This window comes from Haematobia irritans, chromosome 3 (genome assembly GCF_050003625.1).
Source record: "Haematobia irritans isolate KBUSLIRL chromosome 3, ASM5000362v1, whole genome shotgun sequence".
Lineage (NCBI taxonomy): Eukaryota > Metazoa > Arthropoda > Insecta > Diptera > Muscidae > Haematobia > Haematobia irritans.
The window spans coordinates 213,672,277-213,744,365 of record NC_134399.1 but is presented as its reverse complement, the minus strand read 5'-3'; the positions used below and the strand labels follow the sequence as shown (position 1 = coordinate 213,744,365).

General features: G+C 32.6%; 1 protein-coding gene and 1 long non-coding RNA gene across 2 annotated transcripts; one reads left to right on the top strand and one right to left on the bottom strand.

Moving 5' to 3' along the window:
• The first annotated feature begins 17,627 nt into the window (after window positions 1-17,627).
• LOC142232029 (protein mab-21-like) lies at window positions 17,628-44,744 on the top strand. The gene is made up of 4 exons (XM_075302733.1): window positions 17,628-18,570; window positions 18,840-19,084; window positions 38,432-38,985; window positions 41,417-44,744. The coding sequence occupies exons 2-4, from the start codon at window positions 18,882-18,884 to the stop codon at window positions 41,764-41,766; spliced, it is 1,107 nt and encodes a 368-aa protein (XP_075158848.1). The 5' UTR covers window positions 17,628-18,570; window positions 18,840-18,881; the 3' UTR covers window positions 41,767-44,744.
• A 10,304-nt stretch (window positions 44,745-55,048) lies between these two features.
• LOC142231932 (uncharacterized) lies at window positions 55,049-55,687 on the bottom strand. The gene is made up of 2 exons (XR_012720965.1): window positions 55,317-55,687; window positions 55,049-55,254 (listed from the first exon to the last, which is right to left on the bottom strand). It is a non-coding gene; the product is annotated as an uncharacterized LOC142231932 (long non-coding RNA).
• Window positions 55,688-72,089: the final 16,402 nt, after the last annotated feature.

Genomic DNA, 72,089 nt, shown 5'->3' with positions numbered 1-72,089 from the left:
CCAAATTCGGCCAAAACTCTGGCTTCTGGGGTCATATAAGTCTATATCGGGCGAAAAATATATATGGAAGCTACATCTAAATCTGAACCAATTTCAATCAAATTTGGCATGCATAGCTACAATGCTAAATCTACTCCCTGTGCAATATTTCAACAAAATTGGGCCAAAACTCTGGCTTTTAGGACCATATTAGTCCATATCGGGCGAAAGATATATATGGGAGCTATATCTAAATCTGAACCGATAAGTGTTATGTTTGTACAAAATTTCAAGCAAATCGGTATAAAACTCTGGCTGCTGGGTACATATTAGTGCATATCGGGCGAAAGATATATGTGGGAGCTGTACCTAAATCTGAACCAATTTCTTCCAAAATCAATAGGGTTCTATTCTGACCCAAATTAGGAACATGTGCCAAATTTGAAGGCGATTGGACTTAAATTGCGACCTAGACTTTGATCACAAAAATGTGTTAACAGACAGACGGATGGACGGACGGACGGACAGACGGACATGGTTATATCGACTCAGGGACCCACCCTGAGCATTATTCCCAAAGACACCATGTGTCTATCTCGTCTCCTTCTGCACGGTTGAAAAAGACTGTTTTTCATATGTTTGGCTATAAACATTATATGTTTGGAACACAAATTTTTAAACACAATATTTTTGAGTGCAAGCATATAATGTTCATAAACTAGCATAACATGTTTGGGACATATATGTTAATATGTTAGAACATATTATGTTTGGGACATAAAATGTTTGTAAATATAATATGCTTGGATGCAAACATATATTAATTTAGAAATAGCCTATAAACATATATGTGTTTAGTAGCTTGGAGCGCTATTTAACAGGGAGCGATTTTGAATTAAGTTGGTGGTTGTTGCTTGTTATTACAAAATTAACATTTTATTTTTCCTTGGGCAATTGATCAGCTACTTCTTTGATCCTTACAAACTGTGTGGTCTGCTGTTCGAATCCCCGTCCGGCAAAAGGTAAAATTAAAATAAAAAAAATCATAAAATTGAATAATTTATTCTACAATGTTTGTATTACAGAAAAAGGTGCTAAGAACTAAAAAATCTCGTGGAAGTGAGAAAGATGTGGGGGAATATACAATTGGGCAGAAACAAAATTTTGAGCATTCAGGTCGAAAACCTATGTTGTTAGCACCTATATTACCTGTTTATTTTCATAATTCATTATGATTGTAAATATATAAATAAATAAATAAAATTTTGAGCACAATATTGTTTGGGAGAATTTTTTTAAGCATATAATATTTTTGGGTGCAAAATGCTTCCAAACATATTATATGGTCACATAATAACATATTGTTTTTTGGAAGACAACATTATTGAATTTGGATGCAAAAATACAAAATGTTTGGAAATTGACTACCCAAACATATATTTTTTTAGACCAATATGCTTTCAAACATATTATATATTGGAAGAGATCAAACATATAAATGTTTGGGCAATACCCAAAAATGTATATGCTTGAAGCAAAATATGTTTGGGAGTATATGTTACAGAAGCGATTTTTTGTGAGCGTGTGGTAATAACTTATAATACCATGTTCCACAGTGTGGCGCAGGGTATAAAAAGTTAAAATTATCTATTAAAAGTATGAAAAAACCAAGTTATAAAAAATTGAATTAAAAGAACTTCCTGGGTAGTTAAAATAAAGAACATCATTGGGAGTGCATCTTCTGGAAGTGCTTTTAAAGTTGTGCCTTTGGAAGAACTTCCAATTTTTTTTTGGCTGGGAAGCCCATGTTCATTGGAGATGATCCAAGTTTGCACTACTTCTGGATCACAAATTGGGGAACCAAACTACTTTTTGGAAGCTCTCTTTTTTGCTGGTATACTGTAAAATATACTTAACTTTTGATTTTCTGCGAAGAAATATGGTCAAAGAACGAAACAGATGGAAAAATTTGACATAAGATATGAAGATATGCATACATTATATTTATATGATACGTATGGATGTGTCACTAAACATAAAAAAAAAGTTTTATATGTTTTTAGAAAAATTTCATATGTTTTTAACCATAAAAAAATGTTAGTTATTTTTTCCAACTAAAAGTCGACAACGGCAACAACAACGACTTCATTTGAAAGGCAAAACTAAGTCGCCAAATGAAAAAGAAAAATGTCAACCATCTGAAAAGCAGTGACAGTGAATAATGAATGTGAATACGACCAATGGTCATGTTAACAGTTCCAAGCTAACAAATGAACCCATGCGTACCCTAAAAAACTGAAAGAAAAAAACCTCACCAAAAAGGCCAAAAAAAAACTAAAACAACACAATTCCAAGCCCGAGGATATAAAAAATCATACCTAACAATTTGAATAGAGATGGGTTATAGGAGATAAGCCCAGTTTTACGAAATAAGCCTTAATTCACTTTTGAAACTACAAAAATATTTGAGTAAGAAGAACGAAAAACTCAAAACTCGATGAAAAAAACCTCAACGACATTTGGTTAAATACCTGGTAAGGAATATCATTTTGTTTTTTTTTTTTCACTATGGAATATATGACAGACATGCTTGTATTGAATATTATAATTTTGAATTATGATTTACATAGTAAGACCACACCATCCGATAAATATTCGACATCAACGACAACGAGAATTTGACATTCGGTTAAGATATGCCATTGGCTAGGAAGCTTTTTATGGATGCCAATACATAAAAAGATTTATCATTATTAGTAAGTCATTATAAAAACTCTATCTAATTCTTTTTCAAGGGGGGTAGCTCATTTTAAAATTGCTGGCCTTAAAACTTTCCTATTAAAGATTTAAATAATTACTGGATTGTTGTAACTAAGACCAATTAACTCCCTTCGAAATGAACCTAAGGCGTAGATGATTTATAATAAGTTCATGGGAAGCTGTGAACTTAGAGTCACTTTGCTCATTTTGCGATAATAATTTATCATGTCTATAATGACGGGCATTGAGTTTTATAAATATTTGCCATTTAGTCTAGGTGTTAATTAGCATTTACATATCGTTGAAATTGTAGTTCAACTAGAGTGATGAAAAATCCGGTTTGCGAAACTCCGTTTTTACTCGGTTTAAACAAACCCGGTGACGGGTTTATCTGTTTTATAGCGATTGTCTCGGTTTTGTTGAATATCCCTTTTCGCTGGATCCGATCGATCAGTTGTTGTGATTTCAATGATTAAATTCATAATTTATTTAATGACAAATATTGGTAGTTAATTTCGTTTAGTATTGCTATAAAAAATACATTGAAAAAATATTAATGATTACCGCAACCTAAATTTTAGGATGCGCAATTTACAAAATATTAAGGAAAAATTTCTTTAAAATAGTGAAATTTTAATTAAAATAAAGTTTACAATCTATGTTTCAAAATATTTGTTTCATTATTTTTAGGATACAAATTTTGTAAATATTGCAAAAGCTTTTCCTTCTCCCTCAAAATGAAAAAGTCTCTTAATAGGTTGGGACCCAAATGAAAAGGGTCCCAAAAATGGGGCCACGCTTCACAAGAAAAATAATATAGCGGTGGATTATCCCACCTCAGTAACGCTGGTGACATTTCTGAGGGTTTCAAAGTTTCTCTAAGTGGTTTCACTGTAATGTGGAACGCCGTTCGGACTCGGCTATAAAAAGGAGATCCCTTGTCATTGAACTTAACATGGAATCGGGCAGCACTCAGTGATAAGAGAGAAGTTCACCAATGTGGTATCACAATGAACTGAATAGTCTGAGTGAGCCTGATACATCGGGCTGCCACCTAACCTAAAAAGTCTTAAACCACGTCCGCAAGTCGGCCACTTATTCCGCTTTAGAATCGCTTTAGCCTACTCTTGACTCCAGCCATAGAAGAAAATCTTAAACCCCGGCCGAAGGTGGTCCACTTATATTACTTTGGAACCGCCTTATCTCACTTTAAATTCACATAAGGAAGGCCTGCACTTATATCACTTTGCAATCACGTTAAGGGCTCCAAAATTTATCATTTAAATTTAGCGTTTGAATCTATCTATAGGAGCGTGTCTGAAACCCCGCCATGCAATCACTTAGCGCTCGCGATAGCTCACTTTTTTGCCAAAATTTTATTTCTATAGAAAATTTTGTCAAAATTTTATTTCTATAGAAAATTTTTTCAAAATTTTAATTCTATAGAAAATTTTGTCAAAATTTTATTTCTATAGAAAATTTTGTCCAAATTTTATTTCTATAGAAAATTTTGTCAAAATTTTATTTCTATAGAAAATTTTTTCAAAATTTTAATTCTATAGAAAATTTTGTCACAAATTTATTTTTATAGAAAATCTTGTAAAAATTTTATTTCTATAAAAATTTCGTCAAAATTTTATTTTCCACAGAATATTTTGTTAAAATATTAATTGTATAGAAAATTTTGTCAACAATTTATTTCTAAAGAACAGTTTGTAAAAATTTTGTTTCTATAGAAAATTGTGTCAAAATTGTATTTCTATAAAAAATGTTGTTATAATATTATTTCTATAGAATATTTTATCAAAATTTTGTTTTTATAGAAAATTTTGTCAATATTTTATTTCTAAAATAAATTTGTAAACATTTTATTTCTATAGAAAAATTTGTGAAAATATTATTATTATAAAAATTTGGTCAAAATTTTATTTCTATGGAAAATTTTTTCAAAATTTAATTTCTATAGAAAATGTTGTCAAAGTTTTATTTCAATAGAAAATATTGTCAAAATTGTATTTCATTCGTTTTTTTTGTTATTGCTGTTTTTTTTTTCTTTAATCATTGTTGTTGTTTTTGATTTCAGCTTAAAACCATGCATTGGCTAATCTACAAGTGGAGCTTGAATTGTGGTTTAGTGAATTACCCGAATTTATTCTGATAATTGGTTGATAGTTTTGCTGCAAATAGAGGATGCTGAATGTGGCAATTCCGAAACAGCTGTACATCCAACCATCTTGCAGTCTGTAGGGCTTTGCCCAAATAAATTTGACAAGCATACTTTTCCTCTGTTGGTTACGCTACACTTGTAGTTTAGTCAATGCATGGTTTTAAGCCACCGTGGTGCAATGGTTAGCATGTCCGCCTTGCATACACAAGGTCGTGGGTTCGATTCCTGCTACGACCGAACACCAAAAAAAAACGTTTTTCAGCGGTGGATTATCCCACCTCGGTAATGCTGGTGACATTTCTGAGGGTTTCAAAGCTTCTCTAAGTGGTTTCACTGGAATGTGGAACGCCGTTCGGACTCGGCTATAAAAAAGAGGTCCCTTGTCATTGAGCTTAACATGGAATCGAGCAGCACTCAGTGATAAGAGAGAAGTTCACCACTGTGGTATCACAATGTACTGAATAGTCTAAGTGAGTCTGATACATCGGGCTGCCACATAAACTAACCTATGGTTTTAAGCTGAAATCAAAAACAACAATAATGATTGAGAAGAGACCAACAATAACAAACAATATGAAAAAAAAAATATTTCTATAGAAAATTATGTCAAAAATTTATTTTCCACAGAATATTTTGTTACAATATTTTTCCTATACAAAATTTTGTCAAGAAATTATTTCTAAAGAAAATTTTGTAAAAATTTTGTTACTATAGCAAATTTGTTTTCTATGGAAAATTTTGTCAAAATTTTATTTCTATAGAAAATTTTGTTAAAATTTTATTTCTATAAAAATTTCGTCAAAATTTTATTTTCCACAGAATATTTTGTTCAAATATTATTTCTACAGAAAATTATATCAATATTTTATTTCTATAGAAAGTTTTGTCAAAATTTTATTTCCATAGGAAATTTTGTCAAAATTTTATTTCTTTAGATGTTTTTTCAAATTTTATTGCTATAAAAATTTTTGTCAAATTTTTATTTCTATAAAAACATTTGATCAAAATTTTATTTCTATAAAAACAGTGGGTCAAAATTTTATTTCTATAAAAATGTTTGTAAAATTTTTATTTCTATACAAAAATTTTGTCAAAATTTTATTTCTATAGAAAATTTTGTAAAAATTTTGTTTCTATAGAAAATTTTGTAAAAATTTTATTTTCCACAGAATATTATTTCTACAGAAAATTATATCAATATTTTATTTCTATTGGAAATTTTGTCAAAATTTAATTTCTATAAAAACATCCGGTCAAAATTTTATTGCTATAAAAATCTTTGTCAAATTTTTATTTCTATAAAAACATTTGATCAAAATTTTATTTCTATAAAAACAGTGGGTCAAAATTTTATTTCTATAAAAATGTTTGTAAAATTTTTATTTCTATACAAAAATTTTGTCAAAATTTTATTTCTATAGAAAATTTTGTAAAAATTTTGTTTCTATAGAAAATTTTGTAAAAATTTTATTTTCCACAGAATATTATTTCTACAGAAAATTATATCAATATTTTATTTCTATAGGAAATTTTGTCAGAATTTTATTTCTATAAAAACATCCGGTCAAAATTTTATTGCTATAATAATTTTTGTCAAATTTTTATTTCTATACAAAAATTTTGTCAAAATTTTATTTCTATAGAAAATTTTTTAAAAATTTAATTTTTATAAAAATTTCGCCGAAATTTTATTTTCCACAGAATATTTTGTTAAAATATTATTTCTATAGAAAATTTTGTCAAAAATTTATTTTTATAGAAATTTTTGTCAAATTCTTATTTCTATAGAAAATTTTGTTAAAACAGTATTTCTATAGACAATTTTATCAAAATTTTATTTCCATAGAAAATTTTTCAAAATTTTATTTTTATAGAAAATTTTGTCAAAATTTTATTTCTATAGAAAATTTTGTAAAAATTTTATTTCTATAAAAACATCTGGTCAAAATTTTCTTGCTAAACAAATTTTTGTCAAATTTTTATTTCTATAAAAACATTTGATCAAAATTTTATTTCTGTAAAAACATTTGGTCAAAATTTTATTTCTATAAAAATGTTTGTCAAATTTTTATTTCTGTACAAAAATTTTGTCAAAATTTTATTTCTATAGAAATTTTTTTAAAAATTTTATTATAAAATTTCGTCGAAATTTTATTTTCCACAGAATATTTTGTTAAAATATTTCTATAGAAAATTTTGTCAACAATTTATTTCTATAGAAAATTTTTTCAAATTTTTATTTCTCTAGAATTTTTTTTAAATAGTATTTCTATAGACAATTTTATCAAAATTTTATTTCTATAGAACATTTTTCAAAATTTTATTTTTATAGAAAATTTTGTCAACATTTTATTTTTATAGAAAATTTTGTCAAAATTTTATTTCTAAAATTTTTTGTAAAATTTTATTTCTATAAAAATTTTGTCAAAATTTTATTTTCCACAGAATATTTTAAAATATTATTTCTATAGAAAATTTAGTCAAAAATTTATTTCTATACAAAATTTTGTCAAATTTTTATTTCTATAGAAAATTTTGTTAAAATAGTATGTCGATAGACAATTTTTTCAAAATTTTATTTTTATAGAAAATTTTGTCAACATTTTATTTTTATAGAAAATTTTGACAAAATTTTATTTTCCACAGAATATTTTGTTAAACTATTATTTCTACAGACAATTATAACAATATTTTATTTCTATAGAAAGGTTTTTCAAAATTTTATTTCTATTGGAAATTTTGTCAAAATTTTATTTTTATAAAAACATCTGGTCAAAATTTTATTGCTATAAAATTTTTTGTCAAATTTTTATTTCTATAAAAACATTTGATCAAAATTTCATTTCTGTAAAAACAGTTGGTCAAAATTTTATTCATAGACCAAGGAAGGTATAGACAACGAAAGTGAATTCACAGCGCTATAATTTGTCTGCACACCGTAGATGGCTCTTTTTCGTCTGGAATTGAGTGATTTTTTTATTTTGGCTTTAATTTGTTGCCTTGCCTTTGTTTTCTTGTTGAAACACCAAATATTGTAAAAGCTTATACAATTCTATACATCCACACCATTTTTGTAATGCAAATTGACTGATTTGTACGGCAATTCTTGTTTTCCAAAATGAAGTTGAGTCACTTGACTGCGCAATTGAGTGGAATGACTGCGCACTGCAAATAAACAAAACCATGGTGAATTGTCAAGGTATGTTTCTATTTTAGTTGGTCTATGTTTTATTTCTATAAAAATCTTTGTCAGATTTTTATTTCTATAAAAATTTCGTCGAAATTTTATTTTCCCCAGAATATTTTGTTAAAATATTATTTCTATAGAAAATTTTGTCAAATTTTTATTTCTATAGAAAATTTTGTTAAAATAGTATTTCTATAGACAATTTTATTAAAATTTTATTTCTATAGAAAATTTTTCAAAATTTCATTTCTATAAACATTTTGTTTCCCCAGAATATTTTGTTAAAATATTATTTCTATAGAAAATTTTGTCAAAATTTCATTTCCGTAGAAAATTTTGTTAAAATAGTATTTCTATAGACAATTTTATTAAAATTTTATTTCTATAGATCATTTTTCAAAATTTTATTTCTATAGACAATTTTGTAAAAAATGTATTTCTATAAAAATTTTGTAAAATTTTATTTTCCACAGAATGTTTTGTTAAAATATTATTTCTATAGAAAATTATATCAATATTTTATTTCTATAGAAAGTTTTTTTTTTAATTTTATTTCTATAGGAAATTTTGTCAAAATTTTATTTCTATAAAAACACCTGGTCAAAATTTTATTGCTTTAAAACTTTTTGTCAAATTTTAATTTCTATAAAAACATTTGATCAAAGAAAGTTTTTTTTTTTTTAATTTTATTTCTATAGGAAATTTTGTCAAAATTGTATTCCTATAAAAACACCTGCTCAAAATTTTATTTCTACAAAAATGTTTGTCAAATTTTTATTTCTATAGAAAATTTTGTAAAAATTGTATTTCTATAAAAACTTTCTCAAAATTTTATTTTCCACAGAATATTTTGTTAAGATATTATTTCTATAGAAAATTTTGTCAAAATTTAATTTCTATAGAAAATTTTGTCAAAATTTCATTTCCATAGAAAATTTTGATAAAATAGTATTTCTATAGACAATTTTATTTCTATAGAAAATTTTTCAAAATTTTATTTCTATAGAAAATTTTTCAAAATTTTATTTCTATAGAAAATTTTTCAAAATTTTATTTCTATAGAAAATTTTGAAAAAATTTTATTTCTATAAAAATTTTGTCAAAATTTTATTTTCCACAAAATATTTTGTTAAAATATTTTTTCTATAGAAAATTTTGTCAACATTTTATTTCTATAGAAAATTTTGTCAGAATTTTATTTCTATAGAAATTTTTTTTCAAAATTTTATTTCTATAGAAAATTTTTGTCAAAATTTTATTTCTATCGAAAATTTTATCTAGTTTTTTTTTTTCTATAGAGAATTTTATCAAAATTTTATTTCTACAAAAATTGATAAAATAAATTTATTTCTATAGAAATTTTTGCCAAATTTTATTTCTATGGGAAATTTTTTCAAAATTTGTTTGTCACAACTCAATTTTTTCTCAACATATTCTTAGCCATAACGAGTCTAAATTATGGTTAACATTATCCTGAATATTTCATTTTAAATGAATGTTTGTTCTGGGATATTTTAATTTAATCATACACCCAAAAAGGTAAAATAGACAAAAGGGAACACAAACGAAAAATAGATAGCAACGTAGCGATGACCCCTCTATGTCTGCAACAAAAAATATTTCTACCATGGAAAACTGTCAAAAAATAGCAACAGCAGCATTAATTCAAATATGTACACAGAGAAGGAGATATATTTACGATTGTGGACTATGAAGTATCCATTTCGGTATGGAAGGCACTCACGAAAAATACTTCGTTGTATTTGGAATAAAAACGTCCGTCCATGCCTGGCTCCCATTTATTCCCAAGAGGAATGAATGCTTCAATGAATGGATATGAGGTGAAATTTAAAACTTTTTCTTTGCGTTTCTCAGTTAACAAACGGAGGGTTGTTTTTTTTGGAGAGTATGTGCGCAAAAGGAAATGCATACATACACAGAGAGCAACAAATACCCATCCCATATGAAAAGTCCATGAGGGTCCATACATAATTTTCTCTACATAAATGTATTTGGTTATATATACAAATCCATATACTATACTCCTCATTGCTATCTTTGGATATCTTTTCTGGTGTACCTTTGTGGCACAAACATAAAATAAATGTCCAAAACCAAAACATATTTAACTTTCAAGATAAATTATGGCCCACATACGGTTGTGTACCGAGAAAAAAGGGGTATTCGCTTCTTGAAATGGATATGTTCGCCTTGGCGTATGTGTTGGTCTTTGGGGATTGGCAAATGAGTGTAAATTGGTAAAGAAATTAATTGCAAATGTTATATAGTGAAGTAATTTAAATAAATTTAGATTTTACAAAATGTATATAATGTTGCAGGAGAGGAAACGAATGCAAAACGAAGATAAGAAAACTAAATTCAAACAAAATTTGCACGGAAAGAAAAAGCTGTCACATCTTGGGAAATTTCACAGAAAAAGAATAACGAAATTAATTCATGCAAATAATTTTGAATTGCAATGGGTTCGTATCAAGCACATTTAATTGCTTCAATTTGTTGATTAAAAATTTAATTGAATAATGGAGACATTTGTTTCTTGTTCATTATGAATTTTCTCTTATTTCCGACAATATTCCAAATATTCATTTTTGTTTTAAAAATGTTTCATGGTATCGTTTTAAAGTCAATCATCTTAAATATCGTGAAGTCAATCATCTTAAATAATAATAAGGTTAGAGGAGATGCCATGACAAAGACCCGCTACTTTATTTTTCGAGATTTTGGTGCAGAGGGGGGCCTCTCCTTTGTCCGACTTTTTTTTTAAGTACAGTGAATTCTCTAATTTACTTGAGATTTACAATGAACATGCCGTGATGTTATCAAATTAATATGGGGTACCTATTTTTTTAATATTTGGATGGGGAGGGAGACCTCTCCCCTGCCCAACTGTTTCAAAATTGGACCAAAGTACTCCGATTTGCTTGACAATTTTCAGGGAAGGTTGAAGGGTTGAGATCTGGACAAAGAACGGCTACTCCATTTTTCGTTGTTTGGTCAGGGAGAGGACCTCCCTTTACCAAGTACAAAAAAACACTTACGACTTACTGAAATTTTACGGAGAACCTGGGTGAGTTTATGAAATTAATATGGGATACATTGATTTTGTGATATTTGGTCGGAAAGATGGCCTCCCCTTGCCTTTTGAAAATTGGGCTAATAATTTGCTGGACATTTTCTGGGATGTCTACACAGCATACGCTACATCATTTTGCGATATTTGATCGGTGAGGGGGACCTCCTCTAAAACTGAAAAAACTAAAATTCTCAAGTTTACTTGAAATTTACAAAGGCCGTAGGGGAAGTTTATGAAATCAATATGCACGCAAAGAAAAAAACGTTTGGAAAACGTGTACCGAAAACGTTTTTCTTTTGTTAGAGTTTTTTGAATTGCTTCGAAAAGCATAAACTTTTATCACCAAAAAAATTCGTTTGGTACAAAATTTTTATTTTTTCAATAAAAAAAAGTTATTTTTGAACCCAAAACACAGTCCATTTCGCTTATCTCAAACACTGTTCTATTCTGAGGTCTTTAATAAGGCACATTTTAAAGTTCATAGTAAATATTTAATATAGAACACAATGTAATGTTGAACATTTTTTCGGAATCTTCCGACCATATCATGAATATATGTAAAAAAAAAAAAAAAAAAAAAAGGTGGTCGAAGCAGGGATCGAACCCACGACCCTTGGCATGTAAGTCGGCCGTAGCAACCACTGCTCCACGGTGCCCAACTAAATGTATTTTTCTGCTAATAAACTTTGTTTAATTGGCTCGTGGGCGCCGCAAGCTATGCTATATAAATATAACTTATATGGGTAATTGTCTATTGATGACAATAACGGCTACATAGCTCAGTGGATAGTGTGTTGGCTTACAAATTGCATGGTCCGCGGTTCGATTCTCCGTCCAGGCGAAAGGTAAAATTAAATTTATAAAATCGTATAATTTCTCCTACATTGTTTGTACAGAAAAAGGTGGTAAGAAATAAAAAACTTCGTGGAAGTTAGAAAGATGTGAGGGAAATGCAATTAGCAAGAAAAAAATTTTTTTGAGTTAGTCTTTATGAAATTGTTATTACATCCTGGAAAAGAATAAACGTTTATCACAAAAAGTATATACTTTTCGTCCAAATACACTTCGTTTCAACGAAAAGCAAATGAGAAACGAACTTTGTTTGTCTAAAATTTCGTTTGGGAGGAAAGATTTATTTTTTTGTGTGTGGTGTACCTTCTCCTTGCCCCACAGTTTGAAACTTGAAGGAAAGTTTCTAAATTTTCTTTGAATTTTCACGTAAGCTAAAGGGTGCTATCCTCTTTTGCATTTGTCGATATTTGGAGAAGCTGACGTGCCTTTCAACAAATAGATCAAAATCTAACCTTCTCCGATTTACTTAAAATTTACAGGGAACGTAGGAGAAGGTGATTAAGGAGAAGGTGCATGATTTTCCGATAGCTGGTTGGGGATAGGTATAGTGAAGTAAACTTTGTCAATTTACTTGGAATTTATAGGGACCATTGGGTAGTTTGTGAATATGGGGTACGTGATTTTCTGATATCTGGTCGGCGTGGAGCGAAGTAGGGAGGGAGGAAGGAGGATTCCTTTTCAATTTTTAAGTACTTTTACTATTTTCGATTTATTGGACGGAAAACATATATTCATTGTGTGTTTTTGAAATATAATGCTTAACAATTACTAATAATAAATTTTCTTATATTTATATAATAAATTTATATAATAAATTTATATAATAAATTTTCTTATATTAGTCGAAAAATATTTACTTATTATTTCTGAAATCGACGCGACATCCGCGTTTGTAGCACAATTAACTTTAAATTTTCCAATATTAACCAAAATTTTCCTTCCAGATGGGTTCACTGTTGTTGAGTGTAGTTTCCCTTTAATCTTAACTTTGTTGTAAGAAATAATAAATACAAGCAAAAAAATGGACTGTCAGTTTTTTTTTACTTTTATGTTGTTTTATGGAATGTTTTATGTAATTTTAAAAAATTCATAAATATAAGTAACTTTTTTTGAAAATGCTACTGTTTCAAAATTTCCAACCAATGCGATTTGAGCCTACAAATTGTAAAAGTTTATGATTTATATAATTTTTTCTACATCACTTCACTTAACAAAAAGTGAAGGGAAATTTTTAACTAAAACTCGCTTTAGTACCACGGTTGCCACAGTTAGTAGAAATCTACCAAAAATGGTAGCATTTTTACTGGTTGGTGATTGGTAGAATTTAACAAAATATTCCTTTCCAACTAAGAGGTAATTCATAAATAGAAATAAAATTTTGACAAAATTTTCTATACAAAAAAAAATACAAATTTTTCTATAGAAATAAAATTTTGACAAAATTTTCTATACACCCTCAAAACAAAAATCGCTTCTGTGACATATACCCCAAACACATTTTGCTTCAAGCATATATATTTCAAGCATACACACAAAAAAATAATACATTTATTTTATGAATAGTGTTCACAAAAATTTTCCAAACACGAGATTCATAAATTATATGAAAACAATTCATAAAATCAAAAATACAGGTTTTCATTGACTATGAATGTGTACATAATATGAATGGAATTTTTAATATTACAAATGAAGTGTACATATTTTTGTCTTTGAAAAATATGTACCTTTACATAATATATACAAAAATGCATTATACATAACTTTTGTTTTAAATTTTCCCCTGATTCCTAATGCCTGCATAATTGGTCAAAATGTATGAACCCATTTATTAAACCCCACATTAAAGACCAGCCAGCAAAGAACATAATTTTATAATATTTTATATTATTGATAAACATGAGCACCAACGCTTCCAGTTAATATTGTTGTTTCGTAAATTTTTTTACAGCAATAAAAAATCTTCTAATCGCGACGGCGACTCAAACTGTACTGAAAAACTCAAACACATCAAACTCACGTGTTGCCTTCAAAATGTTATGGTTCGTTTTTTTGTCTCGTATTATATGCTTGTATTGTATATATATGAGAGTAACTCTAAGTTGGGGCTCTCTCACGCTAAGAGAAAACCAGTATTTTTTGATATATTAAGTACAATTTCATTAATTTTATGAAACCGTCTCTATATATTATTAAAAGATTCATAATTTCATAACAAGTATTTATGAAAATAATATATTATGTAAGTGTACACATTTTTTATGAAAAAGTCCATAAAATTATAAAAATGTATAAATTTATGTACAAATTCATATTTTATTTTTTTGTGTGTATATATTAAAACCAGTAAGGAAAGTCTGGCGGGGCCGACTATATTATACCCTGCACCACTTTGTAGATCTAAATTTTCGATACCATATCACATCCGTCAAATATGTTGGGGGCTATATGTAAAGGTTTAAATATCACTCGATCTGGACAGAATTTGATAGACTTCTACCAAATCTATAGACTCCAAATTTAAGTCGGCTAATACACTAGGGTGTAACACAATGTTAGTAAACAAATATGGGAAACATTTAAATCTGAAGCAATTTTAAGGAAACTTCGCAAAAGTTTATTTATGATTTATCGCTCGATATATATTAGAATTAGAAGTTTAGGAAAATTAGAGTCATTTTTACAACTTTTCGACTATGCAGTGGCGATTTTACTAGGAAAATGTTGGTATTTTGACCATGTTTGTCGAAATCAGAAAAACATATATATGGGAGCTATATCTAAATCAGAACCGATTTCAACCAAATTTGGCACGCATAGCTATAATGCTAGTTCTACTCCCTGTGCAAAATGTCAACTAAATCGGAGCAAAAAATTGGCCTCTGTGGTCATATGAGTGTAAATCGGGCGAAAGCTATATATGGGAGTTATATCTAAATCTGAAACGATTTCAACCAAATTTGACACGCATAGTTACAACGCTAATTCTACTCCCTGTGCAAAATTTCAACTATATCGGAGCAAAAAATTGGCCTCTATGGTCATATGAGTGTAAATCGGGCATAAATATCTAAATCTGAGCCGATTTCAACCAAATTTGGCACGCATAGTTACAATGCTAATTCTACTCTCTGTGCAAAATTTCAACTAAATCGGAGCAAAAAATTGGCCTCTGTGGTCATATGAGTGTAAATCGGGCGAAAGCTATATATGGGAGCTATATCTAAATCTAAACCGATTTCAATAAAATTTAGCACACTTGACTACACTACTAATTGTACTCCTAGTGCAAAATTTCAACCAAATTGGGGCAAAACTCTGGCTTCTGGGACGGTATTAGTCCATATCGGACGAAAGATATATATGAGAGCTATATATAAATCTGATCCGATTTCAATAAAATTTGGCACACACAGTACTAATTGTTCTTCTTGTGCAACATTTTAAGCAAATTAGGGTAAAACTCTGGCTTCTGGGGCCATATTAGTCCATATCGGGCGAAATATATATGGGAGCCATATCTAAATCTGAACCGATTTCTTCCAAAATCAATAGGGTTCTTTCTGAGCCAAAACACATTGTTGTGCCAAATTTGAGGTCGATTGGACTAAAACTGCGACCTAGACTTTGATTACAAAAATGTGTTCACGGACAGACGGACATGGCTATATCGACTCAGGAGCCCACCCTGAGCATTTTTGCCAAAGACACCATGTGTCTATCTCGTCTCCTTCTGGGTGTTGCAAACATTACGAAGAATATTTTACGAATATACGAAACTTCTACGAGATATTCTACATTAACTTTTCTTCGTAAAAAGTTTGTACTTTTAACGAAACTCTCTTCAAATTTCATGAATTTTGTGAAGAAGTTTTTACGAATATTTTACGAAACATTCTGCGTTAAAATTTCTTCGTAAAAAGTACGAAACATTTTCTTTGAAATAACGAAGAAGTTTCATTGAAGTTGTAAAATTTCCGTTCGAGGCATTAAATTGTCTTTTATAATGTGCTTGATTGTATTCCTTTATTCTAGTTTTATGCAAGTCTATGCTACATCTCATTTGGGTGAGAGCGCCCTATGAATAAAAGTGAAGCAATAACACTAAAAATTATTCAAAAACTTAAGATGTAAAGTAGTGATGTCATTTCTCACACTTGTAACTACAACCAAATGCACTTTCGACTATAATTTTTTTTCTAATATTTCCTTCTAATATTCCTTCTAATATTTCCTTCTTTTTACGAAGAAAATTCTTTCGGTGTGAACATACTACAAATATTCCTCCCAATCAAATCTGAATAACCTACCGGCCATCTTTGGTTAAATTTTCGGAGATTAGCCCAAAAATATCAAAATGTCAAAAACCATTATTTTATTGATTTTAATATGAATTCTTCCACCCACACCATGTTCTTAAAATTAATATGAACTGACTTTGGTAAAAAAAATCCTGGAAAATTATACAAACTCTTATTAAATAATCCCATATCATGTACATATTGAATAAAATGCTACAAAAAATATTTTGCGGATTTTACAAATAAGATTTTCAATTGAATTCTCCCATTTACACCATGCCTCTAAACAAAGTGAATACACGATATACATTTTCCAATTACAATTGTTGGTATGTATATAAAACAATTTATCTATGATGTTCTCAAAATATACCAAAAGAGTGAGATAGAAGATAACAAATAAAATTGTTGTAGTATAGGTGAGTATTTGAATGCATAACAATAGAGCAAAATGGGGAGGAGTTATCCGAATGAAATGAGAATGAGAGAAAATGTATTTGCTTGCTCTCTATATGTTTGCGTGTGTATTTGCCTTTGGCTTGCGTTATGTGTTTTGTATTTGTTTGTTGTATTGATGTTCTTCCAGCATATGTTGTTTTTGGCTTTCTTGATGGTGGAGATGCAAAGATAAAAATTATTCAAAGAGATGTTATTCTCAAGATATGTTATTTGTTGCAGCTGTTTTTTGGTTCTGTTTTTGATGAAACAACAAAAACATTTAAACAATCCGTTAAATGAATTGTGTTAAGGGTATTGTAAAGGCTACCATATAATGTGTTATGAGTCCAGAGGGGAATATCATAAAGCAATGTTATTATCCATAAAAATACACCAACCAGAAAATGTTCACAATTGCATTGGCAAGAACTCATACATAGACTTGCTGTTTGGTATTCGTTTATCTCTAAACTCTCCTCTCTCGTTTACGCGTGTGAAAACCGTCGGCATTTAAGGTATTCCTTGTTTACATTGTTTTTATAGGCTCAACTTTGGAATGTGCAAATAACGGTGGACCACAAACAAATAAAGCGTATCTGCATATAAACAACAACAACAACAACACAAAACATTATAGAGTGAGAACAATTGCATCCATTTGGATGAGGGTAAATATGCGAGTATAGACATTATCTGTATATGTGCGTATACTTGTATAGCAGAATGAATTCCATTGGGGATTACGTTGTTGTTGTTGCTGGGGCCTAATACAGACATCCTTGTGTATCATCTCAAAAACACACTCACGCCTCTCTCTCACTTTGCCACATGCATTGTCGACATGCCTGTGCATCTCTAAAGATAACGGACCGAATAGCTAACAAACGGATGTTGTAGGTGAGAATACTGCTGGCGACGACGACATTACGATGATGATCATTATCTTTGAGTGCAGCAACGCGTTTTGTTTGTATGTATTTGTATTTAATCGCTGCTGCGAATCCGGTCGACTATTGTTGCCGGCGATATCGTTTGTTGTTGGGGTGATTGTTTGCCGTGTTGTTTTCGATGCCATTAAACTTCTTTATCTGCTGGATAAAGCTGTAAATATCCGCGAGATTTACTACACGACGCGTGTCATTTCGTAAGCCAGAAATTGCCAATTGCAAACAGCATAACTCTCAAGTTGGGAACACGATTCGTAAAACAACACCCGGGGTGAAATACCGGCGCGTCATACCAACCATACCATTTGGGGAAAAACAATAAACGGCGGCCATTTCAAGACTTAAGTTTTTGTTTTGCTTTTATTTGTTTGTAAGGCAGGTCAGGCATATTTTGTAGGAATATTCAGAAAATAAAAAACAAAAACTTCAGCCGAGTTAAAGTCATATTTTCCCCATACGTTGTAAGGGCCTAATTCGCTACGTGACCTCTTCTTTACAACCGCATTTCGATAGCATTCAAATCCGTTATTAAGTTCGCCATAATCCCTATACTATTGTTATGGGTAATGATCTAATAGGTCGTCTCTGCCAAGACTGAATCTGTCGTCGTCGTCGTCTCCGTCGCTCTGTCCTTTTTATGTAATGCCTATCAGTGTTGAAAAATCTCGTGGCATTGTTGAATTCCCTAAACGTAATACGACTATTATTGTTTTTATTGGCGGCTTGTGTTTTTTGAAACGCGAATAAGGGAACTCTTTTGGCACCGCTTAAAAGAGAAGTCGACGGTTCGTGGAAAAAAATAAAGAAGTGCAAAACACAAAAAACGAACGAGTGAGGTACTTCAGGTATTAAAGGTGATGTAGTGCGATGATACAAAAAAGGTCATGATTACCGCAATGATAATGATGATTGTGATAAAAGTGGTGGTGTGAAGAATAATATAACAATTGTTTCAACATTTCAATTGTTCTTGAAGAAGAAAAACCACAACAAAATTTACCCAACAAGAAACTAAGTCACCGGAAATCTCTTTAATGGCCATATAAGCAATTCATCTCTTTTTCAAGTTTTTTCGGCATTTCATTTTATACAATTTTCTGTCGTACTTTTGAAGAATTTTTGTTGCTGATTTCGACCACAAAGCTGTGCCGCCGCCATGTTGGTTCCTCCCGATATGATGGCCGCTCAAACGCGTATGATCTATCAAATGAATCGCTATTGTGCTGAACGTGTTCAAGCTCGAATGTTTAAAACCGCCACAGCTATACGAGAAATATGTAAAATTGTTCAGGATATACTCAAAGAGGTTGAATTGCAGGAACCAAGATTCATCTCCAGCTTAGTGGAATGCAATGGAAGGTAGGTTTTTTGATGAAAAAGAAAAATTAAGATAAGATATATAAGATAAGAAATATGCAATATCTAAATTAATTTAAAAAAGGCTACTGGGTGTATTCTCCGCATTAAAAAAAATATATTAAGTTGCAGAAAGGATTCTGCAACTTAAATTTTAGTACACCGGATTTACAGAATATTTAGGGGAAATTTCTTTAAAATAAACTTCATAACCTTTGTTTTAATTTTTTGTTTTATTAAATTTAGGACACTCTTCTTTGATATTGTCGTGCCTTCGCTAAATGTCTTTAAAGTAAGGTAAATTTTCCTTAAAGCAAAGAATTCAAAGCAATAATCTTTTATTTAACTCAGATATTTAATCTATGAATTAAATATAAACAAGTATATACAGCAGTAAATTCGGCCGGGCCGAATCTTAAATACCCACCACCATGAATCAAATATAATAGTTTACTTTTAAAACTCTTCGTCGTAGTGGGCTACTTGATAATATATATAATTGCAGGGGATTTGATGACAAATCTTCTCCCAAGCAAGTCAGTTCCCGAAGACAAACTTTAAAGATTCTACCTATGAAGACCAGATCAGATTCTGGATTTATGAGAACCAATTTTGTTTGAGTTTTAGAGAAATTATAAACATATCGTGTATATGATGAAATTACGCCTTGATTTGAAATCTTAAATCTGTAGGTTTTAACAAATACGATGAATAAAATCTGGAAATTTTATTTTCAGTTTCAAGCAATTTTCATGATCAGTGCGCCTGCCATACCCTGAAAGATACAAATTTTAGAGACAATCGTTGAAGAAACGAAATTACTTTATAAGAAAAGGAAATTTCGTTTGTCAAAAATTTCGTTAAAGATTTCTAATTTCCAGCAAATCGGATAAAAACTACGGATACTAGAAGCCAAAGAAATAAAGCCGGGAGATCGGTCTATATTGGGGCTATACCAAAACATGGACCGATAGGCACCATTTCCTACTCACATATTTGTGATCTTAAAATACCTTCAGATTTTCAATTTCAAACAAATCGGCTAGAAAATATAGTCTCTAGACGCTCAAGAAGTAAAAATCGAGAGATCAGTCTATATGGGGGTTATACCAAAAACTGGACCGATGGTCCAAAAATACATCTAGATTTCGAATTTCAGGCAAATCGGGTAATAAATACAGTTTATAGAAACTCAAGACTTTTAGGTAAATCGGATGGAAAATATAGTTTCTAGAAGCCCAAGAAGCAAAATCAGGAGATCGGTCTATATGGGGGCTATACCAAAACATGGACCGATGGGTAGCATTTTCGCACACCTTTTTATGGTCCCAAAAGAACTCTAGATTTTCAATTTCAGGAAAATCGGATGGAAAATATAGTTTCTAGAAGCCCAAGAAGCAAAATCGGGTCTATATGGGGGTTATACCAAAACATGGACCGATAACACCATTTTTGGCTCACCTTTTTATGGTCCTCAAATACCTCTAGATTTCCAATATCAGGCAAATCGGATGGTAAATATAGTTTCTAGAAGCAAAATCGGGAGATCGGTCTATATGGGGGCTATACCAAAATATGGACCGATGGGCACCATTTTCGGCACACCTTTATATGGTCCTCAAATACTTCTATATTTCCAATTTCAGACAAATTGGATAACAACTACGGTTTTTATAGGTCCAAGACTCCAAATCGGGAGGTTGGTTTATATGGGGGCTATATCAAAACATGGACCGATACGGACCAATTTCGACACACCTCTTTATAGTCCCAAAATACTTCTAGATTTTCAATTTCATACAAATCGGATAGAAAATACTGTTTCTAGACGCCTAAGAAGCAAAATCGGGAGATCGATTTATATGGGGGCTATACCAAAACATGGACCGATACGGACCATTTTCGACACACCTCTTTATAGTCCCAAAATACCTTTAGCTTTCCAATTTCAGGCAAATCGGATGGTAAATATAGTTTCTAGACGCATAAGAAGCAAAATCGGGAGATCGGTCTATATGGTGGCTATATCAAAACATGGACCGATACGAACTATTTTCGATACACCTCCTTATGGTCCTAAAATACCTCTAGATTTTCAATTTCAGACAAATCGGATAGAAAATACTGTTTCTAGACGCCTAAGAAGCAAAATCGGGAGATCGGTCTATATGGGGGCTACACCAAAACATGGACCGATAAGGACCATTTTCGACACACCTCTTTATGGTCCCAAAATACCTCTAGCTTTCCAATTTCGGGCAAATCTGATAAAAACTACGGTTTTTATAGGCCCAAGACCCAAAATCGGGAGATCGGTTTATATGGGGACTATATCAAAACTTGGACCGATATAGCCCATCTTCGAACTTGACCTGCCTGCAAACAAAAAACGAATCTGTGCCAAATTTCGGGAAGATAGCGCCATTATTGAAGGCTGTAGCGTGATTAAAACAGACAGACAGACGGACAGACGGACATGCTTATATCGTCTTAGAATTTCTCCCTGATTAAGAATATATATACTTTATATAGTCGGAAATCGATATTTCGATGTGTTACAAACGGAATGACAAACTTATTATACCCCCGTCACCATTTTATGGTGGTGGGTATAAAAAGTTTAAATTATATGTTATTTTGAGGATTATGTCTCTTTTTCTTTATTTTGAAATTAAGAAAAAATGTTTAATTTGACGTCTCTTTTATAGTTTGGATTTTAAATTTGATATTTTTATATGTGAATATTTTTGTTAATATATCAAAAAAGATAATGCGACGGCAACAATGCAATATTCGTTTTACAAGGTAACACTTCAATGAATTTCTATTAATTTTATTAAATTGTTAATAAGTCAAAAAAGGACACAAATCTGAAGGGGAAGTAGAGATATTGGACACTGTAGGTAACAACAGCAAAAAATTTGGAAGTTGTTCCACAAACATTTCTTTTTAAGAGTATCATGGAATCCTCAATCATTTTGTTTTATACTTCCGATGAAGTTTGTTTGGATCAGTCTTAAAAAATGCTCCATTTTGCTGGTTAAGGGTCAAAATTTAAATTTTGGACAATTAAATGTCGCAAAAAAGAATAGAAAATCAATAAAATGTTAAGAAAAAACCATAATAAGAAAATTAAAAATTTAACCTACTCGGGGATTTGAACATGCGTCAGTAGATTTTTTCACATCCAAGGAAGTTCTTTTGCGAATGTTTTTATACTCTGCACCACACTGTGGAACAGGGTATTATAAGTTAGTGCATATGTTTGCAACACCCAAAAGGAGACGAGATAGACATATGGTGTCTTTGGCAAAAATGCTCAGGGTGGGCTCCTGAGTCGATATAGCCATGTCCGTCTGTCCGTGAACACATTTTTGTAATCAAAGTCTAGGTCGCAGTTTTAGTCCAATCGACTTCAAAATTGGCACAAGTATGTGTTTTGGCTCAGAATAGAACCCTATTGATTTTGGAAGAAATCGGTTCAGATTTAGATATAGCTCCCATATATAGCATTCGCCCGATATGGACTAATATGGTCAAAGAAGCCAGAGTTTTACCCCAATTTGGTTGAAATTTTGCACTAGGAGTACAATTAGTAGTGTAGTCAAGTGTGCCAAATTGAAATCGGTTCAGATTTAGATATAGCTCCCATGTATATCGTTTGCCCGATTTACACTCATATGACCACAGAGGCCAATTTTTTTGCTCTAGGTCGCAGTTTTAGTCCAATCGACTTCAAAATTGGCACAAGTATGTGTTTTGGCTCAGAATAGAACCCTATTGATTTTGGAAGAAATCGGTTCAGATTTACATATAGCTCCTATATTTATCTTTCGCCCGATATGGACTAATATGGTCAAAGAAGCCAGAGTTTTACCCGAATTTGGTTGAAATTTTGCACTAGGAGTACAATTAGTAGTGTAGTCAAGTGTGCCAAATTGAAATCGGTTCAGATTTAGATATAGCTCCCATGTATATCGTTTGCCCGATTTACACTCATATGACCACAGAGGCCAATTTTTTGCTCCGATTTAGTTGAAATTTTGCACAGGGATTGGAATTAGCATTGTAGTTATGCGTGCCAAATTTGGTTGAAATCGGTTCAGATTTAGATATATCTCCCATATATAGCTTTCGCCCAATTTACACTCATATGACCACAGAGGCCAATTTTTTTGCTCCGATTTAAGAGAAATTTTGCACAGGGATTGGAATTAGCATTGTAGCTATGCGTGCCAAATTTGGTTGAAATCGGTTCAGATTTAGATATATCTCCCATATATAGCTTTCGCCCGATTTACACTCATATGACCACAGAGGCCAATTTTTTTGCTCCGATTTAGTTGAAATTTTGCACAGGGATTGGAATTAGCATTGTAGCTATGCGTGCCAAATTTGGTTGAAATCGGTTCAGATTTAAATATAGCTCCCATATATATGTTTTTCTGATTTCGACAAAAATGGTCAAAATACCAACATTTTCCTTGTAAAATCGCCACTGCTTAGTCGAAAAGTTGTAAAAAATGACTCTAATTTTCCTAAACTTCTAATACATATATATCGAGTGATAAATCATAAATAAACTGCTGCGAAGTTTCCTTAAAATTGCTTCAGATTTAAATGTTTCCCATATTTATACCCTAAACCACATAGTGGTCAGGGTATAAAAAGTATGATCGGCCAAAAAATGTGCCTACCAGAAATATTGATTTTAGACCCCATAAATCCCCATAAATCATAAATAAACTTTTGCGAAGTTTCCTTAAAATTGCTTCAGATTGAAATGTTTCCCGTTTTTTTTTACTAACATTGTGTTCTACCCTAGCGCATTAGGCGACTTAAATTTTGAGTATAGATTTTGTAGAAGTTTATCAAATCTGTCCAGATCGAGTGATATTTAAATGTATGTATTTCGGACAAACCTTTATATATAGATCTAGGACCTCTGCGACAAGGGTGGGGTGCGTCCACAGTGATCTGGGGGTGAGTCGGGTAGGTTTAGCTGGGCAAGGTGGCAGCCAGATGTATCAGGCTCACTTAGACTATTCAGTCCATTGTGATACTACATTGGTGAACTTCTCTCTTATCACTGAGTGCTGCCCGATTCCATGTTAAGCTGACCTCCTTTTTATAGCCCAGTCCGAACGGTGTTCCACATTGCTATGAAACCACTTAGAGAAGCTTTGAAAACCTCAGAAATGTCACCAGCATTACTGAGGTGGAATAATCCACCGCTGAAAAACTTTTTGGTGTTCGGTCGAAGCAGGAATCGAACCCACGACCTTGTGTATGCAAGACGGGCATGCTAACCATTGCACCACGGTGGCTCCCAAGCGAAAAGGTGACGAGTGTCATGTGGCCCTCGGTTACAGATGGGACACACGTCAGCTACGCTGCTATCAATCACTGATAGGTAGGAATTGAGGCGGCTGCACTTGCCCGATCTTAATTGGGCTAAAACCACCCTAGTCTGCCTTGGGAAGTCTCTTTCCTCCGGTGCTATGGTGGTCGGACTCCGAGAACCTTGTAGCTTCTCACCGCTTAAGCTACAGTATCCTCATGAATCCTGGTCAGACCTGTCTGCCTGGTCTAGAGGCTCACTTTTGTAACGCTGGATCTCGGGCTCTAGAAGGTGAAGATCGATCCTTACATTCCTGGGTGGAGGTTGCCTATCCACAAGATGGTGATTTGGATGGCAACTTCGATAGCAACCGAGGAGGTACTGCTTTGACAACATGTAATTGTGTCGACGCACCGGGATGATCTTGGCCTCCGCATAAAGGTGATCCAGGGGTGTACTGCGGAGATATCATGATGCAGTTCTAAGGGCAGCGTTCTGACAGGTCTGGATGTTATTCCACTGCGTGTCGATTGTCTGAGGTGGCCACACTGGCGCTGCATAGTTTACCACTAACCGGCCAATTGCCTTATAGGTAGTCAACAAGGATTCTTTGCCCGCACCACAAGTATGAACCATAATTGGTACGTATGACTCAAGAAGTCAAATCTCAGATCGATGTATATTGGAGCGGGTATTGGCTATCTGCAAACTTGACAAATTTGTTTTTTGTTTTTCTTTTAATTCGGCTACTAAATCCATAATGAAAAATTTGCATCTCAATGGTACAATTGGTGTTCGACAAACTGCATAATTAATTATGACTGGATGTCTTCATTTTGTTTATGGATATAAGATTGCATAGAAGCGAATGGAAAAAATTTCCAAACTTCTGGTTTTTGACATTTATCAAATATTCTATTCATAATTCTATAGATATTCATTGTCTTAAAATTTTGAAAAAATTATATAAATATTTTTTTCACGTCCATAAAACCGATTCTTATCACAATCGCCAAAATGTATTGATATTTTCTTATTTTAGTATACAATCTTATTTATTTTAGTATTCAATTTTATTTATTTTAGTATGCAATTTTCTGCGATAAAAATCAATAAGTTAATAATGAACCATTTCGATATTTTTAAATGTTCAAATTGAATACTGCCGCTTTTGATTTTTAAACATACGATAATTGTTATATTTAATATTGTCAATGTTTTTTATTTCAAAATTTATAAAATTGTTTTCTTAATGCGTTTTAATTAACCATAAAATTCCTATTCATCTCTGTCTAAAAATCATCATAAATAAAACCCAAAAATATTTTAAAATTTATTTTTGTGCAAAAACAAAAATAAATAAAACTCTACCTCAAAAATGTATGCCAATGGAAAAAAAATATTTCTACCGCAACAAGATATGAAAACCGCAGATTGTTTGCAACAGCTACTGCATAAAGAAAATTATGAAATTTTCACACGTCACACCTTGTCCTGACAAACGTTTCACACTGCAGGTGTGGATGTGTCCATGTCTAAGGCTTCGCCTTCCACATCTTCAGTCAGTCGCGTACTGTTTGCCCGTACGTGAAATCAAAACTGTCAAAAAACAATTAACACCAATTAAGTGACATAAAAGGAGGCATTCAGACGACTTGGAAATCTTGTTACACTCGAATCGAAAGACCTATGGAATGAAAGACACCAATGAATCGTTAAAGAATCAGAAACAATGCCATCTTCTTCATTAAATGTCAATGCATGTTGCTGCTGGCAAATCGACAAACCTGGGCAACGATCTTCAAACAAAACGTTGGCCTAACTATTGGAATGAGAGAATTAGACTGACGAAAGAAAAATAATCATTCGTGGGGAAAATCTATGCTATAACGACTCGAGAAAGGTAGTACACTAAAGGAAATGAGGATCAGTAAATGATTAGGTTATTTCTCGCTCAGACTACTCAGTCCATTGTAATACCACAGTGGTGAACTTTTCTCTTATCTCTGATCGTTTCCCCTTTTATCTCAATGACAAGGGACTTGCTTTTTATAGTCGAATCTCTATTGCGGTGAAACCACTTACATAAACTGGAATTTCTCCTAAAGGCACAACCTTAAACACACTTCCAAAATTGTCCTCCCGAAGATGTTCTTTATTTTAACTACGCAGGAGATTCTTTTAATTAATTTTAATTCGGCGCACACCTTAAGAAGTGATGCAAATTCAGTGCAACGGCCATGTTAAAGTCATTGCTTTTGTGCCAATTTTGCACTACTTCCGGATCCAAAAAGAACATTTTCACTATTATTTGGCGACGTTTGTTTTGCTGGGTACTTATGCTTGTATCCAGATCAAGGAACTCTACAACTCTGGACACACCCAGAGTGATTTGTTGGTGAGTCCATTAAGATGAACTGGGCATGCGAAAATGTGATGAGTGTCATATGGTTCTTGGTTGCAGATGGGACACAGGCTAGCTACGCTGCACTTGCCTGATCATATTTGGGCCAAAACTACCCACATCTGCCGTGGAAGGTCTCTTTCGTCCGGCAGTGGTCGAGCTCCGAGATAAGGATTAACATTGTAGCTTCTCACCGCTTCAGCTACAGTATCCTCATGAATCCTGTTCAGACCTGTTTGGTCGCTAGACTCTCTCTTTTGTAACATTGGTTTTCGCGTTCTTGAAGTTCTAGATCAACCTTTACATTCCTGGGTGATGGTTGTCCATCCCCAAAATGGTGATTTTGATAGCTACTGTGATGGGAGCCACCGTGGTGCAATGGTTAGCATGCCCGCATTGCACACACAAGGTCGTGGGTTCGATTCCTGCTTCGACCGAACACCAAAAAGTTTTTCAGCGGTGGATTATCCCACTTCAGTAATGCTGGTGACATTTCTGAGAGTTTCAAAGCTTCTCTAAGTGGTTTCACTGCAATGTGGAACGCCGTTCGGACTCGGCTATAAAAAGGAGGTCCCTTGTCATTGAGCTTAACATGGAATCGGGCAGCACTCAGTGATAAGAGACAAGTTCACCAATGTGGTATCACAATGGACTGAATAGTCTAAGTGAGCCTGATACATCGGGCTGCCAGCTAACCTAACCTAAACCTAACCTAGCTACTGTGATAACAACCCAAGAGATATTGCTTTGACAACTGTCACATTGACCCCCACACATAAAGGTGATTCAGGGATGTGCTGCGGAGACAACATGTCACAGTTCTTAGGGCATTCTGAAAGGTCTATAGGTTATTCCACTGTATGTCGCTTAGTTAGTTATAGGTTATTCCACTGTGTGTCGCTTAGGGAGCCACCGTGGTGCAATGGTTAGCATGCCCGCCTTGCATACACAAGGTCGTGGGTTCGATTCCTGCTTCGACCGAACACCAAAAAGTTTTTCATCGGTGGATTATCCTACCTCAGTAATGCTGGTGACATTTCTGAGGGTTACAAAGCTTCTCTAAGTGGTTTCACTGCAATGTGGAACGCCGTTCGGACTCGTCTATAAAAAGGAGGTCCCTTGTCATTGAGCTTAACATGGAATCGAGCAGCACTCAGTGATAAGAGAGAAGTTCACCAATGTGGTATCACAATGGACTGAATAGTCTAAGTGAGCCTGATACATCGGGCTGCCACCTAACCTAACCTAGTTGAGGTGTCCACACTGGCGCTGCATAGTTTGCCACTGACCAGCCAATTGCCTTATATGTAGTCAACAAGGTTTATTCATCGATAGAAAACGTTTCAAAACGATCAATTCAATAAATACACATGTGGCACCACACAACGGAGAACAATCTGCCAACGATAAAATTACACCATGCGTTGTCAAAACAAAAACCAGCGTTCATGATCTGAAAACGTAAAGTTTACGAATTTATAAAAAATGCACTAGCGAGACTTGAACCAGGATTGTCAGCTCCATACACGTTAACAGTCGTCTTACCACATTGCACCATCGACGGAGTTGCGATAAGAATGTCTAACGAAATCGTGAACGCCCGTTGACGATATCGTTCCATTTTGTTACCGTCCGTTCACGATTGGAGCGTCATTTTGTCCGCACGCCAAGTGCTGCCAGCAACAGCATTGGAGATCTTGTTTTTGCCATGGAGCTTATCACAAATTGTAGTGGCAGGGGAGATGACTGTTTAATGTGAACCAGACAATGTTGGAGTAGTTTGTAGTCGGTATTTACTCGCTGTCGAATCTGACATTCAACTGCTTGCGTACTTCTACCTTTGAAATAAACAATATGCGTGTATTCCATGATCGTACAATCGTCGGCATATGATACAATCTCTATGCAATCAGGAGGGGGTGGAATAGAGGATATGTAGAGTTTAAACAGTGCCGGAGATAACACCCCACCTTAGGGAAGTCCCTGTTTCAGTCTACGGGGCTTCCACTTTTTATCTCTAAATTCCACTCTTCAGGGTTTCGAATTTTTCCACGTGCGAATGGTTCCTGTTCAGACAATTAAGAACTCAACTTTTGGATCCTGCCGGTAGGGACCCGATCTCGATGTCCTCGAATAGTCTGGCATGCTTTGCCGTATAGGTCAAGCGCCACGAGAACTGTCCTGTGACATGGATTGGGCTGGTTGAGTCCCCTATTTATGCATGTTGAAAAGGCATACAAACCCGTTGTTGTGATATGCACTTTACGGAATCCAAGTTGATGGTTGTCAGCTTGAAAATTCTGAAGAAGGCTGGAGAAAAGTAGTGCCTCAAATGACTTGGCTACTGGTGAGAGAAGGGAATCCCGCTTGCTCGAGTTTTTGTCTGACTTCAGTAGGAGAATCACCCTACCCATTTTCCAGACATCTGGTATAATGAGTGATTTCAAAGACAAATTGAGGAGGTCAAGTACTCAACTCCCAGTATTCCCAGATGCTTCATCGCCAGAATAGAAATTCCGTAGAGTCCCAGCGCCATAGATGGGTTTTCACTGTTGACGACATTGGTAACTTCGGCTGGGATGAATTTTAGTACATCGCTGGCTTGGAGACCATGGGATACTCAATAAACTCTTGGTTGTAAAACCTCACACATCTCTTTGGGTCAGACAATGTCACGTCGCCAAAGGTGACTAAGATCACATCATTCTTTGTAGTGAGAGAAGGGGGATCGATCTGTACGAATCCCCTTATTCGCGTCTTTGCCCGGCTTCCGTAGGAGAATCACCCTACACATTTCCAGACATCGGGTATAGTGAGTTCCATGGGCAAATTGAGAAGTCTGCTCAAGTACTCAACTCACAGTATTCCCAGAAGCTTCAGCGTCAGCATAGAAATTCCGTAGAGTCCCAGCGCCTTAGATGGTTTTTCACTGTTGACGACATTGGTAACTTCGGCTGGGGTAAATTGTGGTATATTGCTGGCTTGGAAGCCATGGATGCGAAAAATGACTCTCCTTTTTGCTCTACGACTCTGGGGATGCTCTATAAACTGTCGATTGAAAAACCTCTTGAAAAACCTCTTCGGATCTGTCAATGAAACGTCGCCAAAGGTGACGGAGATCCCATCATCCTTTGTAGTGGGTTCCGAGAGGGTTCTTAGTATTGATCACAACATACCTGTGCCAGTACATAGGCACAGGTATGTTGTGTATTGCGCTGTTGATGACATTGATAACTTCGGATGTTGTAAATTGTGTTATATCGCTGGCTTGGAGACCATGGATGCGAAGAATGACTCTCTTTTTCGCTCTTTCAATCTCGGGATGCTCACCAAATTGTCGGTTGAAATTCCCCGCGTATCTCTTCAGATCAGTCCCTGACACGTTGCCAAAAGTGACTGAGATCCCATCATCATTTGTAGCTGGGTTTGAGAGGGCTCTTACTATTGACCACAACATACTTGTGGTGCAATGGTTACCATGCCCGTGGTGCAAAGGTTAGCATGTCCGCCTGGCATTCATCCCCAGTTGATGTAAGGCGACAGTCCACAATTCGGGCGTACATTTTGAATTTTCGGATTCAGAAGGGAGAGGTACTATTCAAGTACCTGGAGATGTCCGATCTTTGCTGAGATAGCACAGACCTGGCCTCTTTAGGAAGCCGTGTCTCATCGTTCTCCCCCCAGCTGAACGGGTACGATCTGGTAGGACCCTCACTGCAGTCGGTCCTACATAGCGGGGTCGACACAAGAAATCCAACCTTGCCCAAGGACTGCATCCCCCACGGGAATACAAGCGACTGTTACATTGCCGCTGGACACCCTCTGGACAACATGAACATGTGGAGGGTTCGGCTGATCTATATATTCTCTGAAACTGTCCCAGTTGGCTTTCTTTTAGTTGATGAACGTCCGGCGTTCAGAGGTTATGAAATTGAAGGGTCGGTTAATGGTGATAATTATGCGGAGAAGGTCTGATCCCAGCGAAATGACGGGTTGCCAGGATACATCATTTGTTAGATTAGGTGACGCTAAAGATATATCTGGCGAACTGCTGCAATAACCCACAATTCTCCGGTGAAGAGAACACGTCGCCATAGGATTGACTACTTCGAAGGTATAATCCACCGCTGAACAAGTTTTTGATGTTTGGTCGAAACAGGGATTGAACCCAACCCCAGTGTGAAACCAGTCAGTGTTACGACTACAGTAATTTTAATTTCCTTAAGTCCAAAAATAGTATAGCCATTAAATTAAAAAGAAAAAAAAACAATCTTTGGAACTGGTTAAACTTTTTTCCAAGTGTACCTGGAAAATATTAAATTGACTATTGATATTGAAGAAAACCCAATTCGACTCGCAGAGAATGTGAAGCCATCTCACCAATTCGAAAACGATTGAAAAATCCATAAAATCAATTGGCTTAGAAACTGCCCACATATCACACCGGTAGTTTATCATCTGAATACGAAAAATGGTTGCATCAGAACGTGACTCCTGGCTGCCAATATCAAATGACTGGCGGTCTAGCTAAATGACGGACACCTATGATAATTACCCTCTACACGACCATAACGACAGACAGAAAGAAACATTGCTTATGGGATTGTAGTGGTCTTCTAAGTCAATGTATTGCTGCACTAATCAATTGATTTGGCCTAAAGGAGTTGGCACAGCCTTTTTGCTTGGCCGATGATGGCATGATTTAATGTTACCAGCAAATATGTCAAAATGTTGCAACATCTCCCTGCCAACCAATCAATTTGTAAGGTCTTCTGTTTATGGTAAACTTGACTTGGAGAAGAAGAACAAAAAAACATGAACTGTAAAGAAAAGACAACCAAATGACTCCTTGTCTTACGTGCTAATTGTGGCTTATGTTTTAGGTTTTTTGTTTAGTTTACATCAAGTTGTATAGTCATCATTGGATACTTCGCTTGGATCTTTTGGATTGGCCATATCGATTGGTAATCATCGATCGTCTGATCAGTTACAAAACTATTCACACCTTAGTTAGTCGAAGTTTGTGGTTATCTACCATCATTTCGGGAGCTCAATTATCAGCCGATCAAGTCAATGTAAACGATATGCCTAGACGCTTTTTGAGTCCTAGCCCTCTTAATTGAACCAAATAATCGAGGTCTCAATTAACTGGTTCCATTGTGGGAACTCTTACAAATGTTGGCACACTATTTCCTTGTGGTTGAGGTTAAATTCTGGGTATCAATATCACAATATCATTGTTTCAGATTGATTGCAAAAAGTGTGACACAAACTCTTACAAATGCATATGACCACATTGGATAGAGATAACATTAGGTTAGGTTCAATGATTTGTGGCAACATGCCAATAATTTAATCCGGATTATATTTAGGTGCGGTTTTGCATAGAGCCAACCCCTCATTCCATAGTTGTGGCAACTTAGGTTAACTAACGAACAGAACTTGCTGATCAATGAACCCAAGCTTAGTTGTTGACAGTTTTATAAGAAATTTTTTTATGAAAAAAACAAACTATTTTATCGGGACCAATTATAGATTGGAAATATGAATTTATTGATCTTTAAATACTCAAAAAAAATGTTACTTGGATGCAAAAATTTTAACTTTTTTTATCCTAAAAAATTTTTGTTTTTGACCCAAAGATGCGGCTTCATATAACCAAAGACATATTTTAGGGAGGTATCTAGATTTAAATCTAGGCTCTTAAAAAAATAAATTTGGATACAGACCTGATCTATAGAACTTTTTCTTTTTGTGATATATTCAAAAGTTAATTAAAACACGCAAAGAAAAAAAAAACGATTGGAAAACGTATACCGAAAACGTTTTTCATTTAATAGAGTGTTTTGAAGTGCTCTGACATTTTTTAAATTTTTATAACCAAAAAAATTCGTTTGTTACAAAATTTTTATTTTTCAATAAAAAAATATTTTTGAACCAATAACACAGTCAATTTCGTTTGTATCAAGCACTGTTCTTTTCTGACTTTAAGTCTTTAATAAGACACATTTTACAGTTGCTAGTAAAAATTTAATATAGTAGTATGTAATGTTGAACATCTTCCGAACATATCTGGAATATATTAAAAAACAAAAAAAAAAGACTTTTTGGTGTTCGGTCGAACCCAGGACCCTTGGCATGCAAGGCGGACGTAGCAACCACTGCTCCACGGTGCCCAACTAAATATATGTTTCTGTTAAATAAAGTTTGTTTAATCGGCTCGTGGGCGTCGCAAGCTATGCTATATAAATATAACATATATGGATAATTTTCTATTGATGACAATAACAGATACATAGCTTAGTGGATAGTGTGTTGGCTTACAAATTGCATGGTCCGCGCTTCGATTCTCAGTCCAGGCGAAAGGTAAAATTTTAAAAAATTTATAAAATCGAATAATTTCTAAAAAACTCGTGGAAGTGAGAAAGATGTGAGGCAAAATGCAATTAGCCAGAAAAGATTGTTTTTTTGAGTTAGTCTTTATGAAATTGTTTTTACATCCTGGAAAAGAATAAATGTTTATCGCAACAAATATATACTTTTCTTCCAAATAAACTTCCTTACAGCGAAAAGCAAATGAGAAACGAACTTTGTTTGTCTAAAATTTCGTTTGGGAGGAAAGAATTATTTTTTGTTTGCAAAAAAAGAAATTTCAGTCTAAAAATTCAAATTATAACAGATACTTCAAAGTACAAAATATTTCATTAATAAAAAAATCAGTTAATTTAAAGTTTATTTCTTTAAATAAAAAATGATTTTCTTTACTTTAAGGAACATTTTTCTTACTTTAAATACACGCAACTTTGCGTAACCTTTCACCAAAGATGAAAAATCCTCAAAATAAAATTTTGCCTATATTTTAAGGATTCTTTATTCCAAAGATTCAATATTTCAGTTAATTTAAATATTATTTCTTTAAATAAAACATATTTTTCTTTTCTCCAAAGGTATGCAACCTTAACGGAGGGACACAAATTTCAAAACTGTTTGTCCTAATTTTAGTACATACATATTTTGAAATTTTTTTTTAATTAACATTTGATTATTTTAAAGAAATTTATCCTTAGTATAGCGTAATTCACTTAAATATATAAAAGCCTGTTTAAAAATCCAATTTATAACAGATACCTCAAAGTAAAAACTGTTTTTCTAATTTCAAAAACACTTAACCCATAGATGTAAATCCTCAAAATAAATATCAACCTATATTTGTAGGGTTTTATCTTTATTCCAAAGATTTGTTATTATTTCTTTAAATCGAAAATGTTATTTCTTTACTTTAAGGATCATTTGCCTCACTTCAAAGACATACGACTTTCACGGACGGACAAAACCTTTTAAAGATTCTTGGCCTAAAATTTATGGAAAAAAATTTTTGAAAAAAAGATTATACATTTTTTAAAATTAAAATTTCATAATTTTTAAGAAAATTGTGCTTAATATAAAAATAACGTATTAATATCAATAATTGATCCAATTAAAAATTAATTCATTCATTTTCACTTGTGATTGATTTTTGTTTTAATTAAAAAAATTCGTTGAATCAATTACATTTTTAATTGATAATTTTTTATACCCTCCACCATAGGATGGGGGTATATTAACTTTTTCATTCCGTTTGTAACACATCGAAATATTGCTCTAAGACCCCATAAAGTATATATATTCTGGGTCGTGGTGAAATTCCGGGTCGATCTGAGCATGTCCGTCCGTCCGTCCGTCTGTTGAAATCACGTTAACTTCCGAACGAAACAAGCTATCGACTTGAACCTTGGCACAAGTAGTTGTTATTGATGTAGGTCGGATGGTATTGCAAATGGGCCATATCGGTCCACTTTTACGTATAGCCCCCATATAAAAGGATCCCCAAATTTGGCTTGCGGGGACTCTAAGAAAAACAAATTTCATCTGATATGGCTGAAATTTGGTACATGGTCTTAGTATATAGTCTCTAACAACCATGCACAAATTGGTCCACATCGGTCCATAATTATATATAGACCCCATATAAAACGATCCCCCGATTTGGCTTGCGGAGCCTCTAAGAGAAGCAAATTTCATCCGATCCGGCTGAAATTTGGTACATGATGTTAGTATATGGTCTCTAACAACCATGCAAAAATTGGTCCACATTGCTCCATAATTATATATAGCCCCCATATAAACCGATCTCCCGATTTGGCTTGCGGAGCCTCTAAGAGAAGCAAATTTCATCCTATATGGCTGAAATTTGGTACATGGTGTTGGTATATGTTCTCTAATGACCATGCAAAAAGTGGTCCACATCGACCCATAATTATATATAGCCCCCATATAAGCCGATCGCCAGATTTGACCTCCGGAGCCCCTTAGAGGAGCAAAATTCATTCGATCCGGTTGAAATTTGGTACGTGATGTTAGTATATGGTCTCTAATACCCATGCACGAATTGGTCCATATCGGTCCATAATTATATATAGCCCCCATATAAATCGATCCCCAGATTTGTCCTCCGGAGCCTCTTGGAGGAGCAAAATTCATCCGATCCGGTTGAAATTTGCAACGTGGTGCTAGTATAAGACCGCTAATAACTATGCCAAAATTGGTCCATACCGGTCTATAGTTATATATAGCCGATCCCCAATCACACAGAAATTGGTCCATATCGGTTCATAATCATGGTTGCCACTCGAGCCAAAAATAATCTACCAAAATTTTATTTTTATAGAAAACATTGTCAAAATGTTATTTCTATAGAAAATTTTGTCAAAATTTTATTTTTATAGAAAATTTTGCCAAAATTTTATTTCTATAGAAAATTTTGAAAAAATGTTATTTCTATAGAAACTTTTGTCAAAATTTTATTTCTATAGAAATTTTTTTCCAAATTTTATTTCTATAGAAAATTTTGTCAAAATTTTAATTCTATAGAAAATGTTGTCAAATTTTATTTTGTCAAAATTTTATTTCTATAGAAACTTTAAACTTAATTATATACGTATTTAATCGGCCCTTTTGTAGTTTAATATATACCACGTATGGACTATGTGGTATATATTACGTTGTTAGGAAGTTTTATGATACCTTGCCATCGGCTTCAGTAGACGTTTCTACGCAATCCATGGTGGGGGTACATAAGTTTCGGCCTGGCCGAACTTACGGCCGTATATACTTGTTTTTTTAATTCAATTAAAATTTTAATTTAATTGAGTTAAAAACAATGTGTATTAAAAATAATTCATACAATTTATAGTTTAGAATCAATTAAGGCGTTTAAACGGAATTTTTTAACAATTGAAAAACTATTGGTTATATGTTTTTTTTGTGTGTGTCAATTCCATGAAATTTTCAAAACAAACCAAGAACAAAATCATCGTAAATTTCTATACACACTGAAAAAAAAAATTGACCTAATATGGAAGATTATGCAACTTAAATTTTAGGACTCGAAATTTACGCAATGATAAGGTCAAAATTCTTTAAAATAATGACATTTTAATTAAAAGAAAGTTTATAATCCTTGCTTCAAAATTTTTATACCCTGCTCCACACTGTGGAACAGGGTATTATAAGTTAGTGCATATGTTTGCAACACCCAGAAGGAGACGAGATAGACACATGGTGTCTTTGGCAAAAATGGTCAGGGTGGGCTCCTGAGTCGATATAGCCATGTCCGTCTGTCCGTCTGTCCGTGAACACATTTTGTAATCAAAGTCTAGGTCGCACTTTTAGTCGACTTCAAATTTGGCACAAGTATGTGTTTCGGCTCAGAATAGATCCTTATTGATTTTGGAACAAATCGGTTCAGATTTAGATATAGCTCCCATATATATATTTCGCCCGATATGGACTTATATGGCCCCAGAAGCCAGAGTTTTACCCTAATTGGCTTAAAATTTTGCACAAGAAGAACAATTAGTACTATAGTCAAGTGTGCCAAATTTCATTGAAATCGGTCCAGATTTAGATATAGCTCCCGTATATATCTTTCGCCCGATATGCACTAATACGGTCCCAGAAGCCAGAGTTTTACCCCAATTAGGTTGAAATTTTGCACAGGGAGTAGAATTAGCAGTGAAGTCAAGTGTGCAAAATTTTATTGCAATCGGTTCAGATTTAGATATAGCTCCCATATATATCGTTCGGCCGATTTACACTCATATGACCACAGAGGCCAATTTTTTGCTCCGATTTAGTTGAAATTTTGCACTAGGAGTAGAATTAGCATTGTGGCTATGCGTGCCAAATTTGGTTGAAATCGGTTCAGATTTAGATATAGCTCCCATATATAGCTTTCGCCCGATTTACACTCATATGACCACAGAGACCAATTTTTTCCTCCGATTTAGTTAAAATTTTGCACAGAGAGTAGAATTAGCATTGTTGCTATGCGTGCCAAACTTGGTTGAAATCGGTTCAGATTTAGATATAGCTCCCATATATATGTTTCTCTGATTTCGACAAAAATGGTCAAAATACCAACATTTTCCTTGTAAAATCGCCACTGCTTAGTCGAAAAGTTGTAAAAATGGCTCTAATTTTCCTAAACTTCTAATACATATATATCGAGCGATAAATCATAAATAAACTTTTGCGAAGTTTCCTTAAAATGGCTTCAGATTTAAACGTTTCCCATATTTTTTTTACTAACATTGTGTTCCACCCTAGTGCATTAGCCGACTTAAATTTTGAGTCTATAGATTTTGTAGAAGTCTATCAAATTCTGTCCAGATCGAGTGGTATTTAAATGTATGTATTTGGGACAAACCTTTATATATAGCCCCCAACACATTTGACGGATGTGATATGGTATCGAAAATTTAGATCTACAAAGTGGTGCAGGGTATAATATAGTCGGTCCCGCCCGACTTTAGACTTTCCTTACTTGTTTTTTCATTAAATTTAGGACACAAATCTTGAAATTTTGCGTCCCTCTGTTGAAGTTGTAGATCTTTGAAGTAAGGCAAATGTTCCTTAAAATAAAGAAAAACATTTTTAGTTTAAAGAAAACGTCTTTAGCTCAACTGACATATTGATTTTTTTAAATTTAAGATAAAAACGCTTCAAATATCAGCTAAGACTTCTTTTAAGGATTTGCATCTTTTGTTTAAAGTCCATTTAAATATATATTCAATTAAAAATATAATTCATACAATTTATTTTTGTGATTAATTTTGGTATTAATTAAAAATCAGTTGAAACAATTAAATTGATCATTTATTTTAATTCAATTGATATTTTTTTAATTCAATTAAAGTGTCTGTCACTACATTTTTGAAATTCAATTAGAATTTTAATTGAATTTTTTTATTCTATAAAAAGTTAATAGATCCAATTAAAAATTTAATTTATTATTTATTTTTGTGATTGATTTTTGTTTTAATCGACAAATTAATTGCATCAATTAAATTTTTAATGGGTAAGTTTTCTAAAATACAATTTTTAATTGATTTTTTAAAATCTATTTGATAAAAAAAGACCGAATGAAATCAAACTATCCATTCAAAACTTTTATTGGAAATATTTTGGTAATATTGTTGTCTGTGTATATCAATTCCATAAAAGTTCCAAAATAAACACAAAAAAATTTTAAAACTTATTGATTTTTCATATCCTCTTTTTTCAGATTTGAAGGTGTTGAAGTTATCTCCCCCAATGAATTCGAAATTGTCCTCTATCTCAATCAAATGGGTGTCTTCAATTTTGTCGATGATGGCACATTACCAGGATGCGCCGTCCTAAAACTCAGCGATGGTCGTAAACGATCCATGTCACTATGGGTGGAATTTATAACCGCATCGGGATATTTATCGTCGAGAAAAATACGAGCCCGCTTTCAGACTCTAGTGGCACAAGCATGTGACAAAAGTATTTATCGGGATATGGTGAAAATGATTGGTGATACCACAGAGGTGAAATTGAGAATACGTGAACGTTTTATTGTCCAAATAACACCAGCCTTCAAATGTTCCGGTATATGGCCACGATCGGCAGCACATTGGCCTTTGCCCCATATTCCGTGGCCACATCCTAGTATTGTGGCTGAAGTGAAGACCGAAGGTTTCGATTTACTGTCCAAGGAAAGTGTTATATTTCAAAATAAAAATAATAATGCCGCTAGCATGGAAGGAGATGCATGGGTATTGAGTTTCTTTGAGGCTGAAAATCGATTGTTACAAGGTAAGGATAAAAATGAAATTTCTTTATATGTCGATAAACTTAACAAGTATATACGGCCATAAGTTCGGCCAGGCCGAATCTTCTGTACCCTCCACCATGGATTGCGTAGAAACTTCTACGAAAGACTGTCATCCACAATCGAATTACTTGGGTTGTGGTATCTTAAGACTTCTTAACATCGTTAAATTGTGAGTTAGACCATACGTGGTATATATTAGACAAAAAATTTATGTCTAGGTAATTCTACAAATAATTACGAATAGACCTTTGCACGGTACGTAGAGAGCTAAAATTGAAATATGGGGGTCGCTTATATGGGGGCTATATACATTTATGAACTTGATATGGGCCAATTTTCGTGTGATAACTATAGACCGATATGGACCTAGTTAGGCATGGTTGTTAACGGTCACATACTGGCACAATGTACCAAATTTCAATTGCCTTGAATGAAATTCGCTCCTCCAAGAGGCTACAAAACCTAATCTCGGGATCGGTTTATATGGGGGCTATATATGATTATGGACTGATATTGACCACTTTTGGCATGCTTGTTAAATATCATATACTACCACCACGTACCAAATTTCAAACAAATCGGATGAATTTAGCTTCTCCAAAAGGCACCGGAGGTCAAATCTGGGAATCGGTTTATATGGGGCCTATAAGTAATTATGGACCGATTTCGACCAATTTTGTCATGGGTGTTTGAGGCCATATATTAACACCACGTACCAAATTTCAACTGAATCAGATGAATTTTGGTCTTCCAAGAGGCTCCGGAGGTCAAATCTGGTGATCGGTTTATATGGGGGCTATATATAATTATGGACCGATGTAGGCCAATTTTTGCATAGTTGTTAGAGACCATATACTTACACTATGTACCAAATTTCAGCCGGATCGGATGAAATTTGCTTCTCCGCAAGTCAAATCGGGGGACCGGTTTATATGGGGGCTATATATAATTATTGACCGATGTGGACCAATTTTTGCATAGTTATTAGAAACCATATACTTACATTATGTACCAAATTTCAGCCGGATCGGATGAAATTTGCCTCTCTTAGAGGCTCCGCAAGCCAAATCGGGGGATCGGTTTATATGGGGGCTATATATAATTATCGACCGATGTGGACTAATTTTTGCATGGTTCTTAGAGATCACATGCTGACACCATGTACCAAATTTCAGTCGGATCGGATGAAATTTGCTTCTCTTAGAGGCTCCGTAAGCCAAATCTGGGGATCGGTTTATATGGGGGCTATATATAATTATAGACCGATGTGGACCAATTTGTGCATGGTTGTTAGAGACCATATGCTAACACTATGTACCAAATTTCAGCCGGATCGGATGAAATTTGCTTCTCTTATAGGCTCCGCAAGCCAAATCTGGGGATCGGTTTATATGGGAGCTATATATAGTTATGGACCGATGTGGACTAATTTTTGCATGGTTCGTAGAGATCACATGCTGACATCATGTACCAAGTTTCAGCCGGATCGGATGAAATTTGCTTCCTTTAGAGGATCCGCAAGCCAAATCTGGGGATCGGTTTATATGGGGGATATATATAATTATTGACCGATGTGGACCAATTTTTGCATAGTTGTTAGAGACCATATACTTACACCATGTACCAAATTTCAGCCGGATCGGATGAAATTTGCTTCTTTTAGAGGATCCGCAAGCCAAATTTGGGGGTCCGTTTATATGGGGGCTATACGTAAAAGTGGACCGATATGGCTCATTTGCAATACCATCCGACCTAGGTTAGGTTAGGTTAGGTTAGGTTTGGTGGCAGCCCGATGTATCAGGCTCACTTAGACTATTCAGTCCATTGTGATACCACATTGGTGAACTTCTCTCTTATCACTGAGTGCTGCCCGATTCCATTTTAAGCTCTATGACAAGGGACCTCCTTTTTATAGCCGAGTCCGAACGGCGTTCCACATTGCAGTGAAACCACTTAGAGAAGCTTTGAAACCCTCAGAAGTGTCACCAGCATTAGTGAGGTGGGATAATCCACCGCTGAAAAACTTTTTTGGTGTTCGGTCGAAGCAGGAATCGAACCCACGACCTTGTGTATGCAAGGCGGGCATACTAACCATTGCACCACGGTGGCTCCCTACATCAATAACAACTACTTGTTCCAAGTTTCAAGTTGAGAGTTTGTTTCGTTCGGAAGTTAGCGTGATTTCAACAGACGGACGGACATGCTCAGATCGACTGTGAATTTCACTACGACCCAGAATATATATACTTTATGGGGTCTTAGAGCAATATTTCGATGTATTACAAACGGAATGACAAAGTTAATATACCCCCATCCTATGGTGGAGGGTATAAAAAGCTATGGAAAATTGGGGGGTCTTACCATACTGTCAAGGTCATCAATTCTCTAATAATTTCTCTTCTTCTATTACAGGAGGCTGTCGTCGACGATGCCTAAGCATTCTGAAGACCCTACGTGATCGCCATTTAGAATTGCCTGGGAATCCCATCACCGCATATCATTTGAAAACCCTGTTGTTGTATGAATGTGAAAAACATCCCAGAGATTTTGAATGGGATGAGCCATGCATTGCAGATCGCATCAATGGTATATTCCTTCAATTGATATCATGTCTTCAATATCGACGTTGTCCACATTATTTTTTACCCACCTTGGATTTATTCAAAGGTAAATCGCCCAGCGCTTTGGAACAAGCCGCCAAGCAAGTATGGCGCCTTACCCGAGAAATGCTAACAAATGCCAGTGCATTTGAAAAATTGTAAAAAACAAAAATTGAAATGAACTCCCAAGAATTAACAAGGAGAGTCATTATGGGAGGGATTACTATGAGAGACAAACAAAAACAAAATAAAAAAAATTAGAAAGAATTCAAGAAGTCTGCTGCTCTAAGCATTATATAAGCCATGTTGTATAGATGATTATGACGAGGATGAGGATAATAATAATGATTATAAATGCCACATTAGTTTTTGTCTATCCTCAGGCCATTGAATTGTGTGTTTTTTAAGGAAAATCCAAGATTGTTTTTTTTTAACTTCAAGGCCATATGAAAACAATCTACAACTTCTCTATGTATTTTTACCTATAACAAACTAAAGCAATATCCTCTTCAAAAAAAAAAAAAAGAAAATCATTATAAAAATCCCTACCACTATCGCCACACAATACTGTATCCATAATCTAAAGATCATAGATAAGGTGTGTTATCCATCCATGGTCATATGTGAACACCGAAAAAATGCACATACTAAACAATAACAAATACACGTCCATTCATGTACTTTGTAGATTAAGTAGTACTGGTTATTCCATCCTGGTTGGTCCTTGTGTGAATGAGGATTATCCCTTGGTGTATATCAGCATCAACTAACAGACCCCATATCCTCTATTGTTCTACTCCAATGTTAACAATCAGATCAAGATCATTTCGCACATGATTATAAAAGCCATTCATTTTTGTTCTTACTCATACCCATATACTCATACACATACATACATATGCAAAAGTACACTCAAGAAAAATCTATGAATTAATGAATACACCTAAAGGAATATAAAGAAATATGTTTACAAATCAAAAAAAAAAACGTTAAAATAATAGACGTGTTTTTTTTTAGTACTGGTTAGCCAAGCTGTAACAAACTATAAAAAAGATAGCACCGATTTATCCAGAACATACACAATAGGGATGGTCCGATTTTTCTCATGAAAAATCTATTTACTATACACTCAAAGAACAGTGAACCCTACAGGGCTCTAGAGCCAATTTACTTCTATTTTATTTTTATGTTAGCCTGATATTTTTCGTCCAAATCAATTACTTTACATTAATTACAATTTTAATTCATCGAAACACACAAAAAAAATGTTGCCTTCAATCACGAAATTAATTTATAAATGAATTTTTAATTCAAATGTCTTCAATCACGTAAATGATAGTATCAATTAAAAAATTAATTGAAAGTCTATTAAAAATTTATTGATCCAATTGAAAAATTAATTGATACTAATAATTGTTGTGATTGATTTTTGTTTCAATTTAAAAAATTGTTGAATCAATAAACTTTTTAATTGTATATTTGTTAAAACTCAATTAAGTCTTTAATTGGAAAAAATTTTCGTTAAATTTGTTTCTGTGTAGTTCAGGATTTCTTGAAATTTGTACATTTTACCACAAGTGCGCCCATCTTGATCTTTGTATGGTGCTAAAGACAATTTTGCAATTTTTCCTTGAAACTACGAAATTTTCTTTAATAAGTAAAAAAAGTAATTATAACTAATAAATTTTAATAAATAAGATCTTAAATTTTCTACAGAATAAAATTTTGACAAAATTCTCAATAAAAATAAACTTTTGACAAAATTTTCAATAAAAATAAACTTTTGTCAAAATTTTCAATAAAAATAAAATTTTGACAAAATTTTCTATAGAAATAAAATTTTCTATAGAAATAAAATCCATCAAAATAAAATTTTGACAAAATGTTCCATTGAAATAAAATTTTGACAACATTTTCTAAAGAAATAAAATTTTGACAAAATTTTCTATAGAATTAATATTTTGATTTTTTTTAAGTTTGGTAGATTTTTGTTAAATTTTTCTTCAAGTTTTGGTAGATTAAATAAATTAAATATCAATACGTATAGATGTTGTTTTTGAAAAGCCATCAAAAAATTGTTGGATAGTTTCATGGGAGGAATTTTGCATTAAATTGGGTATTTTTGGGTCTGAAATACTGGCAACACTGGTCCACAAATTACCTGGAAAACCACGTAGAGAAGCTTTGAAATAGTGAGAACATTCTCCAATACTACTGAGAGATCATATGGCATCATAGAACAAAATTTATGACTTAAATATCTTGATTCAAGACACAAAGGGTCCTGGGTTCTATCTCAGTTTCGACCGAACACCAAAAAGTTTTTCACCGCTAAATGATGCTGGTGACATTTCTGAGTGTTTCAAATCTTTTCTAAATGGTTTTACCATAAAATGTTAAACAACGTTCTGACTCGGCTATAATTGAGGTAAATAAGGAATCGAGCAGCATTTAGTGATAAGAAGTTCGCCAATATGGTACCACAATCGACAGTATAGTCTAAGTGAGAACACACAAAGAAAATTTAATTAAAATTGAGCCAATTATAAGTATTCATTTTATAGCGATTTTTTTCGGAAATGAACACTTTCCTTAATAGAACGAAACATTTCGTAATGAATTAAAAAAGCTTTTCTATCAGTGTATAGCTAGAGTAATACCACTTTATGGTGGGATATAATTACGTTTTTAATACCATCCTATGGTAGAGAGTATAATGACGTGTTTGCGATTTTTTAAAATTTTTCTTCATATTTCTTTAAAAATCATTGGAATTGGAGTTTCATAACTTTTAAAGCCTTTTTATTTTATTAAACACAAAAAAACTGTAAGTTAACTTATTATTTTGAAAATAAAATTCATGTGCAATTTCCTAAAATATAATATAATTATTTTTTGTTTTTGTAAACAAAGACAAATATTAAAGAAATTGTTAATACAAATAAAATACTAATGCTTAGCAACTAAGTTTTACAATATCACTCTTATACTATCATATACTACTACAATTACTATCCCTTTTGTGAAAACTTCATTTAATAATTGTATTCAATTATATTAATTAAAAACGACTAAATAATTAAATAAAAAATACAAGAAAATTCTTAAATGTAATAACTAATAAAAAACGTAAAATTTAATTATTTCAAGGGAAGTTTATTATTTATATTTCTTGCGGAAAAATAAAATAAAATTTATCCCTGGATATTTTTGTCTCCTGTCTGTTATGTCTACTCTTTTTAATATTTCTTTTTGGAGTTATTTTTAAAGTCGAGGTAAGTAATGTCAATATACTAACATATACGCGGGAAGGAATTTGACCACTCCAAACCTGTTTCAAGAATATAATGTTACCGGGAGCCACCGTGGTGCAATGATTAGCATGCCCGCCTTGCCTACACAAGGTCTTGGGTTCGATTCTTGCTTCGAACGAACACCAAAAAGTTTTTCAGCGGTTGATTATCCCACCTCAGTAATGCTGGCGACATTTCTGAGGGTTTCAAGGCTTCTCTAAGTTGTGTCACTGCAATGTGGAACGCCGTTCGGACTCGGCTATAAAAAGGAGGTCCCTTGTCATTGAGCTTAACATGGAATCGGGCAGCACTCAGAGAAGTTCACCACACACAAATAAAATTTCATTAAAATTGAGCCAATGAAAATTTTTCATTGATACAACGAAAAATTTTCATTAAGACAATGAAAATATTCGTTAATAGTACGAAACGTTTCGTTGACTAACAGAAAATTCCTTATAAGAACGAAAAATTTTGTTCTATCAATGAATTTGTTTCATTGGCTCAATTTTAATGTCACATTTCATTAATATAACGAAACTTTTTCTACCAGTGCAATGTGGTATCACAATGGACTGAATAGTTTAAGTGGGCTGCCACCTAACCTAACCTAACCTAAAGTTACTTTTTCACGATATGAACATTTGACAGTCAAACAAAGTTGTTCGCGTTCGATCCACGGTTGCCACCGTTGGTAGAATTCTATCAAAAATTGTAGACTTTTTACTGTTTGGTAGACTGGTAGAATTCTTGATGTTTTAGTAGATTTTGCGTATCCAACTAAGTGTTACTTTAATTTTCAAATTATGAGAAAATTTTCTATAGAAATAAAATTTTGGAAAACTTTATTCTATAGAAATAAAATTTTGAGAAATTTTTTACAGAAATAAAATTTTGTGAAAATTTTTATAGAAATAAAATTTTGAGAAAATTTTTTAAAGCAATAAAATTTTGAGAAAATTTTTATAGAAATAAAATTTTTAGAAAATTTTCTATAGCTATAAAATTTTATATAGAATAAAATTTTTAGAAAATTTTTTATAGCTATAAAATTTTGAGAAAATTTTCTATAGAAAAAAAAATTTAAAAAATTTTTTTATAGAAACAAAAGTTTGGCAAAATTTTCTATAGAAATAAAATTTAGAAAAAATTTCTATAGAAATAACATTTTGAAAATAAAATTTTGAAAATATTTTCTATAGGAATAAAATTTTGAGAACGTTTTTTATTAAAATGAAATATTGGCAAAACTTTCTATAGAAATAAAATTTTTAAAAAAAATTCTACAGAAATAAAATTTTAACAAAATAGAAGAAATAAAATTTTGAGAAAATTTTCTATAGAAAAAAATTTTGAGAAAATTTTCTATAGAAGAAAAATGTTGATAAAATTTTCTATAGAAAAAATTTTTTGAGAAAAATTTCTATAGAAATAAAATTTTTAAAAAATTTTCTATAGAAAAAAATTGAGATCATTTTCTATAGAAATAAAATTTTGAGAAAATTTTCTATTGGAATGAAATTTTGAGAAAATATTCTATAAAAAAAATAAAATTTTGACAAAATTTTCAATAAAAATAAAATGTTGATACAATTTTCTATAAAAATAAAATTTTGACACAATTTTCTATTAAAATAAAATGTTGACAAAGTTTTCTATAGAAGTAAATTTTTGAGGAAATTTTCTATATGAATAAAATTTTTAAAAAATTTTCTACAGAAATAAAATTTTAACAAAATCGAAGAAATAAAATTTTGAGAAAAACTTTCTATAGAAATTAAATTTTGACAAAATTTTCTATAGAAAAAAATTTGAGAAAATTTTCTATAGAAATAAAATCTTGACAAAATTTTCTATAGAAATAAAATTTTGAAAAAATTTTCTATAAAAATAAAATATTTAAAAAAATTTCTATTAAAATAAAATTTTCACAAAGTTTTCTATAGAAGTAAAATTTTGAGAAAATTTTCAATAGGTATAAAATTTTAACAAAATTTTCTATAGGAATAAAATTTTACCAAAATTTTCTAACGGAATAAAATTTTGACAAAATTTTCTACAGAAATAAAATAGAAAAAAAAATCTATAGAAAAAAAGTGAGAAAATTTTCTATAGAAAAAAAATTTTGAGAAAATTTTCTATAGAAATAAAATTGTGAGAAAATATTCTATAAAAATAAATTTTGACAAAATTTTCGATAAAAATAAAAATAAAATTTTGACAAAATTTTCTATTAAAGTAAATATAAAATTTTGACAAAATTTGCTATAAAAATACAATTTTGACAAAATTTTCTATCAAAATAAAACTTTGACAAAGTTTTTTATAGAAGTAAAAATAAATTGAAAATTTTCTATAGAAATACAATTTTAACAAAATTTTCTATAAAACTAACATTGTATTTGTAGAGTTTGTAAGGCTTGAGGTCATGTTGTAATAAAACAAAATAAAATCGTAACTTTATATAGTGTTTTATTTTTAATTCTTTCCAATATTTCGACCACATTCGTTGTCCGTCCTCAGAGATATTAAATTTTTTAATAAGACAAAGTGACAAGCTCGCCACTGCGTTTGAATTTACACTCAAACTTTTGGTAGATTCAAAATGTTGGTAGATTCTTTTTGGCTCGAATGGCAACCATGGTTGATTCCATACAATTTGCCAATCGCTCAAAATAAAGCGCGTGTGGATTGTTCTACAGAAATGCTCCAAAAATATGATCGAGGTGCATATAGTGCCGCATAGGTCGTCTCCAGACGATCCGCTGTATTCTCGAGCTATTTCAGCCTGAAGTCTAAAACAACTCCCAAGTGTCGGGTCGATTTTGAGATAGTCTACTTTGTCCCTTAAATTTCTGTGTCTCAACACATCCGAGATTGTGTCCAAGACTTTACCAGACAGCATTATTACAATGTCATCTGCATACGCCTATTACTCAGAATGGTACTAATTATCTAAATTTAGGTAACATTTCGGACACTCGAAAGATAGTTTGATTTAAGCAGACGGACGGATTGACATTGCTACTCATAATTTTCATTGAGATCCAGATCAGAACATGTGTTCTTTCCATAATTCGAAGCGTTACATAAAGAATGATAAAGCGAAAGACCCTCCATTTTATATTGGATAAATAAAAAAATATAAGATATTGAATTACCTTTAGTAACAAATATTCTCTGCAAGAATTATTTTTCAGTCTCACTATCTTCACTTGCAAAATATGAAATATTATTAATGTCTAACATAAAATTCAATAAAAATCCATTTACTAAACTACGGACCAGAAAACTAATGACAGGATGTCTGTTTTGGAACAAAGACAAAACAAAAAAACTCCACAAAAGGATATTCCAGCATCTTATGGAAGACGTATACTTCTGTTTAATGTATAATGGCAAACATTAGATAGAAAAATATTATCCCAGACCAAGTGTGGTAAATATAATAACAAATTATGCTTTAACACGAAATGTTTAACATGGAGAATAAACATTCGACCCGAACTGGAGAGACTTGAACAAAGAGAAAAACCAAAATAAAAAACAGGAATTAGCACAATTCCTACACAACAAATATTTGAGCAATGACAGGCAGCAGGGTCTGCTTGGAGTAAAAGCAACCAACCAACCTACAATGTCAGCATCATCATAAGATGGAAAACATATCACATTACTTGCTCGGCCATGCTTTATAGGTTTGCCTGTAAGTAGTATTTATTACCCCCCTATACAATGGTTGATTGTTTACCAGCTGATTGTGAAGGCGTATAAAAATGATAACCATTCATTCCTTATGGCCCCGATGGATGGATGGATGGCTGGATGGGGGGTAGTTAGTCTACTAACGACTAATCGACACACTGCTGTCCTGTGATGATGATGTTAAACCTCATCATCGCCATTCCGAAGGATGCAGGTTTTGCAATAGCTTTACCCTCGTTCGGAACAAAATAGAACTTTAGTCGAGCACAGTGGGTGCATACATAGTGACCTTACATAGCCGACCCATTTTTGTCGGCGGTGGCTGACACAAAATGTTTGCCTTCGGCGGTGGCGGCGCCGATATAAATATGTCTCTTCAGCGGCGGACAATTATCCATTATAAAATCAAGTTGAAGCAGAGAATGAAGCCGAACCATTTTTGTCGTCGGCGGCGGCTGCTAGACAGCTAAGCCGATATAAATTTGTCTCTTGGGCGGTGGACAATTTTTCTTTATAAAATCAATTTGAAGTTATCCGAAAGGGTAATGAGATTAATTGTACAACCAATCTTACAATCAAATTTACATTTTATTCAAACTTTCTGATCTAAATTCTTGCAAAATTATTATAACAACATTATACTGATTGATTGTGGGTGGAAGGTTTAAAATTTGTCAAAAATTATAACAATTATTAATACAATTTACTGATTTATATCAATATTTTCGATTAATTGGCGACTAAATTTGAGTCGAGATGAGTCGACATATTCGGCGGTGGCATCGACTGGGAAAAAATGGTCGGCGGCGGCTGAAATCGGCGATACGACTCCGCGACTGAAGTTATTCGAATGGTAATGAGATTAGTTGTACAACAAACTTACAATCAAATTTACACTGCATTCAAATTTTGCGAGCAGAGAATGAAGCCGACCCATTTTTATCGGCCGAGGCTGATACTAAATTTTTGCACCCGGTGGCACGGGTTGAAGGCTAAGCCGATATAAATTTGTATATTCGGCGGCGGACATTTATTCATTATAAATTCAAATTGAGCTTATACGAAAGGTTATGAGATCAGTTGTAAAACAAATATCACAATCAAATTTACACATCATTATATCTTTTGAGCAAGATTTTTGCTAAATTATTATAGAAACCTAAAATTGAATAATTGTGGATCGAAAGTTCAAAATGTTGGCAGAAAACACAAAAATTATTAAAACATTTTTCTGTTTTTAATAAATAGTTTCTATTACTTGGCGACTAAATTTGAGTTGAGATGAGTCGAAATATTCCACGGTGGCGTCGACTGGCAAAAAACGGCCGCGCGACTCGGCGGCTTCATTCTCTGACGAGGACATAATTTAATTTCGTGAACCATAAAATGGACAATATCTGAGAAAATCAAAACGATATTTTTATATCCACTACCAGAGAATGGTGATGGGGGTGTAATAAGTTTGTCATTCCGTTTGCAACACTTCGAAATATCGATTTCCGACTATATAAATTATATATATATTCTTGATCATGGATGAATTTTAAGACGATATAAGCATGCCCATCTGTCTGTCTGTTGTAATCACGCTACAGCCTTCAATAATGGCGCTATCGTCTTAAAATTTGGCACAGATTCGGTTTTTGTTTGCAGGCAAGTCTAGTTCGAAGGTGGGCTATATGCCCCAACCTTTGTCACTAAAAACAGGCAAGAGGTTTTGGACATCACCTTGGCCTCGCAAGAACTGAATGAAATGATATCTGAGTGGCAGGTTTTAAGTGAACACAGCTTCTCAGATCATCGCTACATCAGTTTCAAATTTGATGTTCATACCACCAAGACCATATTTCCGCCAAATGTTAGGAAAGCTGACTGGAATAGGTATAGGGAATCGTTCAATATGATGATACCGGAAATACCAGAGATAAATATGAGCACTGTGCAATTTATCGAACACGAAGTGGAGAGGATTACTAAGGCCTTCAACATTTCACTGAAAGCTGCTTGCCCTAGAGGGAAGCCAAGGGGGAAAAATCGACCACCATGGTGGTCTACGGAGTTAGGTAATATGAGGAAATCGTGCAGGAAGCTCTTTAACAAAGCAAAATCCACCAGAGCTCCTGTGGATTGGGACGCTTACAAGAAGAATCTGAGAGGATACAAGCGAGAACTGAGAAAGGCTCAGCATAACTCTTGGAATGATTACTGCAGCAGCATTGATAATACGTCCGAGGCTTTCAGACTACGGAAGGTGCTAGCATCCACGAGCTCCGCTCCAGGTTTCATTAAAACATCGGAGGGCAATTGGACAACGTCCAGTGAGGAGACGCTGGAGGTACTATTGGACACACATTTTCCCGGAAATCAGACAGTTGAACCATGCACTGGCGGTGCCACAGTGGCTCAGCGGTCGTTTCCTATCGAGGAAATTGTATCAGAATCTAGAATAAAATGGGCGTTAAATAGCTTTGGATCATTCAAATCACCCGGACCTGATGTAATTACTCCGGCGGAGTTACAAGCGGTGGCTGACAGAATTATCCCCTGGTTGTCGGCGATATATATAGGATGTATCAACTTAGCATATATTCCACGAAAGTGGAGGGAATCAAAAGTCGTTTTCATACCTATAGCGGGAAAAGCCTCTCACTCGAATGCGAAGGATTTCCGACCAATCAGCTTATCATCATTCCTACTTAAGACTCTGGAGAGGATGATAGATATTTATCTTAGAACTAGCGTCAATCCAAGTTTGCTCTCGAAACGACAACATGCATACTCGAAGGGCAGGTCTACTGAGACCGCATTACATGAACTAGTCAGCTTTATTGAAAGCTCACTATCTGCCAAAGAATACACAATCGTGGCATTTCTAGACATCGAAGGGGCGTTCAATAACCTCCATCCGAGCTCGATATTAAATGGACTGACAACTCTGAATGTTGATCCAGGTATACTTAGGCTGTTAGACGAACTTCTAAGGAAGAGACGCATTTCAGCCACACTAGGACAAGCAAACATACAAAGGTATGTGAACAGAGGCACTCCTCAAGGAGGAGTTCTATCACCTCTTCTTTGGAATGTTGCTATAAACGACCTTCTGGTTTCCCTAGAAAAAGTGGTGGCATACGCAGATGATGTGGCGCTAGCAGTCAGGGGAAAATTCCCATCAACAGTTAGAGATATTATACAGAGAGCCCTCCGGATGACTGAGAAATGGGCGAAAGATAATGGTCTTGGGGTAAATCCTGCAAAGACAGAACTAGTCATGTACTGCAAAAATCGCAAAACTACCACGGTTAGGCCCATTTCCTTAGGGGCTATTGAAATTCCCTTTAGGGAGTGTGTAAAATACCTTGGCGTTATTTTGGACAGGAAGCTGAACTTTAAGCTTAATATTGAAGATAGGGCGAGGAAAGCAACGGTAGCTTTATACTCGTGCAAAAAGGCAATAGGGAAAAAGTGGGGACTAAAACCAAAAATTGTACATTGGCTATACACGGCAGTGGTTAGACCTATAATGCTATGCTATATGGTGTTGTAGTCTGGTGGCCGGCACTTCACCAGCCGACAAGTTTAGACAAAGTTCAGCGTATGGCGTGCTTGTGTATCTCAGGTGCATTCAGCAAGACAGGAACAAACTCCCTTAATGTCATACTGCATCTATTGCCTTTAGACATTTTGGCCAAACAGTCAGCTGCAAAAACGGCTGTGCGGTTGCGCGAGCTATCGCTGTGGTCGGAAAAAAGTTACGGTCACAGTTCGGTCCTCAAAATAATTCCAGATGTGCCTAACGTAGTGGATTACACTTTGGCGATTCCACTTTTCGACCAAAAGTTTGAGACTCTAATTCCCAACAGTGAGGCGTGGTGTACAAGGGCCCCGGGGAATAAATGATATATAGATTTCTACACTGATGGCTCCAAATTGGATAGCCAAGTGGGTTTCGGAGTATATTCTAAAGATCTGGAAATTCGAATAGCGAAAAGATTACCCGATCACGGTAGTGTTTTTCAGGCTGAAATATTAGCAATAAGAGAAGTGGTGAATTGGCTGAGAAGTAATGCTCCAAGCAATATTGGCATTAATATATACTCAGACAGTCAACCTTCAATAAAATCCATCGACTGCCGCAAATCTCTCAATGAGATGGCTGAGCAGCACAATATTCACCTAATATGGGTTCCTGTCCATAGGAACATACCGGGGAACTGCGAAGCAGATGAGCTAACAAGACTAGGAACTACCTTACATATTCCAGGGGAACTAGAATCTGTTGGTATGCCTCTGGCTACCTGCAAGCTCTTACTGCGTGAGAAGGCTGTCATGATGGCAAATGTTCGATGGGAGAATTGTAAGGGTTGTAACGACACCAAGCAAATATGGCCCCATTTAAACTTAAACCGCACACTAGATATGCTAGTGTTCTCGAGACGCCAGATATCACTCCTGATATCTGATATAACGGGTCGCTGCCTGATAAGCGATTTTGCAAAAACTATTGGTGCGAAGTATAATGACTATTGTATGAGCTGTCATGATGCGGAGGAAAAGGAATCAATAAAACAATTCTTGTGTGAGTGTCCTGCATTTTGTGTAAGGCGTAAGCAAATTTTAGGGGTATATAGCTTCAGATTACTGGCGGACCTGGAAAACGTTAACTTAAGCAGTCCGCTAATGTTTTTGGAACAATCTGGTTGGTTCAATAGAAGAAAATAATCGAGAAGGTTCAACGGTTAAAACTAGAAGTGCCCATATGTAATAGGTACTTTTAGTTAATGTGGTATCACAATGGACTGAATAGTCTAAGTGAGCCTGAATCTTAATCGGGCTGCCACTTTAACCTAACCTATATCGGTCCAAGTTTTGATATAGTCCCCATATAAACCGACCTCCCGATTTGGGGTCTTGGGCTTAAAAAATACATAGTTTTCATTCAATTTGGCTGAAATTGGACCACAAATAGGTGTGTCGAAAATGATGTGTATCTGTTCATGGTTTGGTATAGCCCCCTTATAGACTGATATGTCGATTTTACTTCTTGGACTTATTCTTGGTCCATCAAAAGGTGTGCCGAAAATTGGACCTATCGGTCCATGTTTTGGTATAGCCCCTATATGGACCGATCTCCAGATTTTACTTCTTGGGCTTCTAGAAACCGTAGTTTTTATCAGATTTTTCTGAAATTGGAAATCTAGAGTTATTTAAGGACTACAAATAGATGTGCCGAAAATGGTGCGTATCGGTCCGTGTTCTGGTATAGCCCCCATATAGACCGATCTCCCGATTTTACATGTTGGGCGTCTAGAAACTATATTTTCTATCCGATTTGCTTGAAATTGAAAATCTAGAGGTATTTTAGCATCACAAATTGGTGTGTCGAAAATGGTGTGTATCGGTCCAAGGTTTAGCTTAACCCCTGTATAGCCCTATATCCCGATTTGACTTATTGAGCGGCTAAACATCCGAACTTTTATCCGATTTGCTTGAAATTGGAAATCTAGAGGTATTTTAGTATCACAAATTGGTGTGTCGAAAATGGTGTGTATCGGTCCATGTTTTGGTATTACCCCCAATATAGCCCGATCTCCTGATTTGACTTCTTAGACTTCTAACATAGACATCGCAATTTTTATCCGATTTACCTGAAATTCAAAATCTGGAGATATTTTGGGTTTACGCATAGGTACGCCGAATATGGTGTGTATCGGTTCATGTTTTCGTATATACCTTATATAGTCTGAGTTCCAGATTTGACCTCTTAAGTGTTATTTTGGCTCCACACATAAGTAAGCTGAATATGGGTCGATTTTGAAATATCCGCATATACTGATTTTGTACATTATCTTGCTGGAAAGTGATTCGTGTCAATTTCGTAACGATACAAGACCTGTACTTTGATAAAATAAAAATGAAATGTCAGATTATATATTGTATTTTTTTCTGAAATGCGATTTTGCAATATTTTTCGCCACCATTAACGATGCCCACAATCGCTGTAGAGGTTCTCAATAAAAATTCAAGAAAAAACGCTAAAAAATCAATTTAGAAGATATTTAATAAGAATAAAAAATATATTGTAAAAATTGGTGATCTCTGCTGGATTCGATCCCGGACCTCATGATATGATGTGTTTCGTATTCAGCCATACCCCTATTTATTGTGAATGGTCACCCAATATTTTTAAAATTTTGATTACTGCACAGAGAATACAGATTGGTTGTGACAATCGAATTTATTGCCAACCTCCTTTTGGCAGTTGTAGCAACTACCAGTTGGCAGTTGTGACACCCAACAAATTCGGTCGACTCAATCGAATGATGGAAAACCCAACTAATACTATATATGGAGTTGGTTGTGTTAGACGATGAAATTGGTCGTTGCTCCCTTCTTCATTTAGTTGTATCTCCCAACATGACCGAATTGAATAACAAAATCCCACAAAATACTGAATTTTATTTATATTTTTTAGATGATAGGAAGGTACATATACTTAAATAAAATATATTAATACATTATAAAAAATGTTCACCCTTAAAAGTATACCCTACAGCATGAATAGGTTGGGGAATCGACAGATAATGGAGCTAAATCTTTGGTACTCTTCGCATATTAGTATTTATAGATGGTGTCCGAACTGTCTATAGCATGTCTAAAATACACAATAAATTAAGTAAAGAAATTAGTGTGGAGTTTTAAAAACGACATACGAACCTATCCCCGATGGTCACTTTCTTGGGGTTTCATATATAGAGATGGATTTTTTTCAGAGCCGCCAATGAAATTATTCCATATTGAGGATGCGACCCGTAGCATTGAGTATCCTGATGCTATTTGTTTTTGCCAATATTGCTGTGTATTATTTTCGTTTCACAGCGAATATAGTGTATTAAGGCCAGTTTCGCACGGCGCGAGTTGTTCACGACAATATTTTATAGGCTGTCCACGGATGAGAAACTTCGAAACGAATAAGAAATATTCCGTTTTCAGTTGTAGTTATTTGATATTAAAAAACACACTATCCTTCAAATTTGATGGTAATAATTTTTATTGACATTTCAAAAATATATTCAAAGGAATTCGGCTGTGAGTACCAAGCGAAAGTGCTGACTACTAAATGACAGTTACAAAGGATTTATAAGGTTGGTTGTGCATATCGAATTCGATCAAATTTTTTCAAAAGAGAGGCATTTAGTTTAGACAACTAATTGTCTTGTATTACAAACAACAAATGGTAGAAGGAACGAAATAACGATTGTAAAGTAAAATGAATGACACAACTGTGATGTGATTGTAAATGTAGAATTTTCGTTACAATAATCGATTTTCAACCTATCTGTTTTCTGTGTGTGGTATTGATAGACGGAATGACATTTGGTCTACACAGATAAGTTATTATGCTGCCGATAGTATTTTTTTTTTTTTTGATTACCGGTAATTCTGGAGGAGCAACTAGTGGTGAACAAGTTTTTGCTGGGTTCATACCAACTGTCAAGGCTCCAGAGTAAATGGTTCAAAAGATATTGGTTTTTGTCATCTACATTTTTCCTAAATTTCTCCCATTGTGCTGGGCAAGTGTTCTGGTTCCCAAAGATGATGGGACTTTTAGCAAAGCAAAAGAGCAACCAGTGTTACAATGGGAAACATCAGGTGAAATACTCCAAAACAAATGGCCTTCTCTCAAACCCATGGGTGGGAGGGCATGACTAACACAATCCAATCCACACAAAAGGCAAAAGCAATGGAGCTTCAAGAACATTTTCCGAAAGAACGTCGACAAAAAAACAGTAGAAGTAACCCAAACCGAACGTGTGCTTCAGAGATCACATAACATTAAATATGGCTACACGTGACCAAAAACAAAAACGATTGGGGGGCAACCAACATCACCGCCTTCCAAGTTGCAACCAGTGACTGGTGTTAGTTACACACCAAGATATGGCACGTTTCCTACACCAGGTCTCTAACATTCGCTGGGGGTTGTTGCCAACCATCTACAATGAAAGATGCTGAGTCAAAATTTATGCTGATTAACAGGCAGCTGGACAAGGGCTTTACGATTAGCGAGCATTGAAAAGCATTTGACAAATTATGTTCAACAAATTTTTTGAGTTGCCTTGGGAAGGGCCAGGGAGGAAGGAAGTAAATTAAAAAACAAAACTCACCCCTCCACCTCTATTCGTAATCGAATGAGCCAGAGAATTTCGATGTGATTTGTTTGTCCTCCCTCAACTTCCTGTTCGAAAAAGGACAAAAGCCGTAGAAAAATATTCCGAACACAATGCATTTGCAAAGAAGCTTTGGTTTATGTGTCACCACATATTTTGAAGGCTTTTATTGTTTGGATTTTTATTTAGGATTTCAGTGGAAAAGTTAAATCGCCCCAAGTAATTGTCTGCTATTGGTAATGCGAAATGTTTTGTCATTTATTTCGAATGTTATGATATTATGCTAAGCTTTAGATTGAAATTTTGCCGTAGGTAGATTCCCTGTTTTTTAACTCTAAACTGACATACATACATATCTGAAATTGACATAACTTGGACTAGGACATTGTCGGAAGTTAAAAGTTATTTTGATGTCTAAAGGATCTCACATTTGTCTTCAACGTTTCCGGTTATTTGAATAACCGAAAAGCTGGCTCTTGCAGGTATATCCTGTAAGCAGCGCAATACACCCCAATGTTTACTTGGGTTCAAAGATTTTCACCATCATTTAATGATATGAGATAATTATCACAAGCCACAGATCCGACTTCTTCAAAATTAGGATATCTAACTTTAAATCTTGGTTTTATGCACTTAATATTACACCCAGAGAAGGAATATGATCACCTCAAACATGTTTTAAGACCAAAATGTTATTTTTGGGTGGTGACCATGTGACATGGCTTTCGCAACCATGTTATTTTCTCGGAAATTATGTATCGTGATTTCGGCAAGCAGGTTATGTTTGGCGAGAAAACAACATTTTTGTGACAAACATGTTACATGGTCACCATACAAACATAACATTTTGCTCTTGAAACAAGTTTTAAGTGGTCATATTCCTTCTCTGGGTGTAGAATACCAATCTCGATTATATAAGTTTTCATTTGAAAATAAATTTAAAAATTTGTGCTGCACCCAGACAAGGAATATGATCACCTCAAACATGTTTTAAGAGCAAAATTTTATTTTTGGGAGGTGACCATGTAACATGGTTTTCGCAACCATGTTATTTTCTCGGAAATAATGTATCTGATTTCGGCAAGCAGGTTATATTTGACGAGAAAATAACATTTTAGTGGCAAACATGTTACATGGTCACCATACAAAAATAACATTTTGCTTTTGAAACATGTTTGAGGTGATCATATTCCTTCTCTGCGTGTGAGATTTAAAATTCGACGGTTGGCCGCGGCTAGTACACGGATGAAAAAGACTGTTTTTCATATGTTTGGCTATAAACATTATATGTTTGGAACACAAATTTTTAAACACAATATTTTTGAGTGCAAGCATATACTGTTCATAAACTAGCATAACATGTTTGGGACATATATGTTAATATGTTAGAACATATTATGTTTGGGACATAAAATGTTTGTAAATATAATATGCTTCGATGCAAACATATATTAATTTAGAAATAGCCTATAAACATATATGTGTTTAGTAGCTTGGAGCGCTATTTAATAGGGAGCGATATTGAATTAAGTTGGTGGTTATTGCTTGTTATTACAAAATTAACATTTTATTTTTCCTTGGGCAATTGATCAGCTACTTCTTTGATCCTTACAAACTGTGTGGTCCGCTGTTCGAATCCCCGTCCGGCAAAAAGTAAAATTAAAATAAAAAAAATCATACAATTGAATAATTTCTTCCACAATGTTTGTATTACAGAAAAAGGTGCTAAGAACTAAAAAATCTCGTGGAAGTGAGAAAGATGTGGGGGAATATACAATTGGGCAGAAACAAAATTTTGAGCATTCAGGTCGAAAACCTATGTTGTTAGCACCTATATTACCTGTTTATTTTCATAATTCATTATGATTGTAAATATATAAATAAATAAATAAAATTTTGAGCACAATATTGTTTGGGAGAATTTTTTTAAGCATATAATATTTTTGGGTGCAAAATGCTTCCAAACATATTATATGTTCACATAATAACATATTGTTTTTTGGAAGACAACATTATTGAATTTGGATGCAAAAATACAAAATGTTTGGAACTTAGACTACCCAAACATATATTGTTTAGACCAATATGCTTTCAAACATATTATATATTGGAAGAGATCAAACATATAAATGTTTGGGCAATACCCAAAAATATATATGCTTGAAGCAAAATATGTTTGGGAGTATATGTTACAGAAGCGATTTTTTGTGAGCGTGTAGTTGGTCGTTTGTAACTTAATTTGGCCAGAAGATTCTGGGTATTTGTTGTGAATTGATTGAAACTTTTTGTGAGATTTAACGCTTTAACGCGAAAATTCTCAGTTTTGCATTTGTCAATATGTTATTTGCACGTCATACTGTTAGCAACGAAAGAAATTGTGGTCAGGTATGAAAAAACTTAAAAATCTTATCTGGCCGGCGAGTGTTAATAATGAGTCAATGATACTTCCAATTTCCACTAATTTGCTTTTTGCTACATTGATCTTCAGACCAACACCCATGGTATTATTCGATAGGACATGGACTATCTTCTCAATATCTTGAAAACGTTGGGCAAAGAGGCAAACATCATCCTCATAATCGATATCGAATAGAAATCCTCTCATATTCCAACATATGCCATACAGTGATTCGATATTTTTCAACAGCATCACACAATTCAGGAGTAGGAGGACTAAGGTGGTTGATAGGACGCAGTCCTGTTTGACGCCTATTTCTGTTTAAAATTCTTCGCACTCTTCTTTTTTGTACTTTGCATTTTGCACCTCTAAACAGTTCCCGTATTAAGTTGAATACTTTTCGGCAGTATGCCTTTGATACTTAGAGCTAGATGCGCTACAGTGTCGAACGGGCGCTCAAAGTAAAAAAGAAGGTACGCATTGCAGTTGTATTCAATGGACTGCTCGATAGTAATTATCACCGTATTTATATGCACACGATTTTCCACAACTGAGCCTTGCTTTTGCTCCTAAATATGGTTTTTACCGCTAGAAATAGGCCCTTATGTAATATCTTGACAGTAGTTTATTGACTGCATTCAACAGCATTACACCCTTCCAACTCATTCACAGCCTGAGATCAATTTTGTGGAATAATTACACGCAAAGAAAAAAAACGTTTGGAAAACGTGTACCGAAAACGTTTTTCTTTTGTTAGAGTTTTTTTGAATTGCTTCGAAAAGTATACACTTTTATCGCCAAAAAAATTCGTTTATTACAGAATTTTTATATTTTCGATAAAAATGTTATTTTTGAACCAACAACACAGTCCACTTCGTTTATATCAAACACTGTCCATTTCTGACGTTAGATTTTAATAAGACACATTTTACAGTTCATAGTAAAAATTTAATATAGTAGAATGTAATGTTGAACATTTTTTCGGAATCTTCCGACCATATATGGAATATTTAAAAAAAAAAAAAACTTTGGTCGCAGCAGGGATCGAACCCACCCTTGGCATGCAAATGTTTTTTTTGAGTTAGTATTTATGAAATTGTTTTTACATCCTGGAGAAGAATAAACGTTTATCAAAAAATTTATATAATTTTCTTCCAAATACACTTCCTGTCAACGAAGCAAATGGGAAACGAACTTTGTTTGTACAAAATTTCGTTTGGGAGGAAAGAATTATTGTTTTGCGTGTACAATTACGCCATCCTTCCAGCAATCCATTATCCATGGTTTCTTCATCCAAGACATTTGTGATTATTGGTATCAGACCTTCTGCAATCGGATCCCTACTATATCGTAGTAGTTCAGGTGGGTTGTTGTCGGACCCAGGGGATCTTGAGTTTTTTTTAGATTTAACAGGGCACTTAGTGTTGACTAAATTTTGGCAAATTTTTTTAGAAATAAAATTTGTCAAAATTTTTTATAGAAATAAAAGTTTGAAAAAGTTATCAATAGAAATACAATTTAAAAAAAATGTGTAGCAAACAAAATTTTGCAAAATTTTCTATAGAAATAAAATTTTGCAAAATAACATATTCTAAAGAAACAAAATTTTGACTAAATTTTCCATAGAAATAAAATTTTGACTACATTTTATATAGAAGAAAATATTTCTATAGTAATAAAATTTCGAATACATTTTTTATAGCAGTGAGCATAGTAAGAAAAAAATTTTGGAGAAAATTTGCTATAGAAATAAAATTTGACAATTTTTTCTTATAGAAATAAAATTTTGAAAAAAAGTATCAATAAAAATACAATTTTAGAAAAATTTTTGTGTAGTAAATAAAATTCTGCAAAATATTCTACAGAAACAAAATTTTGACTAAATTTTCTATAGAAATTAAATTTTGACAAAATTTTCTAATAAAAAATTTATTACTATAAAATTTTGACAAAATTTTCTATAGAAATAAAATTTTGACTTAAATTTTTATAGAAATAAAATATCAATAGAAATAAAATTAAAAAAAAAATTGTTACACAATTTTGCAAAATTTTCTATAGAAATAAAATTTTGACTCAATTTTCTATAGAAATAAAATTTTGACTAAATTTTCTATAGAAAAAAATATTTCTATAGTAATAAAATTTTGAATAAATTTTTTATAGAAATAAAATTTTGACAAAACTTTTGATAGAAATAACATTTTGACAAAATTTTCTATAAAAAACAACTTTGAAAAAATTTTCTGTCAATATTCCACATATGTATATGGCCTTAAATAAATAAAAATAAAAAAAAATAATTTCGGGTATTAAAATGGATCGATCCAGCCCATCTGCTAGTCTAATATTCTAGGAAACATCAAAAGATAGCCGTAATTGGAAGTTGATTTTCATTTACAATCATGCTGTACATTGGTCGAATGAATAACGCAATGGAAACTAATTTGCGTAAAAACTTGCTTAGTTACAAAAATGTGAAGTGTTTTAAAAAATTTGGTTTAACCGGAGTCGGAGTCGAGCAAAATTTTTACGACTCCGACTCCAGCAAAATCTTCAGACTCCGACTCCAAGACTCCGGCTCCACAGCCCTGGTCATGACGATAAAAATATTTTTCTTATTTTACTTTTCTTCACACAAAAATTGTACAGCAAGAAGGAAATGTAAAAAATGTACATCTTAACCCTTTGTGAAAGAATTAATTTTCAAAAAACAAAAAAAAAACATGACCATTGACATTCCACAAATTTTAAACATAAATATTTAATTCCAACTATTGGTGGCGGCTATTTCTGTTAGGACCAATTCAGCTCATAATTAAAAAAGATCGTGTTTTTCTACATCACATTCCCAACGCTTTTGAGATGCTTGAGATGAAGTTAAGCTAATCGATATGACTAATTCTCGGTCCCTCTTTTCTAGCCATGTTCTATGAAACAATTTTACAATTCCCCAAAAGATGCATTCCACAAATGTCTTATTTCAGTGGAAAAAAATATGTCGTTCTGTGAATTTTTCCAGATCCCCACACACGAGGTAAATTAATAAAAAAAAATCAACAAAATAAAAATCAGAAAAACATACAAAAATTATTCAAACATACAAAAATTATTCAAAAAAAACATGTAAAGTCTAATTTTTAAAATCAGTTTGTGAGAAGATATTTCCTTACCAAAAACACAACCAAATTGATATGATCTTTACTTTTAAACACTTGGGAAAGATTTAAGATGGACATCACTTCGTTACATTGTGTCTCCATGTTCTGAAGGTCATAAATATGCCTATGGGCTCACGCACAGGTAGGTAGGTAGGTAGTTGCTTGAAGTACATAGCAGTGGTTATTGGATACTTTTATTTCTCTTAGATTTTGAATTATGAACGATCGATCTATTGACCCCTCCTCCCCCCTCTGTGAAAAGGGAAACCCTTCGTTCATCATCTGTTCCCCTTTTGACCAAGAATTTTATGTTAATTTCCATTCTTACCAAGTAATTTGGCCAGCCATTCAGAGGAATTATCGACATGTTGACAATATTTGGTTACTTTAAATGTTACCTGATGAGGGACGCATTCATTCTGGGAAATAATAAACAACAAATTGTAGGTCTATCCCTATATTCATATCTGTTGATCAGTTTTGATTTGATCATATATTGTACTGGTATACTGAACCTACCACTTGTTCTGCATGGGATGGGGAACATGGTTGTAATGACACCATAAATATTGTTTGTGTGTGGCGAAACAATCTCATTAATAATTGTAATGACTGTCGTTGATGTTCAATTTTTTTAGTTCAGAATTACGTGATAGTTCTATGTTGAAATTATATTTCAAAGGGCATAAAACATATAGCATCAGGACTTAAAACATTGACTTTGATTCAAGGATTTTAACATCTTTTGGGAATATCAAAAATGTACCAATTGTATATACACTAATAGAAACAAGTATATACGGCCGTAAGTTCGGCCAGGCCGAATCTTATGTACCCTCCAACATGGATTGTGTAGAAACTTCTGCGAAAGACTGTCAACCACAATCGAATTACTTGCGTTGTGGTAATACTTACCGATGGCAAGGTATCTTAACACTTCTTAACATCGTTTTCTAAATTGTGAGTTAGTCCATACGTGGCTCCGAAAGCCAATCGGGGGATCGGGCTATATATAATTACGGACCGATGTGGACCAATTTTTGCATGGTTGTTAGATACCATATACAAACACCATGTACCAAATTTCAGACAAAAAAGTTATGTATAGGTAAGTCTACAAATAATTACGAATCGGTACGTGGAGAGCTAGAATTGAATAGAAATATGGAGATCGCTTATATGGGGGCTACAATTATGAATTTGATATGGACCAATTTATGTGTGATTGGGATCGATTTATCTGAGGGCTATATATATGGGGGCTACAATTATGAACTTGATATGGACCAATTTATGTGTGATTGGGATCGATTTATCTGAGGGCTATATATAACTATAGACCGATATGGACCTAGTTAGGCATGGTTGTTAACGGCCATATACTAGCACAATATACCAAATTTCAACTGACTCGGATGAAATTTGCTCCTCCAAGAGGCTCCAAAACCAAATCTCGGGATCGGTTTATATGAGGAGTATATATAATTATGGACTGATATGGACCACTTTTGGCATGGCTGTTAAATATCATATACTACCACACGTACCAAATTTCAACTGACTCGGATGAAATTTGCTCCTCCAAGAGGCTCCAAAACCAAATCTCTGGATCGGTTTATATGGGGGCTATATATAATTATGGACTGATATGGACCGCTTTTGGCATGGCTGTTAGATATCATATACTACCATCACGTACCAAATTTTAACCAGATCGGATGAATATTGCTTCTCCAAAAGGCACCGGAGGTCAAATCTGGGGATCGGTTTATATGGGTACTATATATAATTATTGACCGATGTGGACCAATTTTTGTACAGTTAATAGAGACCATATACTAACATCATGTACCAAATTTCAAGCTGATCGGATGACATTTGCTTCTCTTAAAGGCTCCGCAAGCCACATCTGGGGATCGGTTTATATGGGTACTATATATAATTATTGACCGATGTGGACCAATTTTTGCATTGTTATTAGAGACCATAAACAAACACCATGTACCAAATTTCAGCCGGATCGGATGAAATTTTCTTCTCTTAGAGGCTCCGCAAGCCAAATATGGGGATCGGTTTATATGGGGGCTATATATAATTATGGACCGATGTGGACCAATTTTTGCACGGTTGTTAAAGACCATATACTAACACTATGTATCAAATTTCAGCCGGATCGGATGAAATTTGCTTCTCTTAGAGACTCCGAAAGCCAAATCGGGGGATCGGTTTATATGGGGGCTATATATAATTATGGACCTATGTGGACCAATTTTGGCATGGTTGTTAAATATCATACACTACCATCACGTACCAAATTTCAACCAGATCGGATGAATTTTGCTTTTCCAAAAGGCACCTGAGGTCAAATCTGGGGATCGGTTTATATGGGTGCTATATATAATTATTGACCGAAGTGGACCAATTTTTGCATAGTTATTAGAGACCATATATAACACCATGTACCAAATTTCAGCCGGATCGGATGGAATTTGCTTCTCTTAGAGGCTCCGAAAGCCAAATCGGGGGATCGGTTTATATGGGGGCTATATATAATTGTGGACCGATGTGGACCAATTTTTGCATGGTTGTTAGAGACCGTATACAAACACCATGTACCAAATTTCAGCCGGATCGGATGAAATATGCTTCACTTAAAGTCAGCGTGATTTCAACAGACGGACGGAAGGATGGACGGACATGCTCAGATCGACTCAGAATTTCACCACGACCCAGAATATACATACTTTATGGGGTCTTACAGCAATATTTCGATGTGTTACAAACGGAATGACAAAGTTAATATACCCCCATCCTATGGTGGAGGGTATAAAAATTACGTTCCAAAATTGTGAACGAACGTTAACACAATGAAACGGAAACGTTCACGAAAAATCAAAACGGAATGTACACACGGTTGCCATAGTTGGTAGAATTCTACCAAAAATGGTAGATGTTTAATTTTTGGTAGATTGGTATAATTCTTGATGCTTGCGTAGATTTTGAAAAATATTCCTCTCCAACTAAGAGGTACGTTTTGAGAAAATTTCCAAAGAAATAACATTTTTCGAAAACTTTTTATAGAAATAAAATTTTGTCATAAATTTCAATAGGAATAAAATTTTGGCATTTTTTTGAGAAAAATTTCCAAAGAAATAAAATTTTTCGAAAATATTTTATAGAAATAAAATTTTTTTTATAGAAATAAAATTTTTCGAAGATGTTCTACAGAAATAAAATTTTGACAAATTTTCTATAGAAATAAAATGTTGACAAAATTTTCTATAGAAATGCAATTTTGTAAAATAAGATGTTTTTGTTTGGTAGTTTTTTGGTCAAATTTTCTCCAAATTTTGGAAGATTTGTAACAAACGAATTTTTTTGGTTATACACGTTTTCCAAACGTTTTTTATTTGCGTGTATAAGATTCAAAATTGCAGAAAATCAACTAATTCAAATTTACAGAAAGTTTTCAAAACTTTTTTTTTTCAAATTATAAAGAAAATTGGAAAGGTCGATTTATTCCAAATTTTAAAAGATTTAGGCAACTCTTTTAAACTTTGATTCTCTCTACAAATTTAAATGCGAGCATAAAAAATTAAATTAGGTCAGAATAATAAAAAAAGCATATACAAAATATATGAAATATTTTTTTTAATTTTCGAAATGCTAAAAATATGAAAACATTTTAGTAAAAAATTCTCTTTTTTATAGACCTTAATAAACAGGATTTAACTGAAGACAATATTCAAATAAACGACGAAGACTCATACATTTTCAACAATTAGCACTTTTAAAAATACTAAAATTTTAAATATGAGAGATATAGTAATAAAATGCTAACAATTTCATTAAGATGTCATAAACGCAACAGTATTAAAAAAATTGAAAGGGGTGTTGACGATGACACTCGTAATACAAAACCATTTGTCTTATTTTTGAAATATTTCAAATAAGCTGAGCATTTCTGTTTTTGCCTTTAATATGGATGCTGCCTTCATTCACAACAAATCGCCCTGTCACAATGACTGACTCCTTAGAATACCCATGAAAGACTTACACTAATGGTCTAATTTATATGCCCACCTTCTATACCACCACCACCGCCGCCGAGTTTCTAGATTTTGGAACTTATAAGAAAAATCTGCTTAAAAGCCAATTTATGTTTTGGGAAATGACAAAAAAAGTAATCCTTTCAAGCAATAAAATTGACGCCAAACATCTGTTATGTGGATCCAAACAAACAACAAAAAAATCAGCCGCAACAGAGAGGAGAGACAATCAAGGGGAGAAAATGTCATTGTATTTAACGGGGTACTCCAATAAATTAACCACGAGAGAGATGCGAACACCCGCCGAACGATGGCCCTTTTAATTAGTTCCTTCCTTCCCATCCCCACACCCCATCCCCACCCTTTGATTAATGTAGTACGATGGGGAAGCAAGGTTCCACTTTGTTTTCAGCTGTTCCGCGCTTTGAGAAAAATTCTAAATTCGTTGCACTTGGATGACAATCGCCCCAGCCTAAATGTGCCCACCAAATACAAGCACTCTCACTCGCCTTTACACTCGCTAATATAAATCACAATAAAACTTCAAATAAAACTGTCATAATTTTAAATGCAACGCTGCTGACATGAATGACAATATGTCAATTTGACAGTCCACGGCATTGAAGTGATGCCGCTAGACTGAAGAGGAGACAATGCCAGTACCTCCATCATGGCCCTTTCAATTTAATTAGTCTGTTATGTAGGCTCTTTTATTTTTTGTAAAACAAAAAAAGTGTCTATCTCTTCCCCTTTAACACCTTGGAGTAATTTTTTATGGTCCCCCTTTTGATTTTTTGTATCTCATGAATGGAGGAAAAAATATGAAAATATGATATCTTTTTTTTGACACCCTCTGTTGATGCGTGAAAATAAATCATAAAAAATTTGGCTCGTGTAATACGCACAGATGACATCCAATTTTAATTTTATAATTGAATGCAAATGTACGATATTTTAGTTTTGTTTTTATTTTTCTTGAATAATTTCTTCAATGTAGCAACGATAGTGTTTTAATAATTTTAGTAAATTTTATTTCTATAGAAATGTCTAAGTTATTTACATAGAAAATTTTGTCACAATTTTGTTTCCATAGAAAATTTTGTTAAACTTTTATTTCTATAGAAAATTGTCGAAATTTTATTATTATAGAAAATTTTGAAAAATTTTATTTCTATAGAAAATTTTGTTAAAATTTTATTTCTATAGAAAACTTTGTCAAAATGTTATTTCTTTAGAAAAGTTTGTCAAAATTTTATTACTTAAAAAAAATTATCAAAAGTTTATTTCTATAAAAAATTTTGTCAAAAGTTTATTTCTATAGAAAATTTTGCCAACATTTTATTTCTATAGAAAATTTTGCCAAAATTTTATTTCTATAGAAAATTTTGCCAACATTTTATTTCTATAGAAAATTTTGTTCAAATTTTATTTCAAAAATAAATTTTGTCGAAATTTTATCTTTATAGAAAATTTTGTCAAAATTTTATTTTTATAGAAAATTTTATCAAAATTTTATTTTTATAGAAAATTTTGTCAAAATTTTATTTTTAAAGAAAATTTTGTCAAAATTTTATTTTTATAGAAAATTTTGTCAAAAATTTATTTCTATAGGAAATTTCGTCCATAGTTTAGTTCTATAGAAAAGATTGTCAAAATTTTATTTCTATTGAAAATTTTTTCAAAATTTTATTTCTATTGAAAACTTTGTCAAAATTTTATGTCCATAGAAAACTTTGTCAATATTTTAGTTCTATAGAAATTTTTGTCAAAATTTTACTTTTACAGAAAATTTTGTCAAAATTTTAATTCCATAGAAAATTTTGTTAAAAATTTATTTCTACAGAAAAATTTGTCAAATTTTATTTATAGAAATTTATAGACATTTTTGTCGAAATTTTATCTTTATAGAACATTTGGTCAAAATTTTATTTTTATAGAAAATTTGATAAAAAATTTAGTCAAAATTTATTTTTATAGAAAATTTTATTTTTATAAAAAATTTTGTCAAAATTTTATTTCTATACAAAATTTTGTCAAGATTTTATTTCTATACAAAATTTTATTTCTATAGGAAATTTCGTCCATAGTTTAATTCTATAGAAAATTTTGTCAAAACTTTATTTCTTTTGAAATTTTGTCAAAATTTTAATTCTATAGAAAATATTGTCAAAATTTCAATCCTATAGAAATTTTTGTCAAAGTTTTGTATCTATAGAAAATTTTGAAAAATTTTATTTCTATAGAAAATTTTGTTAAAATTTTATTTCTATAGAAAACTTTGTCAAAATGTTATTTCTTTAGAAAATTTTGTCAAAATTTTATTACTAAAAATAATATTGTGATTTGTGAACATTAAAAGTAATTTAATTTTTGTAATTTATGTAGATACAAAATCCCAGAAGATGGTTAGTGGCACTAACCGAAATATTGGAAATAAATATTAAAACAAATCAATAATCGATTGTTTCTATGACCTCAAGCCGAACAAAATTAATAATCAGAATAAATTTTATTACTTTAAAAAAAATTATCAAAAATTTATTTCTATAAAAAATTTTGTCAAAAGTTTATTTCTATAGAAAATTTTGCCAGAAAAATTGTTCTATAGAAAATTTTGCCAAAATTTTATTTCTATAGAAAATTTTGCGAAAAATTTATTTCTATAAAAAATGTTGTTCAAATTTTATTTCAAAAATAAATTTTGTCGAAATTTTATCTTTATAGAAAATTTTGTCAAATTTTTATTTGTATAGAAAATTTTGTCAAATTTTAATTTGTATAGAAAATTTTATCAAAATTTTATTTTTATAGAAAATTTTGTCTAAATTTTATTTTTATAGAAAATTTTTTCAACATTTTATTTCTATAGGAAATTTCGTCCATAGTTTAGTTCTCTAGAAAAGTTTGTCAAAATTTTATTTCTATTGAAAATTTTGTTAAAAATTTATTTCTATAGAAAACTATGTCAAAATTTTATTTTTATAGAAAATTTTGTGGAAATTTTATCTTTATAGAACATTTTGTCAACATTTTATTTTTATAGAAAATTTTATTTTTATAGAAAATTTTGTAAAAATTTTATTTTTATAGAAAATTTTTACAAAATTTTATTTCTATACAAAATTTTGTCAAAATTTTATTTCTATAGAAAATTTTGTGAAAATTTTATTTCTAAAGAAAATTTTGTCAAAATTTTAATTCTATAGAAAATTTTGTCAAAATTGTAATGCTATAGAAAATTTTGTCAAATTTTATTTCTTCAGAATATTTTGTCAAAATTTTAATGCTATAGAGATTTTTGTCAAAGTTTTCTATCTATAGAAAATTTTGTTAAAATTTTATTTCTATAGATAATTTTGCCAAAATTTTATTTCTATAGAAAATTTTGCGAAAATTTTATTTCTATAAAAAATTTTGTGCAAATTTTATTTCAAAAATAAATTTTGTCGAATTTTTTCTTTATAGAACATTTTGTCAAAATTTTATTTTTTAGAAAAATTTAACAAAATTTTATTTTTATAGAAAATTTTGTCAAAATTTTATTTTTATAGACAATTTTGTCAAAATTTTATTTTTATAGAAAAATTTGTCAAAATTTTATTTCTATACAAAATTTTGTCAAAATTTTAATGCTATAGAAAATTTTGTCAAAGTTTTGTATCTATAGAATATTTTGTTAATAATTTATTTCTATGGAAAAATTTATGTTAAAACAATTGTTTATAGAACATTTTATCAATATTTTTATAGAAAATGTTGCCAAAATTTTATTTTTATAGACAATTTTGTCAAAATTTTATTTCTATACAAAATTTTGTTAAAATTTTATTTCTATACAAAATTTTGTCAAAATTTTATTTCTAAAGAAAATTTTGTCAAAATTTTAATTCTATAGAAAATTTTGTCAAAATTGTAATACTATAGAAACTTTTGTCAAAGTTTTGTATCTATAGAATATATTGTTAAAAATTTATTTCTATAGAAAAGTTTGTCAAAATTTTATTTCTATAGAAAACTTTGACAAAATTTTACTTCTATAGAATATTTTGTCAACATTTTATTGCTATAGAAAATTTTGTCTAAATTTTATTTCAATATAAAATTTTGCCAAAATTTTATTTGTATAGAAAATTTTCTCATTTTTTTTTATAAAAATTTTGTCAAAATTTTATTTCTATACAAAATTTTTGTTTAAACTTTATTTCTAAAAAAAATTTTATTAAGATTTTATTTCTATATTCATTATCTCTATTTTTTTATAGAAAATTTCGTCGAAATTTTACATCTATAGAAAATTTCGTCAACAAGTTTATTTCTATATAAAATTTTGTCAAAATGTAATGTCTATTGAAAATTGCATCCAAAATGTCGTCATAATTTTATTTCTATAGAAAATTTTGTCTACTTATTGTTTCTCTAGAAAAATTTTTAAAAATTTTACTTCTATATAAAAAATTCTCAAAATTTTATTTGTATAGAAAATTTGTTCAAATTTTTATTTGTATAGATACTTTTGTCAGAAGTTTATTTCTATAGAAAATTTTGCCAAAATTTTATTTTTTCAGAAAATTTCGTCAAAATTCTATTTCTACAGAAAATTTTGTCAAAATTTTATTTCGCACATTTGGTTTTATCTACAGAAAAAATAAAAATTTTGTAATAAACAGAGACAGAAAACACATGTTTTCCAAACGTTTTATTTTTTTGTGTAAATTACTTGAAAACATTTAAAATATATTAAAAAAATATTGAAGAAGAATTATTTCATTGGTATTCTTAGTAGCTTAAAAATATTAAGCCACCATGAATAGTATTTCCTAAAATTATTATTAAACCCCCCTTCGCACTCTGCAGAAGTCATAATCATATTCAAAATCAGAGACCTTGTCTCATCAGTCTTAGACTATCTGCTCTAAATTATCGCACGTGTGGAGGTGCTTACAGATAATTTTCCTACAGAGGCAGACACTACCATGCCACCAATATTAGGAGCCAACTTTTGTGTGGTTTATATGCCGTTCTCCAAAAACTAAGGGGGCGGGGGGAACAATAAACGAAGAGACAATGATGAACAGCACTCCTTTACTCCTCCACTTTATTACACTCAAATTGTGATCTGTTTGTTGTATGATTTTTGTTTTTTTTTTTTATTTTAAATGAATATTCCGTGGTTAATGCCCAATTGCTTGATTGCATCTGAGGCGTGGAAAACTAATTTTCATTTTCATAAAGCGGCTTAAGGGCAATCACGTAAACTCTCTGCCATAAAATATAATTTTTTAGTCATAGGAATTTATTTTTAAATCTCATGCTTAACGGACCACATGTTTTTGATAAAGATGTCTCAATTACTTTGGAATGAGTTGAAATGGAGGCTACCATTACAAACTATTAAGAGGAAATGTTGTAAGGAGGTGATTCTTTTTGTTTACTTTCCCCCTGTATTTTTTAAACGAGAACTATGAGTAACTAATTGCTGCCAAGGATCCATTTTAAAGGAAAGGAAACGTATATGACGTTGTATGGCGCCAATTTAATCGAATGTTTTACTTAAGAGAGCACTGGATGGATATTCTATAGTGCGATGGAAAATATTATAAGGAACAAGTATAAATGTCCTTAAATTCGGCAGGACCACAAAACCCACCACTATAAATCGAATATAAAAGTTTTCTTTGAAAATTGTTCGCCGTAACGGAAATTGAATGGAA

What these genes read in the sequence shown, in the direction of transcription:
- LOC142232029 (XM_075302733.1), top strand. Translation starts at nt 18,882, where the DNA reads ATGTTGGTTCCTCCCGATATGATGGCCGCTCAAACGCGTATGATCTAT. An exon ending in TTAGTGGAATGCAATGGAAG is followed by an intron (nt 19,085 to 38,431) that starts GTAGGTTTTTTG and finishes CTCTTTTTTCAG; the next exon opens with ATTTGAAGGTGTTGAAGTTA. An exon ending in TGAAAATCGATTGTTACAAG is followed by an intron (nt 38,986 to 41,416) that starts GTAAGGATAAAA and finishes CTTCTATTACAG; the next exon opens with GAGGCTGTCGTCGACGATGC.